The 72,089-nt window shown below is 34.0% G+C and overlaps 4 protein-coding genes across 6 annotated transcripts; 3 read left to right on the top strand and 1 right to left on the bottom strand.

The window, feature by feature from the left end:
- Positions 1-4,092: 4,092 nt before the first annotated feature.
- Positions 4,093-6,481, top strand: LOC131661352 (uncharacterized). Its single transcript, XM_058930871.1, has 2 exons — positions 4,093-4,199; positions 5,673-6,481. Exons 1-2 carry the CDS (start codon positions 4,190-4,192, stop codon positions 6,479-6,481), a joined length of 819 nt encoding a protein of 272 aa, XP_058786854.1. The 5' UTR covers positions 4,093-4,189.
- Positions 6,482-27,941: 21,460 nt separating this feature from the next.
- LOC131661351 (scarecrow-like protein 1) lies at positions 27,942-30,577 on the top strand. Of its 2 annotated transcripts, none has more exons than XM_058930869.1 (2): positions 27,942-28,218; positions 28,877-30,577. In XM_058930869.1, the coding sequence occupies exon 2, from the start codon at positions 28,891-28,893 to the stop codon at positions 30,445-30,447; it is 1,557 nt and encodes a 518-aa protein (XP_058786852.1). In that variant the 5' UTR covers positions 27,942-28,218; positions 28,877-28,890; the 3' UTR covers positions 30,448-30,577. The 2 variants fall into 2 exon arrangements, with proteins under 2 accessions (XP_058786852.1, XP_058786853.1); XM_058930870.1 differs by having other exon boundaries at positions 28,866-30,577.
- A 10,228-nt stretch (positions 30,578-40,805) lies between these two features.
- On the top strand, positions 40,806-42,150 carry LOC131661350 (thioredoxin M-type, chloroplastic-like). Its single transcript, XM_058930868.1, has 2 exons — positions 40,806-41,166; positions 41,552-42,150. The coding sequence occupies exons 1-2, from the start codon at positions 40,959-40,961 to the stop codon at positions 41,863-41,865; spliced, it is 522 nt and encodes a 173-aa protein (XP_058786851.1). The 5' UTR covers positions 40,806-40,958; the 3' UTR covers positions 41,866-42,150.
- A 211-nt stretch (positions 42,151-42,361) lies between these two features.
- Positions 42,362-48,500, bottom strand: LOC131661349 (transcriptional corepressor SEUSS-like). 2 transcript variants are annotated; one of them, XM_058930866.1, is made up of 10 exons: positions 48,121-48,500; positions 46,527-47,560; positions 46,322-46,441; positions 45,978-46,026; positions 45,579-45,793; positions 45,412-45,480; positions 45,047-45,144; positions 44,536-44,629; positions 43,985-44,054; positions 42,362-43,390 (listed from the first exon to the last, which is right to left on the bottom strand). In XM_058930866.1, exons 2-10 carry the CDS (start codon positions 47,529-47,531, stop codon positions 42,441-42,443), a joined length of 2,670 nt encoding a protein of 889 aa, XP_058786849.1. In that variant the 5' UTR covers positions 47,532-47,560; positions 48,121-48,500; the 3' UTR covers positions 42,362-42,440. The 2 variants fall into 2 exon arrangements, with proteins under 2 accessions (XP_058786849.1, XP_058786850.1); XM_058930867.1 differs by lacking the exon at positions 48,121-48,500 and adding an exon at positions 47,973-48,090.
- Positions 48,501-72,089: the final 23,589 nt, after the last annotated feature.

The raw sequence follows: 72,089 nt of genomic DNA, 5'->3' as shown, positions 1-72,089 counted from the left end.
TATGCACACACAAATATCCAATTACGACTCATCATATGACTTCACTTATGCAACTCGAACAATGCAAATGCATGTGGTACCGTTGGAGTAAACTCCCCTCTCAAACAGTTGCCATTGGGCCGTCTCATACAGTTGTCACTAGGACCGTCTCAAACATTTTCCATAAGGGTCGTCTCAAACAATGCAATGAATGTGACTCAATGATGCACATTCACAATCAAACTTAACGACATAAACGACTTGGACAACATATTCCACTTAAACAACATGATCAACTTAAACGACATAGTCGATTCCGAACCTCCAACGTCAACAACAATTCAATTCAAGAAAATATTCAAAGAGTTTCCAAAGTTATACTAAGCTTATAAAATGGTAAGACATCAATTAGAGCTTCACGTAGGTTCAAACGGCACTTGAAAAGGAGTTACGGTTCAAAAGATGCATCATTTTAAAGTTGGAACAATTTTGTAAAAGCAGTGTTCGCTTAGCGAGGCACTAGCAAAGGGATCCAGAAGCGAAATACAAACAACGTCCGCTTAGCAGAGCACTAGAGACTCGCGACAGAAGTGAAATGCAAAGCAAGGCCCGCTTAGCGGACTAGCTCCGCTCAGCGGAGGCGCGGTTGTGCAGAAACTTAGTATCAGTATCAGACCTGCATAACCCCCCTCCCCTCACCCATAACTCATTCTAAACATCAATTAAACAGGTATAAACACGAAATCTATCATCATTCATCATTAAATGTCAATTAAAACACATTTCAAATCATAAATTCATGCATTTTATTTATAAAGCCTAACATCTCTACACACAACTTCCATGGATACAAACATACAATCAAATCCCACCCAAAACATCATCATACATCCCTTTAGCATGAAACCCTTACCTTAGGTTTGGATTGAAGCCAACTCTATGAACTTCAACCTTGGAATTCTCCCTTTCTCTTCTTTTCACTCTCCTCTTCCATTTCCCAATTTTGTGTAAAATGAGTTTCTATCCTCTAAACCTCTAAAACTCTTGTTTTGATTAATCTTACTATCTTTCTCATAATGCTAATGGGCCTTAAATCAAACCCTACACTTACTAATGCTAACTCAAGCCCAATAACTCTCCTAATTCATCAACTTATATTAACTTATGCTATTTACTAAAAAACACCCAATAAATAACACCAATATCACATAAGCACCTAATTAACACCTAATTAGTAAAATAAAACACATAGCATAACATGACATAATTAAATAAAATACGCAAACTAAAAACGGGCATTACATGCATGTCTCAAGGTCATCTAATCACACTCAATAGACTCTTTCGCATAACTCGAATCCTCCAAAGCAATCCCCGTATAACTCGCGACAACAAGAATTAGGAGGGCAACTGTTACAGGTCAACCAAAGGCCTAATAAATCAGGTCAAATTACAAAGGTCTAATCTAAAACATCGTCGCTGAGCATTAAGCATATGGAGTCTCGCTAGAGAGCTGATCACATGATCTAGGCAACCTATGCACCAACTACCGTCAAATTTGATCAAACAGCTCCCCCGTAATACATGTCGGATATAACATGGATGGTTTTAATCTTCTACCATATATAAGTCATATCACACGTCATATCAAGTATTATCTCATCCTCACGCTTGCAAGTTTTTAAGTTACTATCGCAATGACTTTGGTATTAGAGTACTATCCTTCCAGATCCACCCTGCTTCACTACACCGAAGATTCTTGCCACTGTATCCAAAAGATTTCCTCCCCTCATCTGACAGATTTCTTGTCTCGTAACCAGAACAATATTAATATTGTATAGATAAAATTAGTTCAAAATTTAAATTAATTTTAAAAAAATAACATGGTATATTAAATGTTTGTATGATGGATATCTACTCAACAAAATTTTAGAGTATCAGAGTATTTATCTTTAACAAATGATAAGTATATGGTAACCAGAGCTTTCAAAATGGCGACCATATGGGTCGGTCCGCCAAGCCCGAAAAATCATAGGGTTTGGGCCTTAAAATTAGAGCCATTTTTTCTGGGTTTTTTAGCCCAGGCCTGAAAAGTCCGCTACCTATTATGGCTAGCCCATATGGACAATGGATATCCATTAGGCCCGCATAATTATAAATTTTAAAAAATATATATTAATATTTATATTATCATACTCCAAAATAGAATATTGATTTTTCTCACCTTACTAAATTTTATCTCTATTCTATTAAATATCTCTCTTTTAAATATTATTCATGAATATAATCAACATTATTTCATCGTATTATATTAGTTTTTCACTTATGTTAAATATTCAAGTATTATTTTATAGAAATTAGACATAGATTATATTTAGAAACATATTATAGCATTTATAAGAGATAATATAGTACTAATATGTTTACAATAATTTAATTTCTAATTTTATTTATAATAAATACTATGGAGTTTCTATTTTAATTTTTTAAAATAAAAAAAACAATTTAGGGTCGAGTAGCTTGAAACTCATCTAAGACCGGACTCATGTAGTAAATCTCGAGCCCATATATAGGACTTTTTTTTACAGCTCTAATAGTAACTAATTTATTGCAACATTATCTTCAATGAAATTTTTTTTTTTCCTTAACTATTTAGGTAGAATGTTTGCACGGTTATTTTGTTTGAATATAATAATGTATAGCTAAACTCTATAAATAAGAATTAAAAACATAAGTAATCAATCCATTTTTGAACAAAACTAGTCAACAAAATTATAAATGAAAGCATAACTAATCAACCAAAGTTTCTCCAATTATCATCATCATGATTAATCTTGTGATATTTCTCACATCCACCATGCAGTGGTGCTTGTAGCAAAAGATTTCTTGCTTGAAAGCCACCAATCATAAATAGAGTGAACTTAGCACCAATAGAATTTGGACAAAAACAAAATCCATTGCTATATTTACGGCTTCATTTATTTTTCTTTATAAAAAACCAAACTAATGTTTAACAATTTCCATGTTACAATTAGGTCCATTGTTCGGCCCATTTGGCCCAGTTGCCTTAAGGTTTTCGTACACCCAATGTAAATAATTTAGAGTTGTTAATCGCTTCGCTATGTCTGAGCGTTTGCGTTCTTCTCCTTATTGATGTGGATGATCTTTGTCTTCTTCATCTTTTTCCTCATTCTATTAATCGATGCATGTTATATCAGCTCCGTTTTTTAAAATGTTGTCATCTTTATTGATCGTACCTGATCAGAAGGATCGTCGTAGGCTGCTCGGACTGGATCTTCTAGGAAGGAGGAGGAGGGGGGTGTACCTGCAAGGTACTCCAATGCCAAAGTAAGATGACGAGCAAAGGAGCGCAAGTACTAGCTAAGAGTGAGTAAGAATTGAATACCTGACCCTCTAGTTGAAGAGGGTATATATAGCCCCCAGCGCTGGGCCATGATCTCGCTATTGGGTTGGATTCCCAAGCCCAACTAGGAGACTGCCAGGTTTCCTGAGCGGAAATATCGGAGGTGCGTGTATGCCCTCTGTCCTGGTTAACCGCTCCGAAGTCCAAGGGAAGACGCGGTCTTTTAGGAGCCACGTGGGATCCGAGTTATTCGGAGGATTGGATATGAAGGAGCCCTGCGCGGAGCAGGGTCCTCGGCAAGGATGATGTCCGGGGGAGAATGAACGCCGAGCGCGGTGTTGGTGCCGAGCAAGGCGTGTCGGAAGGCCATGAACTATACATGGGCCTCTGAGGCTTATTGGGCCGAAAGCGGTGTTGGGCCTAGCCTTGGCCCAGTCCAGAACAGGAACCCCCCAGTCGGAGTTTTCCGGTTAAGAAACTGTGACTTTGCTTCTACGCTCGGACCCTCATTTCTCGTGGTTGCTCGGTGGATCGGTCCTCGTTACATATACGCGCTCGGAGGAAAGTCCAGTGGTGGGCGAAACGTCGCGCGTGGGAACCACGCGCTGACGTGGCATAGGCATTGATGGCCTAGGGTCTAGGAGGCGGCGCCTGTCAGGAGAGGTGACGCTTCGCCTTCCGAGCCTTTTTCCCTATAAAAGGGGGCGAATTCTCTCATAAGGGAATTTTCCTTTCTCTATTTATCTGCTCGGCTTCGATCAAGGGTTCCTCGGGGCATAATTTCCCAGCTCGTTCGTCATATCAAGATCGTTGCTTAGCGAAGGATTCTCCCCGGCCATCTACATCATGTCTGCAAGTAAGTTCGTTTAGCCTGTCGTTGCTTTACTATTTTTCATAGAACTTGTGTTTCGCTTTCGAGGTCTTCGCCATCGTCATCCTCCCCGGGTTATCCAAGCGATGCCCGGGGTCGGCGTGGGTTGGCAGGCCGTAGTACGTTGGCGTTAAGATAAGCTTTCCGATTGTCGTGTCATCTGTGAGTCCTCGGCTGACGAGCGTTGTTCCTCGATGGGGTTTGGCCGGGGGCTCCGCTGCTCCTGCTCTACCCTTTCGCTTGTCTTGCGGTGGAAGGGTGGATTTGATAGACTATCGAATTCACTTCTCCCTTCTGCGTGCAGGTGAATCAGATTCGAGCGCTTCCTCAAGAACTGGCTCGGACACCGACTCGACGACCAGTGATTCCGACAGCTCGACGGCAACTAGTTCCGACGTCGAAATTATTGAGGAAGAGGGCACTCCCTCGGCCGAAGGCGTTCACACGGGATCCCCTGGTTCGAATGCCGAGGGAGGGGTTTCCCCTATGCCGTTATTCAGTTATGAACATACCGTTGCGCCCGATTGGATAGCCGAGGAGGCTCTGTCTGTTGTTTCTCGGTATACCGCGTCTCTGGATGGGGCGTTTACAGAAATTGAGGTCCTGGGGGAAGGTGATCCGCCCAATTATCAAATAGGTTGCCCGTCTCCAGACGAACGCATATGTTCTCGGTTTGCCGGGGACGGATTTGCGATGTACGATTACGTGTTTAGGGAGCTCGGCTTCCGGTTACCCTTCTCTGATTTTCAGGTTTCAGTCATGGCGTTTCTATCTCTGGCACCGTCCCAAATTCATCCGAATGCCTTTGCCTTTATGCGGGCATTCGAGATTGTTTGTGATTATTTGGGTATAGGTGCGACGTCTGCGTTGTTCGGAAGGTGTTTTCGTGTTCAACGGCAGGCGTCAAACGGGCGGTACAGCTGGGTTTCGTTCAGGAACGCCGAGCGTAAACTCTTCGGAATGTATACTGACTCCGTGAAGGGTTTTAAGGATCGATACTTCGTTGTCCGCCCCCTAAGTCCAACGGCCTATTCTTCGGTGTCGGATATGGTGGCCGAGCGGGATGCCGAGGGGGAGATAGTAAGGGATGAACATGGGCAGGAAGTAAAGGAGTTCTGCACGACGTTTCCGTTTTTCTGGTGGAAGGGTCATTTTGCGTCTCCTCCGAAATACTACGCTTGGGAGGACGATGACTTGGATGATCAAGACCGGGAGTCGTACTCGGTCCTCTGCAAATATGTAGATAGCTTTACCCTGTCTCGTTGGGTGACGAGGAATGGAGATCCCATACTGAACGAGGACGGGGTGCCGATCACGGAGCAGCGGCCTATTAATACCAAGGCTTTGCTAGCTTGTCGGACTCCCGAGGAGACCTGGGCGTTGTTAGGTTGTGTCTATTCCCCTTGCTTTGTGATCTCTGTCCGGTATTTTGCTAACTCGTTTATTTTTTCTTTGCAGAGGCTATGCCGGAGAAGGAGGATAATATCCTGAAACAAGCATTGGATGCGAGGAAGAATCAGAAGAAGAGGAACCAGGGTACCGGAGCTGGAGAGAACTCAGGCTCGGCAGGCTCCCCTCACAAGATTCATGTCGACGAGAGGTTACCCAAGAGACCTCGTGCTTCCGAGGGGGGACGTCCGGATCAGTCGAACCTGGGTCCCGGGCGCGCCTTCGTGTTGCCTTCTTGCTACAAGGATGGAGGCTATTTTGAGAAGTTCCCCTTGGCTACCTCACCGGATGAAGCTCGTCGGATCAGTGATATGGATCCCCCGTCTCTTCAGAAACAGTTGGCGTGCGACAGTGCCGCCGTGGTGAGGGTCTTGGAGATGGCCCAAGTGTTGGCTAGTGGAGGTTCGGGCTCGACCGAGGCCCTGAAGGAGGCCGAGGCGGCTAAGAAGGTGGCCGAGGACAAGGTGAAGGCCATGGAGGTCGAGCGCAAGGAGTTGAGGAAGAAGGTCGATGCGGCCCTGAAGCAGAAAGATGCGGAGGTCGCGGCTGAGAAGAAGAAGCTGGCTGACCTTCGACTCGAATGGGCTCCCTCGGCTGACGAGTCGCCGGATGTGGCAGCTCTGAAGTCCAGGGCTGAGTTTGCGGAGAAGATAGAAAGCCTGAAGATAAGCCTGGCCGACATGGCCGACGTCGGTTTCGAGCGTGCTCTTAACCAGCTGAGGCTTCTGAACCCTGGTTTGAAGGAGGATAATGTCGGGCTCTCTTCGAGGATCGTAGATGGCGTGTTGGTGCCTGAGTCCCCGGGGAGTGAAGAGTAGAAAGTGTAGTTCCGGGCCTGCGTGTCCGTTTTTCTCGGCCTGCGTGCCATTCTTTTTGTTGGGCTATGCCCGGATAATTTTTGGGGCCTGCGTGCCCGGTAATGATTGTAACCTTTGACATCGCCGGCCAAGTTGGTCGGCAATTTTAATGTCTTACAATTCTTCTTGCTTATATCTGTTTATTTTTACTTTCGGCGTTATCACTGTATGTTTGTTCTTTTCGATAACATTCCTGCCGTGCTTGTATGACGAGGTATTTCCTCTGAACTTAAAGTATTTTGCGGTTGTTCTAGGTGACCGATGACTTATGCTCGGACATGCCGGAGAGTCACCAGTATACTTGTGATATTATTGGTTTTGTGGGCTATGCTCGACCTAGATTGATTGCCCGGGCGTGTTGAGTACGGGCCGGGTGCGCAGAGCAGGTATGCGCTTTTAGCGAGCGCGAGACCGCGGTTGCGGCCAAGCGTTCGCGGCGTGAACGATCCCATCGCGAGCTGGGGTTCTGCCATGCAGGTACTTCCACGGGGGGTCTAGGTGTAGAATCCGCCGAGGGGTCGGTCCGTCTATCCGACGAGAGGAACCGATCGTTGCTGTCGTGGAACACTCACGTCCGTACCGACGACGTGGCTCCGTGCCCGTCCGTTACCTGAGTTTGGTTGGGGGCCGGGCGTTTTAGCTTATGTTTAACTGTAATAACGTCTGAGTTTTTCAGCATTCCAGGGTCGAGCAAGTTTTTCACCGAGAAGATTCTCGAGGTAGTAGGCGCCGTTCTCGGTTTTGTCATAAACTCGGTACGGGCCTTCCCAGTTTGGGGCTAGCTTGCCTTCGCGCGAGTCTTTCATGTTTCTGCGAAGTACTAGGGCGCCGATTTCAAATTCGCGCTTTATAACTTTGGCGTTATGGCGAAGAGCTATTTGCTGTTTTAGTTTAGCTTCTCGGAGGGCTGACCCTGCTCGAATCTCTTCTACCATATCGAGTTCTTCCCTCATGGCCTCGTCGTTAAGTTCTTCCTCGAGGGGGAATTCGGTGCGCCGAGAAGGCTCTCGGATTTCTACGGGAATTACGGCTTCGGTGCCGTAAGTTAGTCGGAAAGGAGTTTCGCCTGTGCTCGAATGAGGCGTCGTCCTGTACGCCCAGAGTACACTATGTAGTTCCTCGACCCAGGCTTTTTTGGCTTCGCCGAGTCTTCTCTTTAATCCTCGGAGGATGACTCGGTTGGCCGCCTCGGCCTGCCCGTTCGTCTGAGGGTGCTCGACTGAGGTGAAGTGTTGCTTCGTGCCAAGCTTGGCCACAAACTCTTGGAATTTTTTGTCAGTGAACTGGGTGCCATTGTCGGTGATTATGGCCTGAGGGACCCCGAACCGGGCAAGTATGTTTCGTTTGTAGAAACGGAGCACGTTTTGAGATGTGATCTTGGCAAGCGCCTCGGCTTCTATCCATTTCGTGAAGTAATCGACGGCGACCACGAGATATTTATTCTGGTACGAGCCGACCGGGAAAGGGCCGAGGAGGTCCATTCCCCAGGTGGAAAAAGGCCAAGGAGAGGAGAGGGATTTGAGCTCGGTGGGGGGAGCTAGGTGCATGTCGGCATGCCGCTGACATTTGTCGCATTTTTGAACATGCTCTTTGGCGTCCTGCTGCATGGTCGGCCAATAGTAGCCGGCTCTGAGGGCTTTCCTTGCCAGCGACCGGCCGCCGAGATGCTGGCCGTTAATCCCTTCGTGGATCTCCTGCAGTACTTCCATTGCCTGCGAGTCGTCGATGCATTTGAGAAGGGGAATGGAGAAGCCGCGCCGATAGAGTTTATTTTCGATGACTGTGTACGAGCAGGCTCTCCTTTTAATAGCTGAAGCTTCCTTCGGATCATCGGGGAGTTCGTCGTTCATGAGGTATTTGTATACCGGAGTCATCCAGCAATGGTCGTCTCCGATGGCAAACACTTGTATGGCCGGCGCGTTTTTGGCTACGCTTGGATCGGACAAGACTTCCTGTATCACCGACTTGTTCCCTCCCTTCTTTCTCGTGCTTGCGAGCTTGGATAAGAGGTCGGCCCTCGAGTTGTGTTCCCGAGGGATGTGTGCGACGTCTGCCTTCGCGAACCCTTTCATCTTTTCTTTGACGAGCGACAGATACTCGGCTAGTGTGTCGTTTTTGGCCTGGTAATCGCCGCTAACTTGCGACGCGACCAGTTGTGAATCGGTATAAATCATGACTTCCCGAGCGCCTACGTCCTCTGCAAGGCGTAGGCCCGCTAGGAGGGCTTCGTACTCGGCCTGGTTGTTCGATGTGGCGAAGGAGAGGACTAAGGATACTTCGATGACGAGTCCCTCGTCGTTCTCCAAGATGATCCCAGCTCCGCTGCCCGCGTGGCTTGAGGCACCGTCTACGTAGACGGTCCACTTATTCACGGTGGGTGTTAGGGAGTTGGAGATCGTCGTCATCTCGGCCACGAAATCGGCGAGTGCTTGGGCTTTTAGCGCTTTCCTGCCCTCGTATTGTATGTCGAACTCGGACAGTTCGAGGGACCATTTCAGCATCCTTCCGGCCATGTCTGGTCGGCTGAGAAGCTGTTTGATCGGTTGGTCTGTCCGGACGACGATAGTGTGGGCAAGGAAGTAGTACCTCAGTCTTCTGGCGGCCGTTATTAGGGCCAGCGCGATTTTTTCTATCTGTTGATAGCGGACCTCGGGTCCTTGTAAGGCTTTGCTAGTGAAGTACACTGGCTTCTGCCCGTCTTCCGTTTCTCGGATCAGGGCCGCGCTGGCTGCCTCGCCAGAGACGGCCAAGTAGAGATAGAGAACCTCGTTGCTGTCTGGTCGGGATAGCACCGGGGGTTTGGAGAGCACTTGTTTGAGGTGGGATAATGCTTGTTCGCATTCCTCGGACCACTCGAAAGCTGCTTCTTTCCGAAGAAGCTTAAAGAATGGAAGTGCATGCTGGGCGGATTTCGCGACGAAGCGGGACAATGCCGTGAGCATTCCGTTTAGTACTTGGATGGATTTTTTATTGGTGGGGGTAGGGAGGTCTGAGAATGCTCGGCACTTATCAGGGTTGGCTTCTATTCCTCGTTCTGTTAAGTAGAAACCGAGGAATTTGCCTGCCCGTACTCCGAAGGTACACTTCTCCGGATTGAAGCGCATCCTGCAGGACCTGGCCTGCTTGAAGACCCGCTCGAGATGTAGTGTGTGGTCGGAGTCTTCTCGAGATTTGACGATCATGTCGTCCATATACACCTCGAGTGTGTCGCCGATTTCCCCTCGGAAGACCTTGTTCATCATCCGCTGGTAGGTTGCCCCGGCGTTTTTGAGTCCGAAGGGCATTACGTTGTAGTAATAATTGCCCGATTCGGTCATGAAAGCCGTGCATTGCTTGTCGCATTTCGCCATGGGAATCTGGTTGTAACCAGAATAAGCGTCCATGAAGGACAACAGTTTATAGCCGGCCGAGTTGTCGACCAGTCTATCAATATTAGGTAAAGGGTAGGCGTCTTTTGGACATGCCCGGTTAACATCAGTATAATCAACACACATTCTCCATTTTCCATTAGATTTTTTAACAAGTACAACATTTGAGAGCCAAGTTGAGTACTTGGCCTCGGAAATAAAATTTGCCTCTAGGAGGTCTTTTACAGCTTTCTCGGCAGCCTCCGCTTTCTCGGGAGACTGCCGACGCCTACGTTGTACTACGGCCTTGGCGGTTGGATTGATGGAGAGGTGGTGACAGGCGACCTCAGGGTCGAGTCCGGGCATCTCTGCGGCGCTCCAGGCGAACAGGTCGGCATTGGCTCGAAGGCAGGCTATGAGTTGCTTCCTCGGCAGGTCAGGGATACCCTTGCCGATCTTCACTGCTCTGTTGGGGTTGTCTCCCAGGGGGATCAGCTCGAAGTCTCCGTCGGGAACAGGTCGGACGGGATTCGATTGTGTTTCCTCCCCGGTCTTCAGTTCTTCTTGTGTGAACCTTGCATCGAGGTCGACTGAGCTGACGTTGGCCGTTGGAACCTGATCTTCCCGAGGACGCTTATCTTCGGCTCTTGGTTTCTTGTTGGAGCTGGTCGGAGGAGCGATCAGCTCTAGTCCTTTGACGGATGCATCGAAGATCCTTCTCGCAGCTTCAATGTCGGCGTTGATGGTGGCCACTTTCCCTGTCCTCGTGTAGAACTTCATCTTCAGATGGACTGTGGAGGGCACGGCAGTTAGCTCGGCCAGTGTTGGGCGTCCGATGATGCAGTTGTACAATGTTTTGCAGTCGATTACCAGAAACCTGGTTTTGACTTGTCTGGACGCTTCCCCTTCCCCGAAGGTGACAATCAGCTCGACGTAGCCCCATGGTTTGGTGGTGGCTCCGTTAAAACCTTGGAGGTCGGAACCCACATAGGGAGTGAGGTGCGAGTCGTCCAGCTGAAGTGTTTGGAAGAGGTGGGAGTACATAATGTCGACTGAACTGCCTTCATCTACCAGGACCCGTCGCACATCGAAGTTTGCCATTCTGGCTCGGACGAGAAGGGGAATGGTGGCATTTGGAGCTCCGCCGGGCAGTTCTTCGAGATAGAAAGTGATTGGCTCTGACTTTCCTCGGAATTTCCGAAGAGTAGGGCCGAGATCTGCATTGGCGCTGAGTAGCTCGTCGAACTTTCTCTTGACCGAACTGACGGTGAGAGAGCCGGGGTCGCCGCCGTTGGAGATGACCATTGCGGTGGGGAAATGTTCCCAGGTGCTGAGGGCGGTCGTCACGCCGACTGAAGGGATGAAGTCTTCCGGTCGGGTTACGGACAGCGCGACTTGGAGCGGTCTGCTGTCTGGTGAGTTCCCCTCGTCAGAGTTTCGAGGGATGTCTCTTCTGGAGGGTTCTCCCTTCTTGGTGTATTTTGCCAGGTGGCCCTCTTTGATCAGGGTCTCTATGGCATCTTTGAGATGTACGCATTCGTCGGTCATATGCCCGTGACTCTTGTGGTACTTGCAGTATTTGGACTTGTCCGTCCCCGGTCTTGTAGGATTTGACTTCGGGGGCCTGATGTTGGATTTCTTGAACTCGGCGTTCTGGCAGTCGGACAGGATTTTCTCCCGGGAGGTGTTCAAAGGAGTGTAGTCGTTGAAACGCCCTGCTGGTCCTCGCCGTTCTTTGACATCTCGGGCCCGGTCGTCCCTTCTTTTGTCTTGTCCTCGGCGCGACCCCGAGTCTTCGAGGTTTGAGCTGCGAGCGGCGCCACTGCCCCTCGGGGCTCTGATTGCGGCTGCCTCGCCTTCCTCAAAATCGATGAATACCTTTGCTTTGCTGAGGAGGTCATTCATCGAGTTTACCTTCTCGATCTTAATAGCTTTCTTGAAGTCACTGCCGGGGAGAAGTCCTCGTTCCAAGATGTACCTCTTCATGTAGTCTTTTGTCTGCACTTGGACGGCCTCCTTGTTGAATCTTTCAAGGTAATCTCGGAGAGGCTCGTTGGGTCCTTGGACTACGGCCTCGAGATTGGCTTCCGATTTCGGTTGCCGTCGGGAGGCTGTGAAGTGGCTCAAGAAGAGTTCTTTGAGCTCGGTCCAAGAATGGATGGAGTTCGAAGGGAGGTTCCTGTACCAATTCATCGCTCCCTTCCTGAGGGTGGTCGGGAAAATGCGGCACTTGATCGAGCCTCTGACGACGTGATAGTCCATGACCGCTTCGATACTCCGGATATGGTCGTCGGGGTCAGTGGTTCCGTCGTATTGGTCCAATGCTGGCGGTTTTTCCATCCCCCGAGGGAGGCGGGCTCTCCGTATACTAGCGGACAAGGGGCTGCGGAAGTCCTCCTCGTCGCTCGGCCCTGGTGAATCGTAGTGCCTGTTTCGTCGGGGATCTTCTTGGTTGTTACCCGTCGTTGCTTTGGAGGGACCCCGACGGCCCTGTTCGGGGGAGGGGCTTCTTTGTTCAGCGGTTTCAGGTTTCTGGTTCTTCCTGTTCTTTCTGTGTGGAGAACGGGAACGAGTCCTCCGGCGGCGATGTCTTCTCGGGGGAGACCTTGAAGAGGACGGGGAACGCCGACGGTATCTTCTCGGCGGTGAGCGCGAGGAGGAATAGGAGTGTGACCTGTAGCGCCTCCGTGGGGAAGGGCGACGTCGCCGCTGTCTTTCCAGCTCGTGAATTCGGTCATCCTGAATTCTGAGGAGGCTGTTGGTCAGTTGTATTTCCTTGAGCAAGCGGACGGTAATGGGGTCAGTGCCTTCGGGAATGTTGAGCGGCTCCTCTTCTTCTCCATGACGGGCTCTCTGCCTCTCGGAGGTGTGGGTGAATGAGGAAGCATGTTGCCCGTCGCGAGGGTCGGTTTCATTCACATTCTGGGCATGTTCCGGCACGTTGGTCGTTCGGATCGGTTCGCCGTTCTGAACGTGCCCTTCTGGAGGAACATGGTCAACATTCTGGACCTGTTGTAGGACCTGCAGCAGCTGGGTGTCCTGGGTTTTATGCCCGGACCTTTGTCGCCGACGACTCCCCCGACGATGATTAGCTAGCTCGCGGGAGGATTCCTCGATCAGCTCTTGAAGGAGGAAAGGGTCAGCGCTTGGGATGTTGTTGTTGTCAGCCATGACGATTGGTGATGGTTAGCTTTGATCTTTGTTCTTTAAAGATGGGGAAGCAAGTTTCCCACAGACGGCGCCACTGATCGTACCTGATCAGAAGGATCGTCGTAGGCTGCTCGGACTGGATCTTCTAGGAAGGAGGAGGAGGGGGGTGTACCTGCAAGGTACTCCAATGCCAAAGTAAGATGACGAGCAAAGGAGCGCAAGTACTAGCTAAGAGTGAGTAAGAATTGAATACCTGACCCTCTAGTTGAAGAGGGTATATATAGCCCCCAGCGCTGGGCCATGACAAGTGTAAGGATTTTAATTGGTTGTACGTGTAAAGTTAGTTTACACGGTCACTTCACTACTTTTAAACTCTTAAAATATTGACTAAAATAAAACTAAATATTCAAATTCGAAAATCACATTTTTGAAGCCAACTTTAATGAAATCTTCCATCGATATATACTAGATTCACGTGGCACATATTTTATAAGGGTTCACTAGGAAAAAAAAATAAGGAAAGAAATTTAAAGAGAAAAAGGCACATGACAGGAAATTTGGTGGTCAAATATATATTTTGAAAATGCTTATTTATTTATCCATGGTAAAGAATTCGGTACAGTTATCAATAGATTAAAATATTTTTAAAAAATTAAAACTTAAATTTTTAATGAATAATTGAATATAATAAATTAAATTTATTTATTTAATTCATTTTATGGATACAATATAGAATTTTTTTATAATAAATAATGACTCATTATTGTTAGCACAACGTATTCCTTTATTTGTAAGAAAATGTATAAGTTGTGTTTATCCCCTCAGATTTTACATTATTTGGATTCACTTGACTATTATTGGTAAATAAAAATTGAGTTGCTGAACTTTGACATAAAAGACATAGTTAGAGAATAGATGATAAGGGAATGCATACCGAACAGTTTCACATGGTCTAAATTTTTGTATGATATATTTTATAAACAAAATATATTAAACGGAGTATAAGGATATTCTAACACAATACAATGAAATCGGTCTAAACTCAATATCATAAAGAGGGAATAACACCCACATTCTATAAGAGTTGCAGCAGACTCTCACGATTCTATGTTTGAAGGCCAGAGTAAAGAGAGTAAGAGACAGACCAAACAATTTACAACTCCAACCTACTAAATTACACCACTCCTTTCAAGTTCCTTGTTAGATAAACACCAACAAAATTTCTCATAGTAACACACATGCTAGTAGGCATGAAAATTCCATAGATCAAAACATTTGCTCTTAGTTCGGTATGTCTTTCCTGCTACATATATGAATAATTCAGTCTCTAATTCAATTTTGGTTTTCCTAACTGATGTAGGAAGATTTTTAAGTCATGCAAATTTGTTTCAGGCCCAAAAACAACATTTTAATATTTTCTACAATTTTCTATTTTATTTTTGTTTTAGATTAAAAGTTCTTTGGTGTTTTTTTTTTTTGAATTAAAAGCTCGTTAGTATTTCTTTGTTTCTCTATTTAAACATTTTTGGCATGAGTCAAATATCATCTTTTAATATAATAAAATTCAGTATTTTTTTTATTTGGTAGGTTTCAGAGTTTATCTGACAGGTTTTGCGTTTACAATCATGTATTCTCATTCTAGGTTTAACGTTTGCTAATCCCTAGTGTTTCCAACTGAGTCACTGACACTGAGATGCCTTCCACTAAATCCTTCACCACATGTCATTCATGTTATTTCAACTGCATATAAACTTTAGCACATATTTCCAAACAATAGAAGTTCTTCTGCGACGAAATATTGTTCTAAGAACCACCGCATATTAAAGCCTCTAACATGCCTCGGTATTTTGTAAGTTTGCTGACATATTCAATCGAAATTCTCCAAGACCACCATCCACTCATTTACTTCCATAGTAATCACCACATCATTTTCTATATGAAGATCGCATTTTTCTATTCTCAACTTTTTCTCTATAGCGAAACCATTCGTAATATGCTCGTAGATTGTCGCTGGAACATTATGACCAAACTCTAAGTCACTACATATACTTTCACGCATTTAAGAAAATGCCTTTCATAACCCTTGAAATTACTCTACTGAGTTACTTCTATTGCTTCAAATAGAAGCATCTAAGATACACCTATTCCCAATATCATAACTACCTTCGAAGACTCTTTCTCGATCGCACATGAGTTCCTTTAAGTGCCATAGGATCTACTAACTTAATTTATTACAGAAACAAACCATATTGCGCATGATGGAAAATTTTTGGGTGAGAATAAGGAGTAGTGAAACAATCTAGAGGGGGTGAATAAACCCTTTTAAAAAGTTTGATCGATTTTCAAAATGAAATATCATTTTTTTATGCAAAAGTCTTATAGCAAAAATTAAGACTTTATGCTCTAATTGAAAATTAATCACGAATACAGTTACACAATTAATAGCTATCTCATATTGATTAGAGATTATATCCAAAAAGTTACAAATTACAATGAATTGACAATTTTCAAATTACACGAGATGTGTTCTTTGTAAAGTCCAATTGCTATAGGACTATAACACCTCAATTTGTATATTTTAGTTGCTACTAAAACACAAATAGGTTTTGATTCTTACAAAACCTAAACTTATGTAATTAATTACTACAAAAAAATATTTAACAATAAACTACATTAAGAAACGATTACCTAAACATGGAATAACCTACGAAAATTAAAATGAGAGAGAGAGAGAGCACATCGGGATATATAGTGGTTCGACTCTATCGTCCTCGTAGAAGCCTACTCCACTCTCCAATAGTTTCCCATTGAAAGTTGTTTTTCCACTAAATTTTGACAAATATTATACAAGTTTATATAATCATAAAATCCACAATAATGCTTAGAAAATAAGTCTCCTATTTGAATTTTGACTTGTATACAACCTTGATTTCGAACTCTCTACGAAATCTTTACTCGATTCTTGCTTCATGAATCTTCCGGCTTCACCAGTCTGCTCCAAGTATTTGTATGTGGCAATCCCCCTTATCCCATTGATTTCTTGAGCGATGAACTTTCCAAAGAATGAGAAGAACGCATACCTTGTCTTTAGGCTTCCATATAACACTACCAAGGTTAAATTGGAAAGAAGAATCTCCTTCTTTTCACTGGAATTTGTCACCACCAGCCATCACTACGGAAATCTTGCAAGCCACCTTAAAATATTTACACAATATTCAAAGAAATGTTAGTTTCAAGATACATCTTCCTCAACAATTACAAATATTTTTAACCAAGATCTGAGTCCAAAACAAGAGGTTGAAGATGAAAGAAATTCGTTTGCAAGAGATTTCGAGTTTTCAAAAATGGAAGTTGTTGTTATTTATGTAGTTGGTTTTTAAAGATACGACATTACAAAAGAATTCGTATGTGTTGGAGATTAACCACAAAAATAGGTGAAAACACTTGTTTGATCCGAGTCAATAACATTTGCTGATTTGAGTCAAAATGAGCAATTAGATTGGAACAAGATTAACATAAAAGAATTAACCCATTTCCTGTGATTCTAGTCAAGTTATATCTATGATTCGAGTCATGAAAGGTAATGATTCGGTTCATGTAGAAACCCTTATTCGAATTAATTTGAACATAGCTAACCGAAAAATGTGAAAAATGGTGTGATTCGATTTATGTGTAAGTGGTGATTCGAATCAAATTAGGCAATGACTGACACGAACTGTATGATTCAAATCATGTGCAACTTGTTATTCGAGTCACAATGTTGTATGATTCGTATCAAGTGAAAATTGTGATTTGAGTCACAGATTCAAAAATCTTCCCATTTTCCTTTGTTTGATTTTATTTGAGTCATAGTTTGTGAGTGATTTGAGTCACACACACAAGAAAACCCAATTTTTTAAAATAATTTGAGATTCCACTTACCTCATAATTAAAACCAACATCAAATATGGTTCTTGTTCTATTAACTCAACCAATTTACTTAAAACCCAATTATCATATTCAAATGCAAATACTTGAATTATGCATGTTAAAATAAATGGATTCAAAACTTAATCCAAAGATGTACAATTGAACATGAGACTCAATAAACAATAACAAATGAAATGAAAGCTTAGGAGACAAGCAACAAAACTGCATTATGGTTCTCCTCCTTAATGTATTAGAGACATGCAACTCCAATGACTACCTATATTCCTCATTCCTTGAGACTCCAACATTGATTGAGTCACCAACATCTCAACTTTGTTATTTTGTGGACTGGTCATTCTCATAACAAAAATGCAGAAGATTACATCTACCACTGCCCATCTTGATTTGGAACAGAAGCAAAACACAAATTTACTGAAAATTTGTCATGAGTATGGAAGCTCCAATTATTCTCCATGAACCTGCATCAATACAATAGTGAACTGGACAAAATAATAATTCATACGTTAAAACCCTTGTCACCTGAGACAACTGATGCACCATTCATATCATTAGCCAGAGACACGCCTGATTGGAAGACATTCGACGCAATGATGAATCTGAAACTTTTCACTTACACCTACCTAGCTAAAAAGATTTATCAGTCTCGATGATCATAATCTCTAAATAAGCCTTTGGATTTTCAATCCACCCTGAAAAGTTGACATTATTGAGTTTATAATATCTAGCGTTTAGATAAGATCACGAGAAGAATTTGATCTCATCCATCATTTGCTGAAAATATCCTACCGCTCCTTTGAATATGATGCTATTTCTTGATAACCATACTCTTCCTAAATTGATTAACCAAATTAGAGATCTTTCCTTACTGATGTTCAAGTTTTTTAGAGTATAGAGAAAAAGTAGGAAGTGATTGAAGCAGTCCTCACTATCCATGAAATCTGTTGGTGATTTTAGTATCATCAGTGCATTTTGGTAGTAATGTGATTTACTATAGGCCAATGCAATTATGCGTTAAGTTTGAAATGAGTTAGGTTCGTGCGGAGTGCATGCTCGTCGAGCCAAACGTGTAATTGAATATGAACAATAGAAACAGGGTTCCAAGGGGCGTAGCCCCTGGCGGGGTGCAGGGCAGCGCCCTGCCGGGGTCCAAGGGGCAGCGCCCTTCCTCTCTACATTCTGATCTGTTCTCTATTGTCAGAAACAGATTGTTCTTCGAGAATTATCCCCGCAAAGATTTCGTGAATCCAGACAAGAATAGGGTCGAAATACTTTGTTCGGAAAGTGAACGAACACGATTCTTGAAGATATCCAGGATTATCATACCGAATCTCTAACAAAATCCAATCTCAGCCAGTCGAGAATATTACACCAAATTGATTTGACCATGGGATAAGAGATCAACACATGGGAAGATGGTTCTAAATTATAAGAGTAGAACACGGCAACACGCAACAAAAGTTGTAGGGAATAATTCTTTCAATGTTCGATCGTCAATCCATTTCTCCTTCCAAAAGTGGATTTCCTCTTCATTTTCCACCTTGCTATAAATACTATGCTCGAATGAGTTGTTAAGTGAACCTCTTCAACTATCTAATAATAAAATGTTGTGCCTAAAAATTGAGTCTTTCTTGTTAATCCTCACTCAGTCTCTACATAAGACCTTGTCTGCTATTTAAGCATATCTGAATTCTAATATTTCTGCCCACGTGGAATGATGTTCTTGTATGCATCTCCACTTCCATTTAAAAAACAAAGCAATATTGAATGCTTCCAAGTTTTTTTACTCCCCATCCTCCTTTTTTGCTTTTACAGATCAGATTTGGTCCCATCCCACTTAATTAACCTTGTCGCCTTCAGATCCAACTCCCCATAAAAAAAAATTGAAAAAAATAATAGTGTAATGTTTTTAATTTATTTAGTAATAGTTAAATTTAAGAAAAACACTGATGATTAATTTATAAAAAAAAAAGATAAAAATTAAAGTGATAGTAACTTATTCTTAAAATATAATAATTTGACCTTACCAAAAAAAATAATTTGAATGTATATCTCAAACGAAGGGAACAACTACTATCAAGATTGGATTATCTATAACGATTAAGCCATCTACATAAAGCAAATTTGAATAAGTTTTGGTCCAAATGGAGATAAAAATGAACCATTGTTTATTGTACAATTTTAATTCATACTCCCAAAATTATATCTATACCTCCTCAGAACACCTAAATTACTCATAATACTTTCATTCTAGCAAATTGAAAAAATACTTTAAAAAAATCACATACCAAAAGAATACTTACACTGACAGAAAATACATTCACTATAACACAACTTTACTGCATTAACAACACTTACATTAATTCATCATATGAATATATAATAATTATCTTTTAAAAAGCATTTTCTTTTCAAATAAAGAACTTTTATTATCAAAACCAAAGGATCCCAAGGATCCAGAATTACAACCAATAGCACCAACATACTAAGCTACATTTAAAGCAATTACAATACCATGGTTTTTCGAACTAGTATGCATATTGCATCTACCAACTAATTATGATCAAAGATTCAAAAATTATGATCAAGGATTATGGTTGAATAAAGCTATATTTGTGGACCAAATAAAGCAACATTCATGATTTTGCACCCATGGTTTTGTGAAAAACTCTCATGGTTTTGTAAAGATGAGCACCTATAAATAGAGGTGTATTTCTCATTCATAACATGCCACAAAATAGTATTGTAGCATTACTAAGAAGAAAAAGAGAGAAAAGAAAATATTATGTTCTCGTGTAAGGTTTTTTTAGTGAGTATTCTCCTATTTCAAGAGAGAGTGTAATTTGTTCTCTTATTGTAATTAGAGAGAAGTGTTGTAATTTCTTTCACTAAGAGAAAATCTTTTCTACCGGTGCCCGTGGTTTTTCCCTTATTTATTGAGGGTTTCCACGTAAATATTGTGTGTCAATTTCCTACTCCTTGATCTCTTATTTTAGTTGTGTGATATTTATCTTGCTACTCTGATACCCAACAGTGGTATCAGAGCTGTTGGTGTCGGTCCATCTTTTCGTTGTGGCATACAGTTACTATTCACGCGTGTGATTGTATACTTTTGCAGTAATTAATAACGTATGCTAGATTTATTCTAGTGTGCGGTAAAAATATACAACATTGCTCACGTATACTGTGCTACTCACGATGAAATTGTGTAAACCGGTTCTGTGAAAAAAATTAAATGGCAGCAAAAATTGAGATTGAGAAATTCAATGGGTGTAACTTTTCCCTTTGGAAATTGAAGATGAAGCCGATCCTGGGGAAGGATAATTGCTTACCAGCAATTGAAGGTAGTCCTGCAAATATAATTGATGAAAAGTGGAAAGAGATGGATAAAAATGTTGTTGCCGATTTGCACTTAGCAATAGCAGATTCAATTTTGTCCAGTATTGCAGAAAAGAAAGCTGCAAAGGAGATTTGGGATACTCTCATCCAACTGTACGAGGTCAAGTCGCTTCACAATAGAACTTTCTTAAAGACGAGACTTTACACTCTTCGAATGAGTGAATCCACTTCGGTGCCGGATCACATCAGATTTCAGATGAACACTTGATGATCTTTTCTGATGAACATTCAACATTTTTCAGAACTGCTAATGTTACTTCAAACATGGATGAATAGTTTTTTTAGAGGTGTCAACGCTTATTTTGATGATCTTTTAGATAGAAATCCATAATCAATCAAAATAACGAATCTGCACACTCAAGAAACTATTAGAGTACAAAATTTCTTCATATAAAATATATGTATTGTTATCATCAATACTAAAGATTGAGCGTAGAACCAAATCTTGTTCTAACACTGTGGTTTTTATTCTATCACTTTGAGGGGAGTTTTCCACATTAAAGATTTGGTGCTCTTGCTATTTTAATTTTTTATCAATATTATTGTGCTATAGAATTGGTTCTGTTGGTTGTCTATTTAAATTCCACACGTTTGGGAAATTATTCCGCTTGAGAAAAATATTGATGTGAAATATACAAGTAGACAATGATAATATAATTAATGACCAAAAACATCATGATGATGAGCAAGTTGAAGAGGTTCCACTTGAGCCACTGGTTGAACTTGAGTTGAGAAAATCTACTAGAGAGCGTCAATTTCTCAAAGAATCCTCCACACGAGTATGTGATGATCACTGATAATGGAGAGGCAAAATACTACCAAGAGGTCATTTCAAATGTTGATAAAGAATAAATGAATTCCTTGCATGAGAATCACATATTTGAGAGTTGGTGAAATAAATGGATATACAAGATAAAGTCTAAAGAGAATAATTCAAAATCAAGATACAAAGCAAGATTGGCTGTGAAAGGTTTTAATATGAGAAAAGACATTGACTTGGAAGAAATTTTCTCACATGTGGTGAAGATGACATCTATTCTAGTTTTGTTGGGATCAACAACTAGCTTGAATTTAGAAGTTGAACAATTTAATGTGAAGACTGCTTTCCTTCCTGGTGATTTGGAGGAAGAGATCTACATGGAGCAATCTGAAGTCTTTGAAATCAAAGGTAAAGAAAAAAGCTTGTTTGTCGATTGAAGAAAAGTTTGTATGGTCTCAAACAAGCTCTGCGACAATGGTACAAAAAGTTTGATTCTTTCATGGAGAAAAATGGTTATGGTAAAACTCTGCTGACCAATGTATCTTTGTGAAAAAAAATTCTGATGGTGATTTTATTATTTTCTTGTTATATGTTGATGACATGTTGATTGTTGGTCAAGATACTAAGAAATTCAAAACTTAAAAAAAAAATTAAAAAAAAAAAGTCCTTTGTAAGGAAGGACTTGGATCCTATCCAACAAATTATTATTATTATTATTATTATTATTATTATTATTATTATTATTATTATTATTATTATTATTATTATTATTATTATTATTATTATTATTATTATTATTATTATTATTATTATTATTATTATTATTATTATTATTATTATTATTATTATTATTATTATTATTATTATTATTATTATTATTATTATTATTATTATTATTATTATTATTATTATTATTATTATTATTATTATTATTATTATTATTATTATTATTATTATTATTATTATTATTATTATTATTATTATTATTATTATTATTATTATTATTATTATTATTATTATTATTATTATTATTATTATTATTATTATTATTATTATTATTATTATTATTATTATTATTATTATTATTATTATTATTATTATTATTATTATTATTATTATTATTATTATTATTATTATTATTATTATTATTATTATTATTATTATTATTATTATTATTATTATTATTATTATTATTATTATTATTATTATTATTATTATTATTATTATTATTATTATTATTATTATTATTATTATTATTATTATTATTATTATTATTATTATTATTATTATTATTATTATTATTATTATTATTATTATTATTATTATTATTATTATTATTATTATTATTATTATTATTATTATTATTATTATTATTATTATTATTATTATTATTATTATTATTATTATTATTATTATTATTATTATTATTATTATTATTATTATTATTATTATTATTATTATTATTATTATTATTATTATTATTATTATTATTATTATTATTATTATTATTATTATTATTATTATTATTATTATTATTATTATTATTATTATTATTATTATTTCTCCATTCAATTCGGTTTTACTATTTGTCTCCTTGCAATTTCTTTTTTTTTCTCTATGGCCATGTTCTCAAGTATTGTCCATCGTGTCTTACTAATATTGGTGCTTTTCTGAAGCAAACCGTTGGATAATTTGTTAAAAAGTACATCAACTTTCCTTACTTCTTTTTCCAATTAACTTAGTTATTAGAAATTCACACATTAATTGTATTAAAAAAGAAAATTTCTTTAACCACCTCCTAACCTTCTTACCCACCTTTGGCGAAATTACCAAAATACCCCTTATTTCGGAAATACATTTCCGAAAACGTACTTTTATTGAAAAAAAAAAGTGTTTTCGGAAATGCACTTTCGAAAACACGAAAAAAAGGTGTTTTCGGAGATGCATTTCCGAAAACACCCCTTTTTTGAGTTTACGGAGATGCATTTCCGAAAACACCCCTTTTTTGGGAGAGGGAAGTGTTTTCAGAGATGCATATCCGAAATATTTCAAGACCAAATTGGTCTTGGAATGTTTCGGATATACACTTCCGAAATAATTCAATAATTATTCAAAAATTAAAATCAATTAATAGGTATAAAATGAAAGTGAATCAATAAAATGAAGGTAAATCAATAAAATTAAGGTGAATCAAAATTTTTTAAACAATTTTAAACTTAAAAATTATTTTATTAACTTATATAAATCAAGATTCTTACTTAAATTTTTTTTAATATTAATAAATAATAAACGTTATATTGAAATAAAAAAAAATTCTGACCTTCAATCAAATTTTGTTATTTTTATTTAAATAAACTTATATTATATATACTTTATATACACTATAAAAAATTTTATATTTTTAAATAGTGCGTTAAAATATAAAAACTATATAAACAGTAAATATAAAAACAAACAAGGATTAATGATTAATCCAAAAATATTATATAAAGTGAACAATGAAATTGATAATATTTTGTAATCATTTTTAAACATTTTAAAAAATATTATATATATTTTTTAGGTTTACATATTTGTGTGCTTATTATTCATTATTTATGCACATTTTGAGCATTATTTTTTATTCTATTTAAAATTGAAACAATTTTATTATTTACTTTAATTAATTGAATATAATTTTTTTAAAGAAAATAAAAACGTGAGTTTTGTTTTAAAATAAGAATATGTTATTTTTTATAAAGATTAACAATTATTATAAATATATAAATAAAAAATTATAACTTATTTTGTAAGTGAAATTATTTTAATTTTTTTAATTAAAATTATTTTAAATTTTAAAATTTGAATTAGGATAGAAATATATAATAACTATTATTCATAACTCATAAATTATATCAAAATATATAATTATTATTATTTATTACTCATAAATTATATCAAATTTATGATATGTAAATTAATTAATATCCTAAAATTAATTTTTGAGATTTTTTAAGATTTTTTTTTGTTGTTTCGGAGATGCATCTCCGAATTAGTCAAAATCCCAATTTTGGGATTTTTTCGGCACTTCCGAAGTCTGGAAAAATTTTGAAAAAAAAAAAATTTCGGAAATGCATTTCCGAAGCGGGGGTAAAATGGGTTTTTCGCTGGGGGTGACCCCCATAGGGGAGGTGGGTAAAAAAAATTTCTTAAAAAAAATCTCACACGTTAATTGTGTTGAAAAAAAAGTTATAGATTCAAATTTATGTCTCAATAGATTTAAATTTTAGAAAAATTGTAATTCAAAATAAGTTTTACATGACTATAACTTCATATAAAAAATGTTTGGAAGCACACGCAAATAATAAAAAACGTATAAAAATTTAATCATTTTCCCTTATAAAAATTTCTTTAATCATTTTCTCTTGCAGCACATGATGGCTCTTCAAGTTTCAAATTCCACTGATCATAGAATGATGTAAGAACGTTGTCACTATGCACTGTAAAATTGTACAATTCCTTTTCATAGATCAATTGTCATAGAAGAAGTGGACATTGACTGTATTATATGAAGAGAATACATTGCCTCCACAATAGTCAACAAAGAACTTGCTCACTCAATTGCCAAGATTGAAAGATCAAATATTATCTAGAATCACAAAGAAGTATTCTTATATATTAGAACCATAAAATTATAAAATCAATTTTCATACAACAATTACCATAGAAAAATGTCAAATTTCAATAGGAAATTTTTGTCAAAATTGTTAAGAATCATACATCGGACAATATATGGCTTGAACATGTGATTATAAGAGGGAGTAATTCTCACCTTACAAGCCGGTTTTGTAAGGTTGAGTTAGGTCAAACTCTAAAATGATATCAGAGTCTAGTTTAAGATCAGATGAACAATGACGTTTTTATGTAAGAATATGATAATGATTCTTTATCGTTCGATTTTAAATAAATATTGAGATTTTGTGTGATTATTTTTTTCTCTTTTCTATATATATATATATATAACATTGCTCATTTCAATATGATGCATGCATATACTATTTAACATTTGAAATTTCGTTAATGCAAAGAAGTTTCGTTAATAATTATAAATTATAATTAGTTACTAGTTAATACAAAGAAGTTTCCTTAATTTTGGATGGAAGTCTATGGTGAATTTCCAAAAGTTCAAGTTTTGTTATGAAACTCATTTAGTAAAACACGATAGGCGATACTTTTCCAAAAACCGCCACTTTAGTTTTTGTCCTTTTTTATTAATCCACCTATCTTTGAGTATGTTTACGGTAATTTTTGGTTACTTAAATTCAAAGGGTATCAAATCCAACTATAAACAAATATTTAAACATTACAATTGTGAGATCTAAATAATATGAATATTTTATTTACGTGGGCGTGAGTTTCGTACAAGGTTTAGGTTCGGTTGGAAAGGTGTGATTTTGAGAGTGAATTTTGAAAAAACAAAGGCAAGCAAAACAAGTAATGTAAATTGCATCGAAATTAAACAAAAATAATATTAATTGGACATATACTAAATTGACTAGAAACGTAAATTGATGTCAAATTTAAAAAGGTGCTAGAAACTAGAGACTTTAAAGAATAAATGCTCGAAAATTAGATAAATTTATTAGTGCGTGAGACAATTATAATGAGAGGAGAGAAAGAGGTAAAATAATGAAATAAGAATTTATATTCACTTGAATTGTAATGGTGTGTACAAATAATATTATTTATATACAATTCTGATTAGATTTGGACTTACACAACTTGGATTATATTTGATATTATTATATTAGATTATATTTGATATTATATCTAGTATCTCAATAATATATCAATCTCAATAATATCTCAACATACCCCCTATAATCCAAGTTCTTGATCGTACGCTAATCATAGTCGATCTGAACTATTCCTAAATTCTTTCTCAAATTTAGGAATCTGTTGATCTTCAATCCTTTGGTGAAAATGTCGGTCAATTGTGCTTCATTTGAACAATGTCTTACTTCAAGTTCTACTCGATTTATCTTTTCCATCAAGAAGTGAAATCTAGCCTCGATATATTTACTTATTCGATGCAGAACTGGATTCTTCGCCAGGCTTATAGCTGACTTGTTGTCGATTTGCAACACAAGAGGTTTCCTCACTTTGACCTTCATTTCTTCAAGTACTGATCTGATCCAATTTGCTTGACATGCAGCATAGGATCCTACTACATATTCAGCTTCACACGATTATAAGACCACCACAGGTCGTTTCTTCGAACACCATGAAATTAGGGCACCAAATAACTGAAAGAAATATCCAGTTGTGTTTCTTCGATCTTCCTTATCTTCACACCGATTAGCATCTGAGTAGCAATTAATAGTAGCTTCTTTGCTCTCAGAGTCTCGTCGAAATAGGATTCCACGGTTTATTGATCCTTTTAAGTATCTTAGGATTTGTCTTGCAGCCTTCATGTATGACACTTTTGGTTCATTACGTATCTGCTCACTAATCCGACTACGAAACCTATATCAGGTCCACTGTTGCACATATACCTAAGAGATCCAACTATTTGTTTAAACAAAGTTACATCGATTTTGTCTTCCTCTCCATGCTTCTCCAACTTCAAATTTGGTTCGACAGGTAAAGATGCTGGACAAAGACACCATACTCAGATTTGCATTTTACGAATCCCAATTCGACTAACTATGAGCCGATCTTCTTGTTTCATGCCTTAGGTGCCTATTTGAGACCATAGAGCGCTTTGGGCAACTTATATACTTTACTCGCTTCCTTTTGAATCACAAAACCTGGAGGTTGTGTGACATAGACCTTTTCGTCTAAAAGATCATTCAAAAATGTTCATTTTACATCTAAATGAAATATCAACCAACCTTAATTACATGCCAAGGCTATCAGTACTAGTCGAGCGAGGAGAAGAGAGGTAAGTGCTTTTATAAAATATAATACTTGAATTGAAAAATTGAGTGATTGAGAGGGGAGGATTTTGGATAAGTTGTTTTCTTGATAACACAAAATATTATTAATTTTGCAAATTCAAAAATTATATTAGAAGATTTTAAAAAAAAATTAGAGAGTTGTATAAATTCTCTAAATCAAATTTATGTTATTATAATAATTTAAATATTAAAAATTATTATTAATAAATAATTATTTATTATTCTATGCAAAATAATTTGAAAACAAATTATTAGTTTATTTATTTCTCTTTCTAGTAATTTTTTTTAAAGCTCCCCCTATTTTAAAAAAATTAAACAATTAAATTAATTTTTCTCTATTCATCTCTTTTTAAAAATCTACTTTTTTTTCTCTAAACTTTCAAATAAAATCTTAAAATCTATTTGATAAGAAAAAAATCTACTTAATGATTATCAAATCACAAATTCCAAATTTATTTTGTGGTGTCATCCTTCAAGAAAATGGAGGAAACAATATTTGAAAATAAAAAATTAAACAAACATGAAATTGAGAAATTATGAATGATTGATAAACTAAGGAAGATTCACCACAATAGTAAAAGTGTAATTGATAATAATCAATGAGGAACTTGTTAATTAGTTTCTATGAAGTTTATCTAAGATGATTTAAAAATTAAATGGGGTAGATCAATAAAGTACTCATATGATAATAAGTCGGCAACTAGTATATCTCACCATCTAATTTAATATGACAATAAAAGATATATTAAGGTGATTAAACATTTTATCAAGAAGAATTTCTATCAAATGTCTTGTTATAGTATTATTTTCAATAATTGAGTTTTAAAGTCAATTTTCTTAATCTCTATACATTTACTTGTCTATGCTTATTATATATTGATTCTGAAAGCACCCACTTGTTAGTATTCGGCTATTGCCTTTGATCTTACTTGTTACTTTACTACCAACTTCAACTCTCTATCCAACCATTTTTTAATATACAAAAACACACATCAAGAACTGCTTTTGCCTCTTCTAAAATTCCAATGCTAGTTAACTTTTCTTCTCCTTCAAAGGTTCATTCTTCCTCATCTCTAGAAGGACTAGATTGATCTTTGATCTGTCTTGCAACAGATCATCATACACTTTCTTTGATTATTGATCTTTAACTGCTTGGACCCTTCCTTCTGATAAAAGGTACTATACATGTTGTTTACATAGCATGATGCATGTGATTGTATAAGAGATTTGTTAAATTTTCTAAGCAAGTTGTTAATTTTTCAAAGAGTGTTTTGTTTTATTTGATCTATGTACCTATTTTTGGAGTTGGAATTTCAGACAAGAATGGATATTGTGACTAGGATGTTCTTCCACCTAACAAAAGAATGGTTGATTATCTGAAATATCAATGATAAATTTTGATTTATTTGTTAATTATTCAATTATTTGCCAAGATTATATACTATAAATAGATGTTAAGCACCTGGGCCGTCTTTAAGGACAGGCAAGGTGGGACTACAATCTCTAAATATTTAAGACGGTCCTGTTAAGCACAAAAATGAAATTAAAATAGTATTTTTGTTTTTCCAGATATAGTAAGGCCTGTAAGGTGGAACTTTGGTTGGCCAAGTGATTTTCATAGTTTGTACTTGTAGTTTCAATCTTAGTAGGTTTCTTCAGAATCAAGCAATAGTGTGAAAGTTTTATATTTTTCTTTATAGAAACTTTTGAGAATTGGACATAATGGATTATCAGTCAAATATTTCATGATGATTTAACTGTATTAACCTCATATTGAGGCTGCTTAATTTTATAATTGATACTAAAACTGATTTGTCCTCGAGTTTTTATTCAGATAAGGATAGAAGCATGTATATGACAGATACTTACTCGATCGAGAGTTACGAGAAGTACTTCCTTGACTCACAAACGGAAGAACTCGTAGAAATGTCTAGTTCCAACATTTCTACAAGTTCAATTCATCCAGATGGTGCTTCAGTGGTTACTAATAACCCATTTGATAGTTGTGTGATGATGGAAAATCGAGGCGCGGATTCAATTGAAGTGGACGGAGTAATGAGATCAAAACTAGAAGCCTTGGAGAGAGCTTTACTTGAGGATAGTGACATTGAGGCGGAAGAGGAATATGATGACTCTCGATGCATGGAAATCGATTGGGCTGATCATGATCCGATTCAGAACATGCTGCTTCTCGATGACCATGACTCGCCAAAGGAGTATTCATCTTCGGATTCAAACGTTAGTAGCATTCGTAGCACCGCAAAAGAAATAAGAAAAATCTATAGGACTCCCAAGCAACTGCTCTATGAATGTGCTACTGCAATTTCAGAAGGAAATGACGAGGAAGCATCGTCGATGATAAACAATCTGCGACAGATGGTATCGATTCAAGGAGAGCCTTCTCAGAGAATTGCAGCCTATATGGTGGAGGGACTTGCAGCTCGCCTAGCTGAATCGGGTAAAAGTATATATAGAGCCTTGAAATGCAAGGAACCTCCTTCTTCAGACCGTCTAGCCGCGATGCAGATACTCTTTGAGGTTTGTCCGTGTTTTAAATTCGGGTTTATTGCTGCAAACAATGCAATTACAGAAGCTGTTAAAGATGAAATGAGGATTCATATCATAGATTTCGACATCAATCAAGGAAGTCAGTACATAAACCTTATTCAAACACTTGCATTGAGATCTTGTAAGCCCTCACATGTTAGATTGACCGGGATCGACGATCCTGAATCCGTGCAGCGATCCGTTGGAGGACTAAATATCATAGGACAAAGACTAGAAAAACTAGCAGAAGCGCTCGGATTGTCATTTGAGTTTCGGGCAGTCTCGTCCAGGGCTTCCGTTGTCACCTCATCAATGCTCAGCTCCCGTCGTGGAGAAGCCCTTGTTGTGAACTTTGCATTCCAGCTTCATCACATGCCCGACGAGAGCGTTTCAACGGTAAACGAACGAGACCAACTTCTTCGCTTGGTAAAGAGCTTGAATCCGAGGATTGTAACGGTCGTGGAGCAAGATGTGAACACAAATACCGCGCCATTCTTGCAGAGATTTGTTGAAGCTTATAACTACTACTCTGCTGTTTTTGAGTCACTTGATGTTACTCTTCCTAGAGAGAGTCAAGATAGGATGAATGTTGAGAGGCAATGCTTAGCAAGGGACATTGTTAATACAGTAGCGTGTGAAGGCGAGGATCGGATAGAACGGTATGAAGTCGCGGGGAAATGGAGAGCTAGGATGACAATGGCGGGATTTACTTCATCGCCGATGAGCGCAAATGCGAGCGATGAAATCAGAAAACTAGTTAAGGTGTACTGTGATAGGTATAAGGTAAAGGAGGAAAAGGGTGCACTTCATTTTGGTTGGGAAGACAAAAACTTGATTGTTGCTTCGGCATGGAGGTGAACACAAAAACATGATTAATTGTTCCTAGTGTTTGGTGTAGTGTTTTTCTTGCTTGTTTAATAGTTATGTACACTCATTCTGATCTTTGTATTGTAATGTTTAGCTAATAATGAAGTTTCATTTCATTGAAGTGCTTAACATAACTAGGAAGACATGGGAACATAAAACAGTTTTAAAACATAGGGTGGCAAAAACAGCATACATGTCGATCCCATTTGGGCCCTCCCCACCAGAAAACGAAGTGGAGTAGACAAAGTAGAGAGAATGGGTAGGAAAACCTATATAATATTTTTATATAAAAGAAGTGGTAATAATCATTAAAAATTTACACACACAACCCTGAGCACCAGACTTCAAGTCTTGGTGATGGCGTTCAATAGAGCAGTATCATTTTTTGTCGATTGAACTAGAATCTACAAAATGTGTCTTTACAATTTTATCCTTAGTTAAATGTGCATAATATTAAAACCAATTAAAAACATAATTTTTCCTTTGAACTTATGAGGATAGCTATGCTTTGTGATTCATTTGATAAGGAAAATAACTTATGAGGATAGGTATGCTTTGTAACCTGATACAATTAAGAAGTATAAAGAAAGACCAAAACGGCATGAATCAGCATGTACCTAAGTACAGACAAACCCCAGTAAGAACCTAACAATTAATTAGAATTTAATGTGGCATTATATAATTGTCATGGCTAGCTAAAGCAAAAGAGATTGAGGAACTTGTATTATATATTCCATCATTTTTATGCCACCTTTTTCTTGTTGAGTGGTCACAAATCACAATCGTTTGAGGTAATGGAACTAGGGATCATTTTCATTTCCAAAAATTGATAGAATGTTAATTTAAAGAATAGATCTTTTCCAACATGCTTTTTTTTATATAATTTGAAAGATAAGAGAGGAGGTGGAGTAAGATAACAAATACTTTCGGTGCATTTGACATTTTTTTATGGAAATTTTTCAATTCATCTTAAACATCTCATAAAAATTTAAAAAATTATTTTTTAAGGGAATGATTTCTCTACCCATCACAAAAAGATGGGTAGTGTACCTTTAGTCAATCACATAACACCATTTAATTTTTACATATTTAATTATTTACAAAATAGTACATTTGTTTGTTGTTTTCAAGACATTTTTCATTAAGGGTAATTTTACCCAACTTTTGAGTTGATTAAATAAGAATTCACGATTTTTTTTAAAGCACCTTATACGTATTAAGAGTAGATTACGTATAGTATGTTAAATGAAGCAAAGTCATGTAGGTGCATTATGTAAAGGATGCATCGTATAGGTTGTGTAATATGCAGAAGAAGTTAGCTATGTTATAGCATTATGATGCAAGTAAGCATGAGAACGTATGCATGGCTATGTAGGTTGTGCACCACCATAATCGTGTAGGCTCTATATATAAAGATGCTATACACTGTAAATGATTTAATCATTTAAGCAAAGCTAAACATGATTTACTCAAATATATTATGGTATCATTTACCGGTTACGATCTCTTTCGCTCTCTAACAACTCTAACAGTTTTCGTCGTGGATTCTTCCCCTATAACCAGCGTTGGCTCGCTTGCATCACCAACACCTATAGTCTTCGGGAATACCTCTGATTCAAACTCCACTCACCATTTTGGTTCAAAACTTTCCATCAAGCTTTAAGAGAACAAGGATCGTACAAGATCATGTCGTGTTCATTTAGCTCCTCTCAACAATCTTTGAGTCAATATCACCTCGAGTGCTAGCTTGCAAGTATGCTTTTGAAGTGTGGGACAAAATTCACTGCTACTTCAATGCTCATGTGAAAGCTCGTGTGAGACAATTGCGAGTTGAACTGGAATCAATGAAGAATGATAACAAGTCTATAACTAAATATGTTTTGGCCGTGAAATCAATCACAAATTCTCTCTTGGCAGTGGGTGATTCCATCACTGAACAAGCTCAAATTGAGTTAATCCTTGACGACTTACCTGAAGAATACAACTCTTTTGTTATGCAAATGTATGGTAGCCATAAACTCTCTCGCTCTTTGATGTTGAGGCACTTCTTTATGTGCAAGAAGCTCAACTTGATAAGTTCAGGCAGAATGTTTTGGTAAACTTGGCTCACGCAAATTCTCAAACAGGTGGTGTGCATGAAACTTTAGCAAATAATCATTGTCAAGGAAGCATGAATCGTGTCAGAGGGCATGGTCAAGGATGTTCCTCCTCAAGCTCTAGACTTACAAGCCAACTTTGTGGCAAATATGGTCATGTTGTAGCAGATTGTTAGCATAGGTTTGATGAAACCTTCACTCCAACCAGCGTTTCATCAAACATGCCCACATCTTCTTCCTCAAATGACCAAGTTGAGGCCCCCACATGAGACACACAAGTTATAGCAATGATAGCTCACACACATGAGTATTCCTTACCTGAAGCACTTGCAAGGCAAGTTTGGTTTGTAGACTCATGTGCTTCTCACCATCTTACTCTCTAGGAAAATTTCTTGCATGCTATGCAAACTTATTCAGGTCCAAATAGTGTATGATTTTTCAATTGTCAATACTTAGAAATTACATGCATAGGTATTCTAATGTTATCTCTAAAAATATGCATCATTCTCCTCTAATGTTAAGTGACATTCTGCATGTTCCTTGTGTTACACGAAATCTGCTATTTATTTCCAAGTTTACTAAGGATAATGATGTGCTATTTGAATTCATTGCTAATAAATGCTATGTAAAATCTCAGAGTTCTAAGCACATTCTTCTTGAAGGCTTTATTGATCCAAGTGGCCTCTATTGATTTCTAAGTTTTATTGTGGAACCACCTCACTCTGGATTTTCCAAGCAAAAGAGTTTTTCTTCTTTTCCCAAGCATGCCAATTCTATTTCATGTGCAATAGTTTCTGATTCTAATAAACCTAGTTCTACTAATTTATGTAATTCTAGACTAGGACATGCACACTTTTCAGCCATTATGCTTGCTTTAAAACATTGTAACTTTCATATATCAAATAAAAGTTCCACAATTTTTTGCAAATCATGTTGTCTTAGCAAGTCACTTAGAATTAATGCCCCATTGTCATCTACTACTTATCATGCTCCATTTGAAGTGACTCACGCATATCTTTGGGGTCCTTCACCTCAACCTTCAAGCTCTGGTTTCACTTAGTACATAGCATTTGTGGATGCTTTCACAAGATATACATGGATATATTTTTTGTATAACAAGTCATAATCAATTCAAGCATTCAATTTGTTTCTCATGAAAGTTCTTTTGTCATAAGCTGCTTCCAAATAGGATTAAGAATAGTCTCGTTATAAGAACAAGGCTCAAACAAATTATGAATAGAGGTTAGAAAAGAAGGGGAAAAAACATAGTAAGTTGAATAGACAAAACCATACAATTGATTAGATTTACGGTCATGAGACAGATAGCGAGGACGGATAGGAGAAGAAGGATCAACAATCATGGGAGGTTGTTGGCTAGTTGTCGAGACAACATATTTTATTAATATGAGTAACAATAATATTTGTACTACAATTCTCAAAATTACAATCACTAAAAACATCATCATTAAGACCGAATGGATCGATATGGATGGATTTCGAACTATGAGTAATATGATAATCAAAGGAAAGAAAATAAAAATAAAAAGGAACTGCTTAACCCTAAAAAATAACTAGAAACCGATGCAGACAACAAAGTGAAACGAGTACCCTAAAAATGTGACAATATTTTCTTTCAAAAGGAGTTCTATTAATAGCCACATTAATGCATTAACATTCTCTCTCTTGATGAATCAAATGGTTGATATTTATTCCTCTCATCTCTCATTATAAAATGCTCTCACTTGATATGCTCCCATATATATATTCAACACCCAGTAGGTGAGCCAGAATATTTTGATTTGCCTATAGAATCAGAAGTAGGGAATGATGATATTATAGATGATGAAGAACATTCACTTTCAAAAATTTATGAAGAAGTAGTTGGTCAGGAGCAAGGTAATGTGGTTGTGGAGGAATGTAATGTGACTGTGGAGAAAGATAATGTGACTGTGGAGGAAGGTAATATGGTTTTAGAGGAAGGTAATGTGACTGTGGAGGAAGGTAACATGGTTGTGGAGGAAGGTAATGTTGGTGAGGTGCATGATGAGTCTAATACTAATAGTGAAGATGATAGTGAGCATGAGAATTTTGAGAGTGTTATGGAAGTGGCCTTTGATGATTCCTCTGATGGTTTTGATGATTTAGAGGAAGGAGATTTGGATAATCTAATTGAACATGAACCATAAGATGAGGAGGAACAAAGAAAAAAGCAATTCGATAATGATAGTTTGGAAAAGGAAATAGATAATTATAGTGAAGAAATTCAACGTGGATGTGATAGTGATGATGTTAGTCGTGCTGTTACAAAGAAGAGTTACCCAATTTTCAAACTGAAGAAGGACATGGAAAATTTCAAATGGGAAGTTGGAGTGTAGTTTAGGTCAAAGGATGACTTCAAGGAATCCATAACATCATATTCTCTCCAAAGTGAAAGAAATCTGAAGTTCACAAAGAATGACAAAGTGAGGGTGAGGGTTAGATAGAAGGATGGTTGTCAATGGGAAGCTTATTGTGCCAAATTGCCAAATGAAGAATCATGGCAATTAAGGAAGGTAATTGACAAGCATGAGTGCAATAGAGACTATAATGTGAAATTGATTAACAGTAAATGATTGACCAAGAGAATTCAAAACTCTTTGAAAAACAATCCAAGGATGAAGACAAAGGAAATAAAGGCAAAGGCTCAAAGGAAGTCGAATTTGGGTGTTAATAAGACCAGGGTTATAAGGACAAGATTTAAAGCTAGAGATATGGTTGATGGATCTTTCTTAGGAGATTACACAAGGATATATGATTATTGTCATGAGCTGTTAAGAGCTAACCCAGGGTCCACTGTGAAGCTTAATGTTGATCCAGTTCCAGAAGATTTAGATTACCAAAGACCATATTTCAGAAGGTTGTATGTTTTCTTTGCAGAATGTAAGGAAATCTTCAAGTTATCCAGACATATCATAGGTCTATATGGTTGTTTTTAAAGGGGCTATGTGGAGGGCATATTCTGGCAGGGATCCAAATGATCAGATGCTCCCGATTTCCTTTGCAGTTGTTAAAATAGATAATTGAGATAGCTGGACATGGTTTTTGGAGCTGTTGATTGATGACCTAGGAGGTAAAGAAGAATGTCTGACATACACATTCATCTCCGACCAACAAAAGGTATGTACATAAACATGTCTACATAAACCCTCATTTTATGTTATGATTTATATTGTGATGTGATATTGTTTGTTGTTTTTGCAGGGTCTACTACCAACCATGGATGAACTTTTTCCAGGTGTTGAACAAAGATTCTGTGTGAGGCACCTTTACAACAACTTTAGGAAGAAGTACCCTGGTAAAATGTTAAAAGATGCAATCTGAAAGGCTACAAAGTCAACATATGTACAATCCTGGGAAAGAGAGACGAGGGCTATGAGGCTTATTAGTGATGAGGCATGTATACATACGATGAAGATATCTCCCATATTCTGGAGTAAATCACACTTTAAGGTAATCTGAAACTGGCTGTTATATTATGTAATCTGAAACTGTCTATTGTATTATGTAATCTGAAACTGTTTGTTGTATTATGTGATCTAAAATTGTTTGTTGTATCAGGTAACTAACAAATATGACACTCTACTCAACAACATGTCTGAAGCATTCAACACTATGATCCTTGAGTCAAGGTCCAAGCCTTTAGTAACAATGCTGGAAGAGATCAAGACTTATTTTATGGAGAGGTGGGCAACCAAACATAAGAAAGCAATTAGATTGAGACCTAATGATGTACCAATTATGTCTTGTAATTTTGAACAAATTGAATGCATCATTTTATTTCATCATCTTGTTCATCATCTTGTAATTTTGTTCAGCTGCTACAAAACCATAACTAACAAATAAGCACCTAAAACTTGAAAAAACACAAAACCAAGAAAAGTATCACAATCATCAAGATACAACATTTTTTCAATTTCATCATCTTGTTCACCTGCCTCTGAATTTAATCAGTACCTTTCCTTATTTCTTCAATTGACAATCTAACTTTGACATCATCCATTTGTAAGTCTTCAATATTCTTTTCAAGATTTTCCAACCTAACCATCATAATTTGCCCATTGTTATCTTCATCTTCCTCTAAAAACCATTTGAAAAACCCACACCCAAGATGCACAGGTTCCTACATGTCACATAGTTTGATGTTCAATTTCTTAAACCTAAAAGTCAATAATCTGTGTACAAAAAACATACCTTAAAATGAGACCAAAAAGACTTTAAAACACAAACATATTCAAACATAATGGGACCAAAAAGAACTACTATCAAAGTTTTTTAAGAAAAAGACATAGTGACACACAAATCAATCAGATTAATCAAATGATTAAATAACAAAAACAAATTATAACAATAAAATCATAGAAGAATTTTCAACATTACAAATGTTTCATTGGTCGATCAAGCTCTTTGATACTATGTTAACAATATTGACGACAAATAAAAGAAGAAGAAGAAAGATACTAGAGTTTTAATAATTAAATAACTTAATATGTGAAAATAAATATTACAAAGAAAATATTTATAATAAAATATAAATAGATTAAAGTACATTTATTCTAATTATAAGTTCATTACAAATTATCTAACAAAGTGAACTATAAAAGATTTAAATATGTTATTAGTCTATGTAAAGATTAAAACAAAAATTCAAGACTAAAAACAAAATCAAAAATATTTACAAAATCAAAATTAAACGAAAAAACTAAAAATAAATATATGATATGATTTTTTGGTACAGTGAAAAAAGAAAAAGAAAAAGAAAGCAAAAGTTTATCTAAAAAATAAAGTTCCACTAGCATCAGTTTGTAGAAGAGTGATTATTCCAACAAGAGGCTCTGCGAAAGACTGGTACGCCGCGTCATTACCAACTCCATGTTTTGTTGGATAGTTAACACAAGCATTCTCCTCCATAAGAGTATGAAATACTTGAACTCGCGATTTCCTATAGAGAAGTTATTTAATATTGTGAAGAATCGTGTTATAATGATGTGAAACATTAACTGACTCTGAGATAAGTTTGATTGTGGAGTTGGAGTCAGAATAACACATCAGGTTTTTGATGCCAATGTCACGGGCCATACACAGACCATGATATTATGTCATCAACTTAGCATGAAGGATGTTGGAATAACCAATATTAACTGCAAAACTGTGAACCTAAACACCATTATTTCGAATCAATCCACTAAAATTCGAGATGTCGGGATTACCAAGGCTACTGCCATTAACATTCAAAATTATATTAATATCTTTATATGCATTCCACATATCGTTCTCATTGGATGAGGCGTGTTATGCTTGAGAAAACATTTAGCTAACTGGTTACATAATTTACTATAATGAGTCTCAAAGTATAGGAAGATACCTCTTCATTTGCAAGACACAATTTGTTACTAGTGTAACACCCCAATTTAAAATTTTATTGTTTATAATATTTATTTGGTTATTGGTAAGGGTGTAAGACGATGGGTTAGAAAATAAATTAGAATTATTGTGTTTATTTGGTTATTGGTAAGGGTGTAAGACGATGGGTTAGAAAATAAATTAGAATTATTGTTGATAAAAATAATATACATTGGTTATATTATTAGTTAATTATATAAATTAGTTGTGTAGAAAAAATAAGGATAAGGTGGTCATTTTGAGAGTAAGTGAGGACATGTGAGGAAAAACATAATTGAGGGATATTTCTTAATGATAAAAAGGAAAATAGGGGGAAAGAGAAATTAATTTTGATCGTACGTGAAACTTTGGAAGAACGTGAGAAAGAGGTTAGGGTAAGGAGAAACTGAGAGAAGTATCAACCCATTAGAGCTTGGGGAAACAATTGTTAGAGATAATCTAAGATAAAGGTGTGTAATTTCTTTCAATTATATGATTGGTACGAGGGAAGGGTAGATGTATGTATTTGATTCTATTTGATTGATGATGAACATTGTGAAAGAATTGTTAATGATGATGATTTATATGCCATGATCTGAATTCTATTGGTATATGTGAATATGTTGTTGTTGAGGTTTCTATCATACTGATTTTGATGTGATTTGGATGATGTATGAGTCATAAATTGAGTATTAAGAACGCCTACACTATAGCTAATCGCACCTGGGGGTTGTTGAAATTGTGAATTTTGCTAGGTAACTCATTGGGCAAACTCATAGCGAATGATAATTCGTTGGCCGAGGCCTAGGCGAGCGTTCTGGAAGTATGTATCAGAAGTGTCGTAATTTGAGTTCTGTAAATCTGTGTTAACGCGTCGTTCGAAGCGTTGGGAAGATAATCATAGAGCTATAACATGATAGTAATAAGTGATATGTTTGAGTATTATTTCTATGCCTGTTAGGTTGATGAAGGTGTTTGTTTATATGTTCAGTTTATGAAATAGTTGCATTGTTGTAATAATGTTACGTGATACTGATGTTGCCATGTTTGTTGAGATGTTGAGTTACTGGATTTGATGTTACTATTAGTAGTAGTAATATTCATAAATGTGTTATGTTAATATTGCTATAATGATGTTATTGAGATGAATTGTGTTGATGATTTTGTGTTGATGTTGACATGCACGCTCAAAAGAGGACCAATGTGTATGTGTTCTGATGTTGTTGTTGTGCATGTTGTGAGACATGCATCCATGTTGTCGGAGCTTCGGTTCTAATTATAATGTGATTTCGATCCTATAGCGATGGTTCGAGTGCGAGTAATTTCCTATGATGGAAAGTTAGTGAAGCGTTACCCATAGTAGCAGTAACGATTTTTGTGATGTGCTCTGGTTTAAGAGTGAACCATATCTTATGGTGGTGGATCCTGTATCCTATGGTGGTGGAACAGGGAGCGAAATGAACCTGTGTTTTCATGATTTAGTACCACATGCATTGAGTTGGTGTTGTTGCATAGCATTTTATGTGGCATTGCATAATTTTGTTAGTACTATATGATGTGGTGATACTTGTACTTGCTATGTGACTATATGTGAGCCTTGTAATAGAAGTTGTATATGAGTTACTTGTGATGTTTGGGGTGTGATTTTATGATGTATTTGATGTTGTTAATTTGTAGCTTATAATTGTCGCAAATCTATTCTTTCTTATATCTTTTATAATTTATAATGATTACTCACCCTTTATGTTTGAATGTTACTTCTACGTGGGCAACTTGTAGATACATGGGAGTAGTCTTTGCGAAAGTAAGTGTAAGCTAGTTACAAAGACATTTATTTAGTTATCATTCTTGTAGTGGTTTATGCTCTGGTCATGTAACATCGGGTTGGGGTTGACGCTTGAATTCCTTAAACTATTATGTTTATCTTGGTTTTAAATTATAGAACTATATTTTAGATGTTTTGAGTTTGAAATGATGACACTACTATTATTGTGATTATTAAAGTTGGAGTTTAAGACTCAAAGTGTGTTTTGTTTTATATATTAACAAAATTAAATGATGATGATTCCGCTGCGACGTTTTTAATTAAGATTTGATGTCATATAAACATCATGATTGTGTATGTTTTAAAATGTTAAACTTTAATTTGTGTAACTCGTGTTACAGAGCAGAATTAATTATATTTTTATGAAGTGTGACACCCTTGCATGGTTGTTTTAATTAACTTATTCATAAATTATAGGTGGGGTTTGAAAGAGTGTTACATCTAGCGCACCACAACCACCGATAAGCAGTCAAAAAGATAGAGTCACTATTATGTCATGTATAATCCAATCATATAAACTATCCCCTTGAAAGAATAGTGAGTCCAAAAAATCAATAGATTTCTAAAAGCGAGTAGCACATTTACAATCTCTCAAACATTGTAAAATAGTCTCAGTGTCTTTTTTACCGAAACCAACCAAAATATATATAAACTGAAATAGCATTCATTCTAAAATTAACTTACGTCACATCACTAATATACCAAGTAAAATTAGCAAGAACAATAGGATCAAACTTTTCACCAAATCAAATAGTTAGTGAATTTTAAGTAAAATTAAATTCAAATAGTTAATAAACTATAGTTAAATTAAAAATCTAATTAAATTCAAAAACTAGTTTGTAAAGATTTATTTACCTCCCTACTAAAATATGAAATAAAACCCCCCAATAAGGAATTTTATATGATGCGTACAAGTACTCTTTTTAGTGGGACAAAAGTAGAGAGAGGTTTGAAAACCTAAATGCCATCCACATGAATCCAAGCCATCTCATAACCTCACAATCTCCAATAATATCCACACTTACAACACACTTCACAATTTCACATACCAAACAAATTAAAAACCACCACAACACAAGAAGCTTATCCACAACAAGTACTGAAAACCCTCACTGCATTTTCCACAAACTCTTGAGTAGAGTTACACACAAAAAAGTAGCAACATGGCCCTTGAGAGTTGTTTAAGAGTATCCACACCAAGACCTCATTGTCTTCCTCCATTGTTTTCATCTTCAAGGGAAAAGCTTGTTTTCTCAACTCAAAAGGTAGGATTCAAGAAATCTGTGCTGAACTCAACTCTTTCACTTCCATCTGGTGTTGCTTATAGAAAATCCCGTTTTGTTTGCAATGCTCGTGAAGCTGTAAATGAAGGTGCACTTTTCTTCACCTTGTTTTCTGTTTTAACTTTTTATTATGAATAGTTTAGTATCAAAAACTTCATCAGAATATTGTGGCTAGACATAAACCTTATCTTTGCATTATTTGTAGCTATAATCTCTAGGTTTGATCTATGTCGGGTCATGGCCGTTTTAAGTTTTTGGAGGTCTGTGTAGGTTACCCACAGTTTCGAACATATGATATGGTTTAACTGTGACAAATATTTTATCATATCCTATTTATTCATAGTTTAACGATAACAAATTTTGGGTCATGTGCGGTAGCCACTTTGCATGCCCTGAAAGAGAGTCCGGCCCTATGTGTGGTGTAAGTGTATATGTGTAATGAAGTAACTCATGTACTTGCTCAAACTTGGCAGTTCAAGTAGTGAATGACTCAAGCTGGGATGAACTTGTGGTTGGAAGTGATACACCTGTGCTTGTAGATTTTTGGGCACCATGGTGTGGTCCATGCAGAATGATAGCGCCGATAATCGATGAATTAGCCAAAGAGTATGCTGGAAAAATTAAGTGCTACAAGCTCAACACAGATGAATCACCAAACACTGCAACAAAGTATGGCATCAGAAGCATACCGACTGTTCTGTTTTTCAAGAATGGGGAGAAAAAAGACAGTGTAATTGGAGCAGTTCCTAAGGCTACTCTGTCTGAGAAAGTGGAAAAGTATATTTGATGCATGAACTCAGGAAAGAAATGATACTCTTATGACATGCATTATAGTATCAGAAATGGATGGAATGGGATGGAAGAAATGACAATAGTGACATTGCTGATTTTCATTTCATCCAATTCTTTTTTCCATGTCTTACAAGGCAAAAGGTAGTTTGTATCTTTATCATCACTATATGTAAGGGTTATGTTTCAATCTATGGATTCAACACATTGAATAATCCTTGTATATTTCTTTTATTTTTCATCATTTTGTAAAGTTTACATTGGATAAACAGACTTCTTTCAATGTTTGAATGCTGTTTACTTTCAAATTGATGATTGCTTGGGATGGTATCTAATTACTCTCAAGAACATAACAGGTTACTTTTGTAGGACAAAACTTGTTACCTTTCTCGATTATGTGCGTTTATCAATGGCGAGTCTGTAAAAAAACCCATGACAGTACAGAAATTAAAGTACAAAGTTACACTTGAATTCACAAGAAAAAATCAGCCCCATAAGCCACACAACCAGCCATTAAACTTTTGTTTCTAAATTCTTATATATAAAACCCTATATCGGCCCTGGAGAAGATTTTCAATCAAATTGATGATTATTAAAACCGTTCGCTGCTCCTAGACCACTAAGCAATTGGTTTGACAGATCCTGTTGATGGTTCATAGCTTGATCCCGCGCTATGGATGGCATTCCTCCCCTTCCATTCATGATTGAATTATTAACCATAGCAGCTCTCATTCCATTAGGCATAGTGGATTGACCGAACCCCATTGTTCCATAACTACCAGCACCTGGATTATTGTTCAGTGTGCCATTACCATTATTGAGCCCTGTATTTGTACTCATTGGCAGATTATTGCTTCCATTCTTCATGTCATTTCCTAGAGAACCAGCACCTGCCATTCCTCCAGTACCATTCATCTGCGAGGACATCATCATCTCCTGTATGATTTTATGGACTGAGCTATGAGGATCACTTGGATCAGCATCACCAGAAAGAGATGATTGATATTGATGTTGTTGTTGGAGCGAAACATTAGCAATTGAATTTGTTGTATTCATTTGATTGGGAGGTGTTAAAGTAGAACGAGGTGTTTGTGGGGGGTTATTAGATGAGGATGGTGTCGGTGGTGATTGAAAAGGGGATGAGTTTGGCTGGGCCTGTGGCACAGTACTGGAGGAACCTGGAGATGGAATCTGAACGGAACAACCTCCATATGGACTGCTTGCATTGTTCATTGTATTTTGTCTAGAATTCACAGAGTTTTGGTGGAGAAGTCCAACAATGGTGCTTGTGGTTGTCGATGCAGAAGCTGAGTTGACAGAACTATTTACACTAACCATACCGTTGCTGGATGCAATTTGCATGGCAGCAGCTTGCACTGGATTCTGATCTCCATTTGAGTTATAGACCATCATTTGCTGTTGCTGCTGCTGCTGCTGTAGTTTTAATTGATCTTCATGCTGTTGAGCTTGATTACGAACTCCGCATGAATTAACTGTTCTCCGAGGGAACTTGGCCAAGCTCTCTGAAAGAAGGTAAAAAATAAAGCAAAAAAATCAAATCACAATCCCTATCAGAACGATCAAACAGCCGGCAATAATTATTAATATAAGAATAAAAATCTTTATAACCACACAAAGTCACACACACACACACACCTCTTTTTATTCTCAGTAGACTAAACTTTTTTTTAGTTTAGTGATTACAGAACTATAGTGAGAAGAGTATGAACTCATTTCCCAGTTATGTGATCAAAGTATAAAAAATGATTTACAGAACACCCTCTTGATCTCAAACTCATCCATTATCAATCTTACAAGTCTCAAGTATTAAATGATTTACTAGTTACTACACAGCCTTAAACCAACAGATAGACATAAGATCATCTTAATCTCACAAAGTATCAAACATTGACATCGGGAAATAGAAACGGCACTTAGGCATGAAGGAAGACAGCCAACAAGAAGGTAAAAAAAACAAATGTTGATATCAGGAACACTAAATCAACATTGAAGCAGTACATGTGAACAGTTGAACTCTCTTTAATAAAACATTGTTTAATTGTCACATTCATTTCTATATTAGCATTAGAAATCAGCCACTTAAACTATTAACTTACCCATAGGTCCGGTCACTGTATCTTTACTGTAATCCATCAAGTCTTTCAGGCTATTTACCACTTCTGATATCTGCATCATAATCAGAAAACAACGATGTTTGTCATGTTTCCATTCATTGGGAAAAAAAAAACCTCTAGGTTAGCTCATAAGGAAAAAACTATTGCTTCAGCATGTGGCAAAAAACAATAAAAAAGAAAAGAGGGATTCGTCTTTCTTGATAAACAAGTTGAGAGAAGACCCTGTTAAGAGATTGATTCAGGAAAATATAATAAGCAGAATTTAGAGAGACTGTTATATTTTGCAGTCAAGCCATAGAAACCAAAACAAGGATTCCCTATTCAAAACAAGCAATGACAAGTGGGTGAATTGTTCGCAAATATCCAAAATAAGCATTTCAAATAAGGTTTGTGATGGCGCCACAAAAGATACAGTAGTTCCACACAAACCAAATGTCGGTTTATACATTAAAAGGATGCATATTTTCCCGTTAATGTGTAGACTTAAGATCAAAACAACACTATAAGCAATGTCATAAGAATGAAACATATACCTGTAGGCAGCGTACATATGTCTTTGAATATCCTAAATCATTAACTAATGGAACTTCTAGGGTTTTAGCCAATTGACGAGCTGAAGCAACAAACCTGGAAAAGAAGGATATAGCGTTATTAAAATAAAAACAGAAACATACAACAAAAAACAACCCTAATAATGTTAGACCAAATAGAGAGGACTATTGCAAGCTAAACTGTAGCATCAGTAAGAACTAAGAAATCAAATAAATACCAGCGGGTGATGGTGAACAACCAAAAAGAAGGGCCGTGACATAAAGAGAGTAGAAATAGTGGCAGAAGAACACATTTTACTAGAAGAGGTGACCATTGTGAAACATTCACATTAAATCCTTAATCAAAAGGAAAAGTTATGGCACATTCCGTGGTTCCAGAACAAGGTAGTTACATTATAATTAATAATTATAAGGAATTATTAGGAACGTATTCTAGTTATAAAGAAAACTGGCATCAGCAAGAACTTTGACATGTTTGGCTAAAGGGACTTACATATTGCAATTATTTTGTAACTCTGGAGCAGAAATATTGGGTGTTGCATTTTGAGTTAAAGCCTGGTATTTCTGGGCAACCGCTCCAATCTGACTAATCTGTGGATAATAAAAATGAAGTAATAATAAGAATGAATAATCAGAGTGTATATGTTAATATATAGCCAAACTCTGCTCCATTAACATATCTATGATATAACACCGGCATTACAAAAAGGTATTCCTCGCAAAATAACAACATAATAACTATCAACAAAACCAAGGATTATTAAAACCATGGCAAATATCTTATAAAATAACAATCTCAAAACTTACAATATACTTTAAATAAACAGGCATTTATGATGCAACAACTTAATCAGCAACCTGGGGTATTAACAGTTTTCTGGGGATGAGCTCTTCATGGCGCCGAGCACAAAATTCCCAAGAGCATATCTGCAAAAGAAATGATAAACAAAGGAATGCCGATTAAATTTTTTTTCATATAATCATTTTTTAACATAATTTGAATGTTTTGATTTTCTGTATGCTACCTTCAAGTCTGGAGAAAAAACTATTCGAAGTTGACCATCACGAACAACACGAAGCTGCTCAAAAACACTTTCTTGTATTGCTTTTGCATAGTCTAGAACAATCTGGCCAGAGGAATTATGATATTCGCGGGGCATGTCAACATAAAGTAGCTCTTCCAGAGTGCCACTGTCATACTTTACTTTGAAAAGCCTGGGAAGAACCTCGACAGTTGCTTCTGAAAACCCAGAAAAAACATAAACTGTCAGAAGGAGGATAGTGCAACAGAATGACATTTGCAACAAATCAATAACAAATATATTTAATAGAAAAAGTGAAGAGGCCATCATTCATACGGTGAAGAATAGAAATAGACTGAATAATGAAATGCAGAAAAAGAACCTCAAGAAAATAAAACTTACCAAACCCACGGCCAGGTTTGTGATTACATATTTCGCAGTGCCATACATCCTGAAAATATTTAAAGAATCCATATTTAGCTAAAACTAATGCTTAGCATCAATGAGACTACTATAGTTGGCTTCTTGAATACTATAGAATATCCATGGCAACATTTAAGACAATACTATATGTATTAGTTACTTGGTCCTGACACATAATAATTTGGCAATCACAACAATAAAGTGAAGATACCAACACTAGAGCATGGTATAGTTAAGCATGTCATTCAATAATTAAATTACGAACTTAGACAAGGTTATCCAGGTATTAGAATTGGATTGTAAGGCTTTCTTTGGTAACGGACCTGAGGGAAAACTCCAGTTGTTTGTCTGCTACTTCCATACATAGAGACACACCACTTCTTCTTAGCATTAGGAGCAAAATACTCAGCAACAAACTTCCTCCAAAACTCGATGTTGTTATCCTTTATAAAACCCAAGTGCAAAAGTTATTATTAATAGAGTATAGGATAGACACAGAACAAAGCCAATATATAGATAAGTTATTACCTCTGGTCTATGTTTTTGCTGATACATATAGTGTGTCAGCCGCCTTGCACACATCCCTGGTTCATATGCTGGTTTCACAGGAGACCTCGCAGGCATATTCTGCTGTTGAAACTGTTGTGGTAATTGAGACCGTTGTTGAGGCATTGACTTTAAAAGCTGTTGCTGCTGTTGTTGAAGCTGTAAAAGCCTGTGATGGTTCAAAAGATTGATCTGAGCAGCAGCAGCCTGAGAAGATTGTCTCGACATGTGGAGGAATTGTTGTTGCTGCAAAAATGATGGTTGATCACAATGCTGGGGCTCCATTTTAACTGGTGCCAGAGTTCTCATTGTTTGAATTTGTTGTTGTTCCAATTTCACTGGAGGAAGATTCCTCATTGATTGCAGCTGTTGCTGTCCTAGTTGGTCGTTGTTTACCTGGGGCTCTAACTTCACTGGTCCCATTCCACTTCCACCTATTCCTCCTCGCATTGATTGATAATGCTGTTGCTGCTGTGTATTCAGAGAAGAGAACTGTTGCATTGACTGCTGGCTGTGTTGGAAATTTTGAGGATCAAGATGTTGAGAATGCTGATGATCTGGCAACAGTTGGTTGATAGAAGGATTGGAAAATTGTTGACCCTGAACTTGACCAGAGGAACCAGCATTCGCCATATTCCCTTGTACATATGAGGATGGAGAACTACCAAAGCTCATTCCATTGCCAACACTAGAAAGTTGGCCTGCTTCAGCTCCAGTTTCAATCCCTCCACGTTGGCTACTTCCGTGATTCGGAACTCCATTTGAGAAAGATTGATTCAGCATAGAAGTCATATTGGACATATTTCCTAGAATGTTCATGTTGCCGAACTGGGTACGAGGAGACACAAGCGAAGGGAAAGACGTCTGCAATGACATGGGAGCCCCTTGAGATCCCATCACTCCTGAATGTGTTCTCATTAGTGAAGGTGAGAGAGACTGAGGACCACCACCAATGGGAGGTGATGGGCCTGGACCCGGAGGTACCATGTTTCAAAAGTCGGTCTTCAAGCAATCACCTAAGCAGAACAACAAATGTTTTTCAACATAATAACATGATTTAAACAAGAAATTTCACAAAACAGGCATAATAAAACACAAAAGTCCAAGGCCAAAAAATTTCAAATTCTTCACTGTGAGTCAACAGAAACATCAGGTATTGAACTTTACCAAACACAAGCCATAGAACAAAGAAAACCAAGAAACAATGTTTGATTCATAATTCATAACAATACAATTACACACTACTTCCGTAAATGAGCAACCATAAAACACCTTTCGCATGAATTTTTGTACAACAAATGACTTCTTGGATCCAACCCATCAACCAGATAAACAAAAGCATCAAAATTTCAATCAACAATGGTATAAAAAATTCATTATCACATTAACTACCGATTAAAAAATTATAAAAAAAACAAAACGAATCACCTTCAATCAAATTAAGGTTATCATCAGTACAAAACCACCATTTCTCCCAAAACAAATTCAACCTCAATTGAAAGAAAACAAAACAATTCCAAGAAGTTAAAAAGACAACACATAATCAAACCATAAATTGAGAATTAGTATAACTCACAGAGAGATGAAAATTGAGAAATTGAAGAGCGAGAGTATACGAGAAGTGATCAATGAATTGAGAGGGAGCAAAAAGTTTCGAACTTTCGAGTTGGGTATTGAATTGGCGTCCATTACTTGTCTAGGGTTTTATGAGTGTGGCAGTAGTAGGAGAATTGGGAGTTATTAGCATCTTCAATCTCAGTAAAACGCCTTGTTCTGTTATGTTGTAGCTGCTGCTGCTGTTAAGTGGTTACTGTGTGTGTTTTTGGAGAGAGAAAGTAGAGCGAGAAAAAGTCATTGTGGACGTCAAGATTGTATTCGATCTGATTGAATTCTCTTCATTCTTTCTTTTTGCCTATATTCATTCTCTCTCTTGCCTCTGAAAAAATATGAAGTCAAATCCTTTTTTTTCTCAAAGGAAAAATCCAAATATATTGAATATTTAAGCGGAGAATTGCTCATCTGGGCTAGGTTTTCATTTGCTCGCATCAAATATCTCTGCATCGCTCGTATCAAATGTCTCTGCATCGCTCGATTGAATTTGTGTTTTGTCTCGATATATTAAATATCTCCGCATTGCTAGTTAGAACTCGTGTTGTCTTGGAACATCAGATGTATCATTGGTATTAAATGTCTATGTATCACTCGCATGAACTCGCATTTGTTTCGATGCATCATATGTTTTTGCATCGTCGTTGGCTTGAACTCGAGTTGTATCTCTGGAAAAATATCTCTACATTGCTCATTTAAACTCGTGTTTTGTATCTGTGTAATGAAAGTTATTTACATACTCGTATCAAGTGTCTCTGCGTCACTTGTTTAACTCGCATTTGTCTTGATGTATAAAATGTCTTTACAACGCTGCTTTGAACTTGAGTTTTGTTTTTGTATATTTAATTTCTCTACAATGCTCATTTGAACTCGTGTTTTATCTCGGTATATTAAGTAAGTATTTATACGTTGTTCAGTTGAACTCGAGTTTTCTTATGTATATATCTCTGCAATATTTTATCATTTCAATTTAATTATAGAAAAAAATCTCATTATACCCATGTGTATTTGGCGTAATTTTTTTAAAATTATATTAAGTGAGCAATAAAAGTTTTATTTTATATTTAAGCGGAAAGCGAAGAATTGCTCATTTGAGCTAGGTTTTCATTCGCTGGTATCCTTATGTGATTACGTCGTAGGCTTGAATTTGAGTTGCGTCTCTAAAAAAATATAACTACTTCCCATTTAAACTCACGTTTTGTATCCGTATATCAAATGTATCTACATCACTCGTATCAAATGTCTCATCGCTTGTTTGAATTCACATTTGTCGTAATGTATAAAATATCATTACAAGGTTGGTTTGAACTCGAATTTTGTCTTTGTATATTAAATATCTCTACATTATTCATTTGAACTTTCGTTTTATCTTGATATATTAAATATTTATACATTGTCAGTTGAACTTGGATTTTGTTTCGATATATCTAAATTTTTTATCATTTCAATTTAATTATAGAAAAAAAATCTCATTCTGCCATGTGTATTTGGCAACATAGTAAATTTGTTGATTATATTAAGTGAGCAATATTTTTTTATTTAAAAGCGCGGTGAATATTTAAAAAAAAATCTACGTACGTTGGATATTTAAGCAGAGAATTGCTCATTTGAGCTAGGTGTCCATTCGTTCGTATCAAAGGTCTCAACGTCTCATTTAAATCCGCATTTTGTCGCGGTATACCAAATATTCTACATTGTTGAACTGAACATGTGTTTTGTCCCGGTATATCAAATATTTCTACATCAATTGTATCAAATGTCTCTACAACGCTTGTTTGAACGCGAATTTGTCTTAATGTATAAAATGTCTTTACAACATTGGTTTAAACACGAGTTTTGCTTCTATATATTAAATATTTTTACATTGCTAACTTATACTTACGTTTTATCTTGATATATTAAATATTTATCAATTGTTCATTTGAACTCGGACTTTGTTTCGATATATATCTTGCAATTTTTTATCATTTTAATTTAATTATAAAAAAAATCTCTTTCTATCATTTGTATTTGACAACATAGTAAATTTGTTTAAATTATATGTGAGCAATAAAAAAAACTTATTTTACAAAATTATAAATTATAATTTTTTAAAAAGTTGTCGTGGTTTAATATAAATTTTGTCAAATTTAGTGTAATATATAAGTATGTTTGTTTTAGTTTTTTTAAAATAAATTTCATATTGTTATATATTTTTGTATAAAAAAATTATAATTTTTTAAAAAAATTAAAATAAAAAGTTGGTTTAAATAATTATTTTTAAAATATTTCATCATTTTACTATATTTGTTTTAATCTCAGAATTTCGAAAAATCTTTTAAATTTTTTAATAATTTTTATAAAAAATATTTTTTTAAAAAAATTATTATTATAATTATATTTTAATTTTTAATAATATATATTTATATTATATAATGTAAAAATAAGTATTTTAATTTATAATAAAATGAATTAAAATTTTTTTTTAATATTTTAAAAAATATAAAGAAAAATCCATTTTCTTAACGATAAACAAACGAGTTTATTGTACAGTGAAAAAGACTATATTTTCTCTAACATTTATTTTTAAATAAACAAATTCATATAAATTCTTCAACTTAAAAATGAATATCATTTAAAATAGTAAAATCTGCAATTTCGTTTAATAAATAATATTTAAAAGAAATTTAAAAAGAAAATGTGTCTCTAATGCGCTTACCCCGTACACATGCACCATGTTCATTATTAATAATTATGATCTATGCTATGGATATAGTTTTCTACATTATTACACTAGCAGTTACATTGATATATTTATTTACGCATATGACCTTGCATTACCTCTTTATTTACGAAGTGGTACATTTCAAAAACTGTATGACATAAAACGATGCTACATATTGAGTTTTTTTGTAGAGTCATACACTTCATAATATCATAATTAGAGCGCTTAAATTGGACCCGGTATATAGCGGAGATTGAGTTGCAAAATATTTTAAGAAATAGGATATTATATTTTTGAGTTAGTCAATTGGACCTATATTTTTCATGGATCAGTCAAACGGGCTTCAGACTAATCTATTAGAAAAGATTTTGGTAAATTTTAGAGAAAAAAAAATTGAGATAAAATATGATTGCATAAATGTATTTTTAAGTAATAAAGAAAAATTAAAGAGGATGAAGATATATTTTCAAGATGATATGATCAAGTAAATGATTGTGAGATGAAGAGAAAATTTGACAAGAATTAGTGATAATTTAAATTACTTTATACTTTTACATGGATGTTTTTGTGGTATATATATATATATATATATATATATATATATATATATATATATATATATATATATATATATATATATATTTGATTTGATGAATATTTTAAACATCATTTAACTAAGTTTATGATGACTCTACTTATATTATGTAACTTTTATCCATTACATCTCCTTTTAAAAAATTGAAACTAATATTAAAGTACAAGCCAAACTGATCCATCGAATTATATGGACCTTTGAAAAATGGGTCGGATTGATTTTCGGTAGCCCATTAAACAATCGGGTCGGGCGGAACCAACCCATTTAAATCTCTTGGTTCACCGGGTCGAAGCGGGATGTGTCGGACCGACCCATTTGACAGCTCTAATCATAATGGATAATAAAATTATTTAATGCCCAAAAAAACATATTTAATATGTGAAATAATTTTAATTATTAATAAAAAAATTAATCTTAATAGTTATTTTTTATAAATTAATAGTCAATGGTGGACCATGAACCATTAAATTTGTCAAATAAGTGTATATTATAAATTATCTACAACTATGATTACTCAATTGGTATTTCCACTAAAAAAAGTCAAGAAATTGACTTTAGTTAACTAAGGGAATATTTGTTTTAATTTAAAAATATATATTTTTTATACTTTTAAAAATGATTTTTATGAAAAAAAAATTTAAAAAATTATAATTTTTTTTAAAAAATTAAAAGACTAATTTTGATATCCTATAAAATAACTATACATTACTAAAGAATAAAATATATTCGAAATTACAATTTAAAAAAAAACATGTATTTACATTTTTTTTAAATATCTTCAAAATCAAGTCATTTCTAAAATTTTGATATCTAAATTTTTTAAAATAAAATATCTAAAATAATATTTTAAAAATAACTATTCAAATCTAATCTTTATTTGAAGTTGAATTTTTTTTTGTAAATTTTTTTACACAAAAATATATAATATTATAAAAAATCATTTTTAAAAAAATTGAAACAAACCTATCCTAAATTTTTTTATGCCAAAAACAAAATCCTTGGGTAGATCCTACACAAAATATTACTTCTCTCCTAATATATATTGTTTTGCAAAAGATCAAAAGTTATTTCAAATTTTAAATTATTTTACAATTTCAATGAAGTAATAAATAATAATTTTGTAAATGTTCTCATGATTTCTTCTATCCATATAAAATAATTACATTTTTTAATCTATCTTAAATAGTAAAAACATCATACCAGTTTATAGGTGATAAAATGGGTCAGATTCATCGTACTAGTCCATTTAAGTGGTTATTTTAGATGAAATGAGATGAAGTTTTCAATTTGATTCTACTCTTGGTTCGGATAAGAACAATTAAAATAAAAAATAATATTTTTTATGTTGATTTTGTTGTTGAATTCATTTTGCATTTTTTTAATATTATTGAATTTATTTTATGTTAGATGGTTTGTTTAATCTTATTGAATTTTTACTTTTGACATTTCTGTTGTTAATTATATTATTAAATTTGTTAATTATGTTGATGATGCAGAATTTTTTTGGAGCTTTTACATGCTCTACATTATTGTCTATATGAAAGAAAGATGTCTAAAATATAAGTTTTGAAGTTTTTGATAAGAAAAAATTATTATTTTTTATCATCACCAACGATTTAATCAAGGGTTCCAAAGCACAAGACAGAGACCATCGGAGAAAGAGATGATGAAAAGACTAATGGAAGTAGTGGAAATACAACTTAGCATGAATCGGGCACAACCAAGAAAGAAGATCCACCCAACGTCCCCAAATCCTCAAACCCTAAATTGGGTGAAGGGAAACTCTAGGTCGATGTCATCAAGGATAATCAGGTATCTGCTATTGGTATGCCAATGGAATTTGTGGCACTGCAAATGGTTGATGGTGAACTGGAAATACAAATTGAAGAGGAAGACATCATATGAGAAGTTAAATACTGGGAGTCTGCATTGATTATGTATGTGATTGGTGGCAACATGAGTATGAATGTTGTAAAGAACTTCATGACAAAATTTTGGAGTTTCATTCAACTCCCTGAGTTATACTACAATGATGAGGGTTTCTTTATTATGATACTCAAAACACTCAAGGACCACGATGAAGTTCTCTATAAAGGACCTTATACTATTATGCAAATGCCTATGTTCCTGACCGAGTGGAAGCCAAATTTCTCCATGAGCAAGGACATGCTGAGAATGATTCCAATATGGATAAATTGCCCAAACTCCCTCTGTACTTATGGGGGTGCACGCGGTCTGGGGAAGATAGGTAGTGCCATCAGGAGACCTATGTACACCGATGAGTGTACAACAAACAAATATCGAGTCACATATGCTAGGATCCTTGTTGAGGTTGATGTTACACAGAAACTATGAGAGGAAATAACCATCAAGGAAACTGAGGGCAACACAATGAAACAAAAATTAGAATACGAATGGAGACCGGTATTTTGCGAAAGATGCCAAAAAGTTGGGCACATATGCAACAATGAGAGCCAAAAGAAACAAGTTGTGAAGGCTTTGCAACCTATTGAAAAGCAAATCCAGGTCACAAAGCCAGTGACACAAGAACCACATGAAGCTGCTCAGGATAATCATGAAACAACACCATGGCAATAGGTCAGTCGAGCTAGCACTTCCAGGTCCAGAGGAAAAGCCCCTCTCCATGAGTAATAATCTCTAAGTACAAATGTATGCTCTTTTTGAGCATTGAGGTATTATAATAGATCATTCAAATAAGAATATAATCTCTAACTATATTTTTGATGAATAATAATTTTTAAGTACAACTATAGTCTCATATCAATTCTTTAACGATGAATTTAGCGATTGATTAATATGATAATTTTATCGTTAGTTTGACGAAAAATGGCTAATATAATATATTTTGAACAGTTAAAGAATTAAAATAAACCAAAATATTAACTCATAAAATCAAAAATGTATTCAGCCATTTTTTATATAATATCTTACTTTTTATTTTCGAGAAAAGAGATGATGCACTGATAGTGTAAAACTTTTACACTGTCATCCAAATGACGACCATGCATCCCGCCAAGTCAGACTGTAAAGTTTTAATTAATTATATGACGTAGCAGATTGATATATTTCCATTGAATGACAGTGTAAAACTTTTTTACAGTGTCAATGCTTCTCCATTAAATGCTTTATTTCCTTGCTTTGGTTTAATAAAACATCGTTTATTTTTTTAAATATGTTTGAATTTTTTTTCCAAAAGTAATAATTTAAAAATGATAGTAATAATATTTTATTCATTTTTAGTCAAAAATATTTTGACTTTGTTGAATACATTTAATTATTGTTTACTAATAGTAAAAAAAGGTACAATTTCTTACTAATAGTTTTAGTTTAAATAGATATTGTGAAAGTTTTTTTGGACTTATTATGAAAGTTTGTAAAAGAAAAGGAAAACTGAAAAATGGAGAATAAATAATTAGTTGTCGATTTATTATTCCATGAATTATTACTATACTGTGAAAGTTTTTTTTGACTCATTATGAAAAATTTTCAAACAAATTACTGACATGAGTTAATTCTAATAATGCAAATTCTTACAAATTGACAAATTAAAACATGTGATAAATTAAATGATGCATATACACATAAATTGACAATTCATCAAAATAAAGACGATATTGATGATATATATATATATATATATATATATATATATATATATATATATATATATATATATATATATATATATATTGGTATGTGCATCAAACAGGTTGATGCAGATAACATTTAAGAATACATAGTTTATGTCCATGTTCCATAGTTTATGCTCCATTAATAGATAATAACAGTGACGACCGACTCAGTGATGTTTTAAGCGGGTTATCATCATTGAAAGAAAGAGACAACTCAATGAAAATCGAACTAAAATAGTAGGTATTCATAGTTTTTCTTAAACACTATGAGATTTTGGAATTCATGTTAAGTATTAACTGTATCCATCATCAATATCTTTTGCTAAAGGATACAATTGTGAAGAGTTATAGTTGATTGCAACACTGAGATCTTGCACGAGTATTTATCTGTCGAGGTATGAAGTGTTCCTGTTGATTACAGGGCTATTAATTGCATAATTACTGACTTGCAGCTATGAACCTGTGGCTGTAAGTAAGTATTCTATTTCGTTTCTTATTTTCTCTCAACCCTTTTTTGTTAGAAATTAAATCAGTTATGGGAGGTGAACTTTTAACAGTTAGTTACTAAAACCGTTAGAATTTAGTTTTTGTTAAACAAAAAATTAGATTGTGTTAAGTTTTAATTGCATCAACTAAGTGTTAATGTCAATTTCTGGTATGCAGGGTTGCAGTATGTGTGAACTGAACCGTAGGCGCTCCAGATTTTGAATGGTGGCAGCTAGGGCTAACTGAATTGGATGTGGCTAAAGTGTAATGGTATGTGCAGGTCTGTTTCATGGTGATGAGGCTATTTGTTTGGAACTTTATGTTGGTGACAATTGAACTGATATGAATATTTAGTTTTTTATTGTTTGTTAGCTTGAATTGGTTAATTTGAAAATGGTGAACTGGATGTTGGTAAAGCAGCTAGCAAATAGGAGCCTGTTAATGATGTTGAATTCTTTTATATTTTTGGTGTTTGATACGAAATCGTTCTGTGCCAATCGATTTGCGGGTTAGCTCGGGATTGGCTTGGTCCCCGTATGTGAAGGTGCAGTTCTGTTATGAATTGTTGAGGATTGGTTTTGGAAAGTCGTTATGGGGTGAATGTACATGCTCGGTTTATGCGCGTGTGTGTGTGTATGGACATGATGGTCAAATTTTTATTGTTGTATATGGATGATGTCACTCTGGTTATTTTCTATTGGGTCTGATATCCATTATATTATGATACTTAATACATCTATATTATTTGTTTAACAGTCACTAGAAAACTCAACCTCTCCAATGCATGGAATGACTCTAAATTGCTTCTTAATCATGAAAGCCCTTAAGTCAATGAATTCAGAGCAAAGTATATCCTACGGTTTATCTCTTATCATGCACTTTATATAGATTAAATTCAGTGTACTTTATATGGATTATATTATACTATCATGCACATTATATTCAGTAAATTGAGTTTAATCTTCTCAGACCACTGTAAGTCTTTTTTCGTATTCAAACTTCAACTACCTTTAATAAGGACGCATAGGAATTTGATATCATGTTCATTTCCAATTTTAGTTAACCCATTTTACTACACAGAATAGGGGATATGATGCTAAGTCTAACACTATGTCGTCTAAGAGGTTGTCACAAGATAATTCTGTAGAAAATTTTGATCTTTCTTTCCTGTTCACTTTCTGTTTGTGGGTTTTGTAATATTGAAAGTGATGTTGTTGTATGTTTTTCTGGTACCTTAAGACATTGCACAATTTTGTGGATGAATTTTCAAATCACTACTCTTTAGAAACTCTTAGTCAATTTTATATATTAGGATCTATTATACAAGTAAAGTGTCTAATATTTTAATTATTCATTTTCATTATAACGACAGATATTCGCAGGTTCTTCTGCATTTTTGAACTGTATTTTATAAATATTTTTATTGCAGACTCCCAAAGTATTTTGTTAAAATAGTTACTATGATTTATGCTTGTGAGATAACTTTTTTTACTTCCTCTCATATTATCATTCCTCTTATTTTAGTTACATGAACTCAAATGGGCATGAACTCAAAGACTGAAAAATAGAGATTAAGATGGTATTATTTGTGTTGAAAGAGATACAAAAATTTATTGTATTATTTGTAACGACGTTTTTATCAATGATTTAAGCTACAAATGAATTTTTTCGTGCAGATGCACGGGTCTTCTACTAGATAGTGAACGCAACTCATATAAATTTTATCAACTCTTGTGAAATTTATCAGTGAAACTCATTATTTTCACGGGTCAATATCACCACGATACCTTTTTTATTTTAATCAACAAAATATTTGTAAATATCTATAGTTATTAGTGGCATTTATAAATATTTATAGTTATTGGGCATATTGGATTTATCATGTTGGTGATTTATTACATATTTTTTTTAAATATTTGTTGTTATTAATAATTTTATAATAACACTTATATATCAACAACAATCAAACCTTATCAAATGATCTAAGATATGAATTAATTTACCCGTGCGGACGCACGAGTCTTTTACTAGTTATAATAGATCATTTAAATAAGACTATAATCTCTAACTATATTTTTGATGAATAATACTCTTTAAGTACAACTATAGTCTCATATCAATTCTTTAACGATGAATTTAGCGATTGATTTATATGATTATTTTATCGTTAGTTTGACGAAAAATGACTAATATAATATATTTTGAAATAAACCATAAAATTAACTCATGAAACCAAAAATGTATTTAGCCATTTTTTTTATATAATATCTTGTTTTTTTATTTTCGAGAAAAGAGATGATGTACTGACAATGTAAAACTTTTACGCCGTCAACCAATGACGACCGTGCATCCCGCCAAGTCAGACTGTAAAGTTTTAATTAATTATATGACGTAGCAGACAGATATATTTCAATTGAATGACAGTGTAAAACTTTTTTACTCTGTCAGTGCATCTCCATTAAACGTTTTATTTCCTTGCTTTGGTTTAATAAAACATCGTTTATTTTTTTAAATATGTTAGAATTTTTTTCCAAAAGTAATAATTTAAAAATAATAGTAATAATATTTTATTCATTTTTAGTCAAAAATATTTTGACTTTATTGAATACATTTAACTATTGTTTACTAATAGTAAAAAAAGTTACAATTTCTTACTAATATTTTTAGTTTAAATAAATATTGTGAAAGTTTTTTTGACTTATTATGAAAGTTTGTAAAAGAAAAGGAAAACTGAAAATGGAGAATAAATAATTAGTTGTCGATTTATTATTCCATAAATTATTACTATACTGTGAAAGTTTTTTTTGACTCATTATGAAATTTTTTCAAACAAATTCCTGACATGTGTGAATTCAAATAATGCAAATACTTACAAATTGACAAATTAAAACATGTGATAAATTAAATGATGCATATACACATAAATTGACAATTCATCAAAACAAAAACGATATTTATGACGACTGCAATTTCACTCACCCCTTTTTGATGTTTAGCAAATTTGGAGATATTAATTAACGATTTGATTTGAGCAGTTATTTGAATTTAATTGAAAATTTGTGAAATCAGTTTTATTGATCAACAACACATAACAGGTGGTAGTACAACACTTTGAGATTCGAGATAACATCTTTGGAACTCTCACGCTCCTTGTACATTAAATATTTAATGCGCCTAAACATAATTGGGTGAATGAGCAGCCATATCAATATGATTTGTTATCAATGTTTCCCCCATCTCTTAAAATAGTGACCATATTTGTAACACTTTTGATTTTGGCTAATCTTTGAAAGTATTCAGTATTTTTGTCACCATATTTGTGCCAACTTAGCTTATCCTTTTCCATCCAGAAAAGCTCCTCTTTGGCTAAAGCTTGCTCCATCTCATGTTGAGCATGGATTTCTTTATCTCTCAAGAAGTCACTCATACCTTCTAATTGGATTTGCTCTTGAATCTTGGTAAGATTAAGGGATGAAGTTTGGACTAACTAGTATATGTCCCCCAAAACCTCTTTGTTCTAGATTTTAAGACGACCTTTTAGCTTATAAAGTGTTTTGATAGTATGTACATGGGACAACCTATTACTGGATGAGACTTAAAATTAGAAATGAAATATCTACATTAATCATGCAGAGTGCATATAATGAAAAATTTAAAGTTGGATTTGAATTTATGAGGAATGAAACTAGCTTCCAACATGATGGGAAGATGATCAGATCTAGCCTTTGGAATAACAATGACATAAGAGGATATGCAAACATGGATCCAACTTGGGTTGCAAAATATCCTATCCAATTTTCTTTCCACTAAGGCAGTACCAGTTCTACCATTAGACTATGTGAAGAAAGACACTCTAGTAGGCATATCAACTAGGCAGTTTTGGTTGACCATGATTGAAAGTCATTGATTGATGTTCAAGAGGGATAGTGCAGACCTCTATTCTGATATGTCTTCCACAACATTCCTATCTGCAATGTTGGTCCAAGAAGTTTTTTTGAAATTCGGCATTCTTCCTTTGAGTTTCTTGAGATATATCATCTGCCTCATTAATTTGAGTCGCATCTATAAAGTCTAAATCATTCGAGCTAGAATGCTCATTATTTCTCAGTGTTTGAGTCCTGCACTAAAGATGGAAAACATAAGACCTCTTCTTCGTGATTTGGAATTGATTTGAAAGTTTCAAAATGAATTTATTTTTCCCGATGAAATTAGTTAATTAAGATCAATTGGAGAATCATATTAATTTAATTGTGGCTTAACGAGAAAAATGTAATAAAAATGTATATGACATACTTTATTTTTTTATCTCCATTCTCTTGTTTAAAAAAACAATTAAAATATTGTTTATTTTTTAATATCATCTTCTTTTAATATATATTTTTATTAAAATCTATTAACAAATGATTTTTCCCATAAATAATAATCTAAAAAAAAGTAATAATATTTTAATTATTTTCTATTAAATATGTATTATTTATTTCGGACATACATATTTTAACTATTTTGACTGACAATGTTTTATATGATGTGTCACTTGTGAAACGTTACACTAATGGATACCTTTTTGGTGGTGGAAATTTGGCGGGTAGTTTGAGAAGTGGAGATAGAACTTTATTTCAAAGAGTTAGAGATGGGGAAGGAACTTCACGTCAAGCACAATTGACACCGCAAATGATGGAAATAATAAGACAATTGGCACTAACTGAGGCGAGACGCGAGTTAGCACAACGTGAGGCGGCGCTAAAAGCCCAAATGGAGGAGCAACAACTACAAATAGAGGCAATGGCGAAGAAGCAAGCAGAAATGGAGGACCAAATGCAGTTATTTATGCAATTCCAACAAAGAAGCGGTAGTAAAACAATTGGTGAAAACGTTGGCGTTGGTGGTGCAACGGTGGATGGAGAGAATGATGATGATATGAACCTTGACAATTTTCCCAACCCATAAGACCCTTAGGATTTATTTTTATTTTAATTTGAAATTGTGTAGGATATTAAATTTAATTTTAATTCATATTTTGTTTATTATTATATTTTAATTTAAAATTGTGCAGGATATTAAATTTAATTTTAATACATATTTTGTTTATTATTATATTTTAATTTTAACTGTGTATGCTATTTTATTTATTATTATATTTAAATAAATATTTTTTATTAATATTAATAATTTTGAATAAGAAATAATAATAAAACCTTTTTTATAAAAATAATAATCAGATTTTTTAAAATATTTTATTTTAGTGACGTGATATACATGTCACTAATTTGTGATATGTGTTCCACGTCGCAACATTCTGAATGGAAATAAAAAAATTTGAAAATAAATTTGTTCAAGAGTGACGTGGTTTCCACGTCATAAACTGTCTCTGTTTTATGTGCCTTGCCTACCTTTTTTGTCCCTTGTCTGCTGTAACAGAAAAGGTGGTTGGTGTCTGTGCAGTAGTTTGCAACGTGATTTCCATGTCACTATTCAGTGACGTCAAAATCATGTCACAAATAAGTTGTTATGCTCTCCTCTGGTACACGTCGCAAATTTTGTGTTGTGACGTGATTTTCTACTTTGTGGCATGAAAATCACGTCACCACAGTGCTTCTTTTTTAATATATATATATATATATATATATATATATATATATATATATATATATATATATATATATATATATATATATATATATATATATATATATATATATGAGGAGGGTTATATTTACTCCAAGAGTAAATTATTATAACTTATTCCACATCTTGACCATTTATTATTTTCAATCTAATGGTTAAAAATAATAAGTAATTAAATGTGGAGAGAGAAAACTATTCCTTATTATTTTTAACCATTAGATTGAAAATAATAAATGGTCAAGATGTGGGGTAAGTTAATATAACCTTCCTCTCTCTCTCTATATATATATATATATATATATATATATATATATATATATATATAGGAGGAATATTCTTATCTTACTCCAAGAGTAAGTTATCAACACTTACTCCACATCTTGACCATTAATTCTTCTCAATCTAATGGTTAAAATTAATGAGTATTATTTTCTCTCTCTTTATTTAATTGCTTATCATTTATAGCCATTAGATTGAGCAAAATTAAAGGTCAAGATGTGGAGTAAGTCTTAATAACTTACTCTTGGAGTAAGAATATCCCTACTCTACCCGTGAATCTAGATTAGTTAATAAACCCTAGTTGAATCCAAATGAGTTAATTTTAAAAATTTATGAAACCTATTTTAGATATTATTCTATTTTTTCAAACGTAAAATATATGACAGCTCCCCGTAAAATTTCAAATTTCAAATTTACAAATTTTACAAATCTAAAATGTAGTACCCCATCAAAATTTATTTTCTACATTTTTATAAAGAAATAAATGATAATACATGATTGTATAAATGTTAAAAGGATGATAAATTTATCTTTTTGATAACAAATTTATGTATTTTTCTATCATAATTGTCTCATGTTCTTTTATCAAAAACAAATATTTATAAATTTTTTTAGTATAAATGATAACGTTTTATCATAAAAAATACAAACATTTTTTGATAAATTAATATTTTTATATAATTTATTATATTTAAATAATATTTGTAATTATAGTTAATATATTATTATAATTTAAAAAAGAAAAATAAATGTAATAACAACAACCTCGTAAATTTTGAATACTAAAATTAAAATTATGTTTAAAAAATTAAATGCTTAAACATTAAAGTAAAATTTTGAATACCAATTTCAGAATACAAAATATATAAATTTATTACGTATAATGCATAATGCATTTATAAATATAGAAATAAATTATGAATAAAAAGTTACAAATATGGATTAAAAAGGTATGTATAGATTAAAAAAATAAAAATAAAATTCTATGTTAAACTAATTCTAAAATAAAAAATTATGAAAATTTTATAATCTCCTTTTTATTTTCATTTATACAAATTATTGTATAAATAGTTAAATTTATTACTTTCATAAAATTGTTTGTAACTTTTACTCGTTTATAAAAACAATTGTAGCTTATTCAGTTTATAAAATTAACTATATAAATAAAAAATTTATCTTTTATCATTATTTTTTATGATTACTATTTATCATTAAATTTTCATGACTACCATTTAACATATTTTTACCATGATTACAATTATGAAGTTAATTTGAAAAGATTATGATAAGTTTTAGTTATTTCATAAGTTTACAAAAATTACAAAATCTCAATTGATTTTGTTTTGTTTTACTAACCTTTCTATAAAAATCTAAATAATTTCAAAATATATTTTATCTCAAATAAGGATCTAAATAAAATTACAAAATAATTTTTATTCTTATATTTTTATAATGATAAATTAAATATTTAACCTTAGAATAAAAAAAGTTATAACTTGTAGTAAGAAGGGTAATCGTAATTTTTTTTAGTTCTTATGTTTAATATTTCTCAATAGTACGTAATTTTTATTAATATTTCATAAAAATACATGATTTTTAATATTTTATTTAGTAACAAAATGTTATTTAAATTATAATAATATTTATTTTCAATTTTAAACAAATCATAATTTTGCTAATAAAATAAAATAAATTTATTTTGATTAATATTTCTAAAAAAAATATAATTGCTTGATAATTATTAATAAGAAAATCATTTTTTAAATAAAATTTGTTTAAAAATAATAGTAAGTATTATTACATTAAGTTTAAAGGACAAATTTTCAATTACTTTTATAGTAAAAATATTCTAAATTGAAAACTAAATTATTTTAGAAAAATTAAAATTGAGTTTTAATAGTTATAATAATAGATTTGCATTTTTATTGTTTAAAAAATATTATAAAATTAACAAAGGAAAAATTAAAGTTAGAGAAAACAATAATAGATTTAATAGTTATAATAATAGTTTTAATAGTTATAATAATAGATTTGCATTTTTATTGTAACTTTGAGTTTTTATTGTTTTTAAATCATTTTTTTTATATTTTTATCATAAATGTGTTTTTATATAATATAGTATTTAAATTTTTCAATTACTTACTTAACCAATAATGGTTAGGACTAAAATCCTCCCGAAACTCAAAGAAACCCAACCTGTAGTCACCCACCCTTATATTCATTTGTGGGTTTTTAGAAAATAATGTGGAGCTGCATCATATAAAAACATATTAGTTCAAACCTCAAAAATCAAATTATAGTGCTTTTAGATTCAAAATATTACTTATTCATGGAATTACAAATACAAAATTTAGGTCCTCTACCTGAGTTTGAAGTTCACAATGTGATGCCATACAAATCAAGCACCTTAGTGTGCCTTCAACAATTCTAGATTACCCATGACTGCCAGGAAAATATAAAAATATATTATTTTAATAAACTATATTACAAAGGACTCATATTAGATATTATATCCTTACCTGAGTAGATTTATGAGATCAGGGAAAAATTTATTTTCATTTAGTATTATAGTCGTCATAAAGGATTTAATTAGCAGAAAAGCAAGAACAGAAACACCTTTTGAAACAATGATATCTTCTTTTTATTTGATAAAAGTTTAACAGCAAACATCAAACAAGCATTGGTAGTTTCTATCAGTAATAAGCTGAAACCAAACTGGTTGAATAGGATCAAATGTTGATTATGTTTAAAGTATTAACAATTGGAAAAATACGATATCTGATGACATTAAAGAAAAAGAGATCTAAATTTTAGCAACTTGATCTCAAGAATGCATGAGGAAGACCTAAGCTAAGGGGGGAAGCTTGCTACCTAATGTTATCATACAAACCACACTCTTTGATTTTCTTTTCTTAAGAGCTTGTTATTTCCGCCCCATTCCCAGCATAAGTCTCCAAAGGTCGAGCAGCGGAGTGTGAATGTAACTCGTTCACCTAAAAAACACAAAACAAACAGAAATTAGTTAGTCGAGCTACGGTAGCTCTGATTCTGCAAAACAGATACGTAGGCAGCGGGGTAGGGCCCGTGCGAGCACAATCCTTTCTTTTCCCTACATTCTGCATTCATTTTAGTCCAGATTAGCGTAGATTTGTTACACACCCATAGATTTAGACACAGGCGTGGATACCATCGAGTACGATGGGCGTGAGGGGTGCTCATACCTTCCCCTCGCGTAACCGACTCCCTTACCTTTTTTCTCTGGTCGTGAGACCGTTGTTTTGTTTTGTGGTTTGCTGGCATTCCCTTCCTTTTCAGGATAAATATGTTAGTGGCGACTCTGTTAATTTTCGCGGTAGCGACAGTCAAAGAAAAAAATCATAACTTCAAAATTCAGATTGTCCATTTATCAAAATAAAAAATGTTACTGATAGCGAGTTCTAAAATGGCATCCTCGATGAACTCAAAATATTCATAAGAAATAGCTTCCATCTTAATATCTTCTCTATGTATTGAAAAAGTGATTATTTGAAAAGTGATTCAGAAATAAGCACAAACAAAGGCGAAGGAAGAAGATATCATACTTACGATACAAAAAACTTACAAAATCAACTCAATAAGTAGCTTTGCTCTTTGATTCAGAATCCGAAACCCTCACCGCCGGCACCGTTTCATATTCAAGCTAAATCCAGTGGTTGTGAACACAGAAACCCGTAGAATCATGGAGAAGTGGGCTGAAATGGTTAGAAGAAATTGATAATTTTATGAGAGTTTTTAATTGATGCGGAGAAAGTGGGAGTTAGAGTTCAGAGATGGAGGGTTTTGGTTCAGAGGTGAAAGGTTGAGAGTTAGGGTTAAGAACAATTTTTTTTTGCGTGTAATGGGAAGCTAATGGGAAGCATTATTCAACCGTTCAATATCAATTTCAATATCAATATTAATTCAATGGTTGCATAAGGGATTTTGTAGATTGTAAACAGTGAAATTATGTTCAAATTCGACAGCCATATAAATGCAGTCTATGATTATTTTCATTAATAAATGGAATAAAAAATATAAAATGCAACCAATATCGTAATAAATGTCAAATCAATAAGATTTAATTATTTTGTCAAAAGTCAATTTTATCCATGGAATAAAAAAAATTTAAGTTATTTAATCATAGGGCTTATAATGTAAATTCCAAGTAATATATATATATATATATATATATATATATATATATATATATATATATATATATATATATATATATATATATATATATATATATATATATATATATGGGACGACTCAAGTGAGAACACTTGATTATTATGAGAAATGAGAACAATGAATCACGACCATTAAATTTTGATTTTGTTGATTTTAATGGACTGGATTGGTTTCTCTTTCTACGTTGATTTAAAATAAATATTACGGATCATAGAAAGAGAAACCAATCCAGTCCATTAAAATCAACAAAATCAAAATTTAATGGTCGTGATTCATTGTTCTCATTTCTCATAATAACCAAGTGTTCTCACTTGAGTCGTCCCCTATATATATATATATATATATATATATATATATATATATATATATATATATATATATATATATATATATATATATATATATATATATATATATGGGAGCGTATCCGGTGAGAACTGATATCTTTTATGAGAAATGAGAACTATTGATATCAGCCATCAGATTTAATTAACGTTTAAGATTTATTGATTCCATATTAAGAGCATCTTACTATATTTTTATCAATTATGATCAATATTTAAAAATTCCATAAATAAAATATCTTTTTAAAAGAATGTTGTTATTTCTTTAATTATTAGAATATTATCAAAATAGGAAAAAATTTCGGAATTATAACACTTAATATTTAAATGTTATCACAATAATTTTTATTTTCACTATAATTCTAACTCCATTTTAATTTGATCTATAATTTATTTTGAATGAAATAAATTATTTTATTTATAATATATTTTTTTAATCTTCATAATTGATTTTGATTTGTTCATTATTTAATTTTGAATAATACTATGAATATAAAATTAAATTTATACTTAAGAATTCATAAACTTTTATTTTTCGCATAATTATAAATATAACTTGTTATTAATTTGTCACTTATATTTTCATTTAACTAAAAAAACTTAAGAATGTAAATTTATTACTAATATTTTGATTAGGATGATGTATTTATTTTTAAATTCATTTTGTTTTCATGCTATACTATTCTAACCATTTTAAATATTTTTTTAAAAATCTATTATTTAAATTTGTATTCGATTAAAAATATTGAAGAAAAATAAATTTTTACTTATATTTTAATTTGGTTGATTTATTTATTTAAATTTTTACTTATATTTTAAAAAGACAATAATATTCTATTTGTATTGAATTAATAAATCTTATAAGTGATAAATATGATTAAAATATTATTTATTCAATCATAAGATTAAAATATATTTATCACCAATGTTCTAATCTTATTAGATCAAATAATAGCACATTAGTAAAAAAAAATTGTGATAACATTAAAATATTAAGTGTAATAATTCTGAAAAGAATTCTCTTATTTTGATAATATTTTAATAATTAAAGAAATAGAAATATTCTTTTGATAAGATACTTTATTTATGGAATTTTAAATATTGATCATAATTGATACAAATTCAGTAAGGTGCTCTAAATATAGAATCAATAAATCTTAAACGTTAATTAAATCTGATGGCTGATATCAATAGTTCTCGTTTCTCATAAAAGATGTCAGTTCTCACCGGATACGTTATATATATATATATATATATATATATATATATATATATATATATATATATATATATATATATATATATATATATATATATATATATCATATGAGAATGATTGTGAACAATTAGATTTTAAAATAAATGGTAGAGATTATGTGTCAATCTTTTTTTCTCTCTCCTCCATTATTAAAATAAATGATGGAGGAGAGAGAAAAAATTAATGACACATAATCTCCACCATTTATTTTAAAATTTAATGGTTTAGATTCAATCTGCACTAAAATGATCATAACTAGAGCTACAACTTTCATGTTGGAGTCAAAGACAATTTCGAAGTGCATAATTCCCAAAATTTTGTTTAAGTTTCAGCATTAAATATATTTTTGTTATGGGTCTGGGTTATATTTTCGACCTGGTTCGGATTGTGAGTGAAACCCTTAGGTTGTTAAAACACTTGTGACAGCCGCTACAGTAGTTGTTACCTTCTTTTTTTCATGAATTTTATTTTTGCTTTCATGATTAAAATGAAGAACTAATTTCCAAAGGCAAATCCTACTGCTTACGGGTTCCATTTCCTTGAGGTTATTCTAATACTAATTTAAATTCAATTTCTATTCAATTCTTTTCTATGAAATCATTTGCTTAATTTGATTACAATTGTTTGCTTAATTCGATTTTTGCTCATACGATAGAATTGATTAAATTCGATTGTATGCATGTTCCTAAATTTAATTACGTGTTATCGTTTGCATAATTCGTTAACTCGTCATATTCTTAACCATTTGCTTAATTTTGTAAACAGGAACATAACTCATATGATTTTGATAAGCGCTTGTCTGATTGATCTCATAATCGAATAGGATCGAAGCCGTTTAGGGATAGGTGTTATTATAGCCGATGATAAGTCGGAACCCGAATCAGTAGGATTAGCCGTTTTAGCTTATTTAACAATCACTTATTTACTCTGTTTTATAAATTGATTCTAAAACCATAAACCCCCAATTTGATTTCTATTAGTTAATAACAAAATAAGAATCCTTGCAATACGATACTTGGCCCATGCATGTGTTAATAACAAAGATAAAAGCGGTCTGACTCAAGATTTTTCTGGTATAAGAAAATATTGGAAATCTCTTAATGCATCATATAAGGTGGAAAATAACCCTATGTAAAACCAAAAATGCCCCTCTATTTTCGGAAATATATTTTCGAACGTACCTTTTGTATCATACACCAACGAGCAAAGATGGTTTCACACAACTGGAAAACTTAAAGTTTTTGCAGAGATACATCTCTGTAATTTTGATAAAATAAATTGTCAATTGATCATAACAGAGAGTTATCTGGAGATGTATGTGCGTATAATTAAAGCGGAAATTTAGAAATGTGTCACATTTGCATGTCAGATTATTCTGGAGGTGCATCCCCGGAAAAATCAAATCTGTTATTTCTAAAAAACAGCCACCTGCATGATCGGACTCCATTTCCATATTTTTCCATAAACCCTATCCAAAAATCCATCTATTTTCAATCAACTTTTTCACTCCAAAACTCCATTCTCGTGTTTCGTCAAATCAAAGATAGCAAAAGTAGTTGAAAATTAAGGTAAAGTTCATTCATTTCAACCCTCATTGCTCACATTAATCATGTTTTTATACTAAAAAAGGTTACACTGTCTTTGGAAGTGTATCTCTGAATCATCTATGAACTCATTCGAAGATGCATTTCCAGAGACCGTTTGTGCTTATTTTCTTGCGATATGTTTTATGTTTTGTATGTTTCTTAGTATTTTATGTTTTTTTATTAGGTACGGTGCATCTCGATGTTATCCCTAAACATATAGTGTCTCAGAATGCTTCACTTGTAGTAGTGAAGGAGGTAAATGTTGGCAACCATTTTAGAAATAAACAATAGTTTGAATTTCGTGATCACATGCTTCAATGGATTCGTACAGAGGCATCCGAACTGGGGTTTGGTGTTGTAATTGGAAGGTCCCTATAACAGTTTGGATATAAGAGGTGCATTTGTGAAATTAACATGCAAATGAAATATAGACCTCCTCTCCGGAATTTCAAATGAGAAGATACCCAGTTCAAGAAAATGTGAGTGTCCATTTAAGTTGTGTGGTTATTAGTTGGCAAATAATAAATAAAAATTTAATGTGATATAAGGTTTACATAACCATTATTTATGTGAAAAGTTAGTTGGTCATCCAATTGCATGTCGCCTCATGTCAAAAGAGAAGGAATGTGTTTATGACATGACATTGAATTTGGTACAACCCAAAAACATACTTGCAACCTTGAAGCGTAAAAAACCAAGGAATATCACAAATATATACAAAAGGCACTATCAAGCTAAATTAGCTCTTAGGGGGGATAAAACTGAAATTCAACACCTCTTGAAACTTCTAGATGATAACAATTACGTTTTTAGGTACCAGAGATGCAAGGATGGGGTAACCATTAGAGATATATTTTGGACTCATCTTGATTCCATAAAGTTATTCAAATGCGCTCATAATTGATTCAACGTATAAGACCAACAAGCACAAGCTTCCATTATTGGAAATTGTTGGTGTTACCTCTACTGCGAAGACTTATTTTGTCGGGTTTGCATTTCTAGAGTGTGAAAAAGAGGAAAATTTTGCTTGGGCCTTAGAGGTGTGCTAGGAAATATTGAAGGACTAAGAGGAAATGCCAAAAAGTAATGGTTATCAACCTTGATACAGATTTAATGAATTCGGTTGGAAAGATATTTCCTATTTCTTATGCATTACTTTGTAGGTATCATATTACAAAGAATGTGAGAAGTCGGGTTAAACCCGCGGTAGGGACAAAGTAGATAGAGGTCGAAGATGGAAAAATGGTCAAGGCTGGTGTTATAGTGGAAAAAATAATGGATGTATGAAATGTTATACTAAATTCTTCTACAAAAGAGTTATATGTTGATGCTGCTATACATTTCATGAAGGGGTCTGAGAAATATTCTGCTTGTGGAAATATGTTGAAAGTACATTTTTGGACCAGGTTAAAGAGAAGATTGTCTGTGCATGGACCGATCAGGTTAGACACCTTAGAAATACAACAATAAATCGAATTGAGTCTGATCATGCTTATTTGAAGAATTGGTTGGAAAATAGTAAGGGTGATATGTGTACATAGTGGAATTTTGTGAACCACAAACCAGTATAATGGGTGTTGCACCCTAAAATTTGCCCTCTTTATATGAGCTATAAGTTATGGATGCCGTTTATTTCTTCATTTGAAAATTGAAGAAAAATAATAAAGAGTTCTCATGGTTTCAAGAAAATACGGAGCGAAATTCGGTTTATACAGTGGAAATACAAAAATATGCAAGTCTCGTCTGGAAGGTGCTATCAGATTGATTCCCGTGTGGCCGGGACTGTTTTGATGTTCTCTACATCTTTCGTGTTCAAGTCGAAAGCTAATTCATAAAGGAAAGTGGTGGGAATTAATTGTTTCTGAAACTTCGGGTTCGCCGCTCCACTGTCTTGTGGATATTCAAAAATTCATATCTCCTGGTTGGATCACCGTCTTGAAGCGAGACCTATGCCAAAATTTCTGTCTCGAGGTCTACTTCATTTCTCTTGTTGGGTTTGACAATGTATTCTATGAAGAAGGTCCTCAAATTTGCAAATCACCTGAGTTTTTACAGTGAAAAATGGTGTTGAACCGCAGGTTTTCGGGCACTAAAAAATTCATATCTCACAATCCGCTCGTCTGATTCACTCGACATTTTAACTGAAGCTCCGTTCCATTATCCTCGACATCTCATATGTTTGGACCGTCGACCAATTATGCACCTAAAATGCCTAGAATTTTGATGAGCGTCGTGATTTTTCAGTGAAATGTGTGTTTTCGGGTATGTCGCGACGAGTTTGAAAAATTCTTAACTTCTTCGATTTTTATCGTATGAAGCCTATTCTGGCGGCATTCTCTCCGAAATTTCGTTAGCTTAGATTCGTTGTCATATACTCAGGTTCAGATTTCGAGTGGAAAGTTGAGTTTCATCGCGTCTTTGAGCGTTACTCACAAAATTCTGCACGTTTACATCCGATGAACTGATAAAAATTCTTGCTGCTCAGACGCGCATAACTTTTTCACCGTTTATCGTATGACGACGATTCTCGTGGCCACGAGTCACAAATTTAGTCATCTTCAAATTGACGTTGGTCCCGTTCCCGATTTTTCAGCAGATTCGCGTTTCCTAAAAAAGCTCAAAAATAATAAAGTTAAGGGCATTTTTGACATTTTACCACATACACTATATAAACCATTTTTTCTCGTTTTCTCTCATAACTTCCATTCACCCAAAAATTCTCAAAACACTTTCTCTCATTCTCTCTCAATTCTCTCAAAATCAAAACCACAAAATTATAAAAAAAGAAGCTCCAACAATTTCAAAAAGGTTTTGGCATATCTTAATCAAGAATCAAACTCACGAATAAATCTTCTCCTCCCACTCCAATCACCGCGCAACCACCACCACTTCCCACTGTGATCAGCCGATGACGATCCCTTTCCGACGCCGTCACACGGTCACACACCACTACGACGCACCGCACGATCACGCCACTCCTCCGTCCCTCCGATCGTTGTTTCTTCTGTGGCAACTTCTTCCAATTCAAACTCCTCTTCGCTTATTCGGTGATAATTCTTGCATTTAGTTCTTGATTCTCATGTTATGAACGTTAATTGTTGAGAATTGAGTTGGAATTTGTAATGTTGTTGAAGATAATTGATGTTGAATTGTTGATGTTAATGCTTACTTGATTCAATTTGAAAAAAAGGGATT

The sequence above is a fragment of the Vicia villosa genome, linkage group LG3, assembly GCF_029867415.1.
Source record: "Vicia villosa cultivar HV-30 ecotype Madison, WI linkage group LG3, Vvil1.0, whole genome shotgun sequence".
In the NCBI taxonomy this organism is placed as follows: domain Eukaryota; kingdom Viridiplantae; phylum Streptophyta; class Magnoliopsida; order Fabales; family Fabaceae; genus Vicia; species Vicia villosa.
This window is presented reverse-complemented; position numbering and strand designations above follow the sequence as displayed.

What these genes read in the sequence shown, in the direction of transcription:
- LOC131661351 (XM_058930869.1), top strand. Translation starts at nt 28,891, where the DNA reads ATGTATATGACAGATACTTACTCGATCGAGAGTTACGAGAAGTACTTC.
- LOC131661350 (XM_058930868.1), top strand. Translation starts at nt 40,959, where the DNA reads ATGGCCCTTGAGAGTTGTTTAAGAGTATCCACACCAAGACCTCATTGT. An exon ending in TCGTGAAGCTGTAAATGAAG is followed by an intron (nt 41,167 to 41,551) that starts GTGCACTTTTCT and finishes CAAACTTGGCAG; the next exon opens with TTCAAGTAGTGAATGACTCA.
- LOC131661349 (XM_058930866.1), bottom strand. Translation starts at nt 47,531, where the DNA reads ATGGTACCTCCGGGTCCAGGCCCATCACCTCCCATTGGTGGTGGTCCT. An exon ending in TTTTTTCTCCAGACTTGAAG is followed by an intron (nt 45,481 to 45,578) that starts GTAGCATACAGA and finishes TTTCTTTTGCAG; the next exon opens with ATATGCTCTTGGGAATTTTG. An exon ending in TACAGTGACCGGACCTATGG is followed by an intron (nt 43,391 to 43,984) that starts GTAAGTTAATAG and finishes ACCTTCTTTCAG; the next exon opens with AGAGCTTGGCCAAGTTCCCT.